This window comes from Nicotiana tabacum, chromosome 15, assembly GCF_000715075.1.
Source record: "Nicotiana tabacum cultivar K326 chromosome 15, ASM71507v2, whole genome shotgun sequence".
Lineage (NCBI taxonomy): Eukaryota > Viridiplantae > Streptophyta > Magnoliopsida > Solanales > Solanaceae > Nicotiana > Nicotiana tabacum.
Genome location: NC_134094.1, coordinates 66,896,819 through 66,968,907, shown reverse-complemented (window position 1 = coordinate 66,968,907; position 72,089 = coordinate 66,896,819). Strand labels below are relative to the sequence as shown.

Here is a 72,089-nt window from a genome sequence, read left to right as displayed (position 1 = left end):
TTACCGGTACCGAGTTTGCTTCGAGCAGTTATTATGGTCGGAAATTATTGCTATGAGTGTTTGAGTTATATGGTATATCATGTGATTGCATCTTGGGCTATGGTTATGGAGTGTGTGGATGCGAGATTCGGGTCTTGTAGGAAATTCTAGATGTTGGAAATTGGGTTCCAAGGTTTGTGGGCTAAGGTTGGATTAATGATCATCAGTTATGTTGCATTGTCAGGCCTATATGGAATAGGGTGATGTGGGATCACCCCCGGGTATGTGCATGGTAAGGTTACATGGCGATTTGATGGCTTTGGAATGACTCTTGGCACGTTCGAGGACGAACACATGTTTAAGTGGGGGAGGATGTAACGACCCGACCGGTCGTTTTGAGCATTTTCACTTCGCTCGGTAGTTTAAGGGCATGAGTAGCTCCGTATGATGTATTATGACTTGTGTGAATCATTGGTTTTGGTTTTCAGGTTAATCAGAATCGATTTGGAAAAATGATTTTCATGATTTAAGCTTTAAGTTGGAAGAGTTGACCAAATTTGACTTTTGTGAATTTAACCACGGAATGGAGTTTTGATGGTTCCCTTAGGTCTGGATGGTAATTTTGGACTTGGGCATATGCCCGGATTTGTATTTGGATATTTCTAGAAGGATTCAACACTAATTGGCGAAAAATTGAAATTTGAAGGTTTGGAAAAGTTCATAAGTTTGACCGAAAGTTGAGTTTGATGATATCGGGTTTGGATTGTGGTTACGGGAAATTGAATATCTTCGTTATATCATTTGGGACTTGTGTGCAAAATTTGAATAGCTTCGTTAATTAAGACTCATACTACTCATATACATATTTGAAGTCTTGATTCCAAATGCCCTATTATTGATAACCCATGATGATGTTTGGAAGTGAGAGTGAGATATAAAAATGTGCTCATGGTTGTTGTAACTAGTGCATATGATTTGCATCTATGTTTCAATCGTAAATCACCATGCTCTCCTTTTGTAAGTGTTTCCAATGTATTTTAAGTTCTTATTTACCCATGAGATGAAACTGTGCATTGACTTTTTAGAGAAGTATTTCAAAAAGAAATGGTGTATTACTCGTTTATGATTTTTAACTTGTGTTGCAATATACAAGTTATTTTGCTCCATACTTTGGAAAGAAATCTATTGTGTTTATAGCCTTCATTACTAATGAACCTAAATGATGATGTTTATGATGGTGATCCTTGAAAGTAAAGAAATAAAAGTGTGGAATATGCGTTACGACCACTGTGCCTTGAATGAAGAATCATATGAATGGCTAGGAGAGCCAATTAAATAATGATGTTGTGAGTTGTTGAAAGTACTAATTAAGCTATACATGGTGTGATCGATTACGAGGTGAATACATTTGTGTTTCTATTTCCTTTGTGTTCAAAACAAAAATGTTTTTGGAAGTATCATTAGCGAGCCCAGGAAGAGCCACACCCGAAACTACACGTGCCCGTGTAGGAGTGGATTGTGATTATTCCCCTTAATTGGGATGAGATTTATGTGTTGAGATTATTCCCCTTAATTGGGATGAGATTGATGTTAGCTGTAAGGCCCCGTAAAATTATTTTTTCCTAAAAACCCTGGTTCTGTGATGCCAAAGTAGGCGTAGAGATTAATAATAATAGAAATTCTTCGTGGCGAGCTTGCTCGCCGCGGTTCAAACCTTTTGGATTGATCAGTACGCTGGGAGTTGAAGGAAAATGTTGGGCAGAAGTATGCATTTCTGCGGCGGATCTGCGGCCGCAGAACCACTCTGCGGACCGCAAACTTGTCGCAGAGTGGGGCAGATTTTTGGAGCATTTTGATGCACAATTTCGCGGCCATTATGCGACCGCATAACCGTTTCACGGGCCGCGTTCTTGTCGCATATCCCGCCATGGGATTTTTCGGAGGGAAGTTCTGCGGTGCACTATGCGACCGCAGAACCGTTCTGCAATGCATTATGCGATCGTAGAACAGGTCTGCGGGCCGCATAGTGACCGCATACTAGATTAGTTCTTTTCCAGTTCTAGCCCCCCCCATTTTCGCGGTCATTATGCGGAACGCATAACCATTATGCGATCGCATATGCGACCGCAGAACCCATTCCGGAGCTTCATTTTGGGGTTTTTAAACCCGACCCTATTCCGTTAAAACACACCCCATGGACCATTTTGAGCATATTTTCTGATATTTTTAGAGTGAGAGAGAGGGTCCTAGAGTGAGAAGTGATCTTCATCAAATTGTTCTTCAATTCTCACTTAAATCTTGAAGATTATCAAGAGAGGCACCTAGGTCTTCTTCCTAAGAGGTAGGATTCTATCACCCAAACTCTTAATTTTAAAATGTAACTAGAATGGGCCATTAGTGAGGTAATTCATGGGGATGTGAGTGCTTACCTTACATGCATGTATCCTTGTAGTATGTGGGAAGATTGTGAGCTAATAATGGTAGAGAGTGGGTTGGGATATGATGGAATCTTCCACAACAGAGCCTTAAAACATTGATGCACACCTACTGTTTGATAGTATGCTCAAATGAGCTAAAACCATGTTCATCTTCCAAATTTTGGTTCAATTTTGTTATATTGCTAAAATAGATTGAAGTTGCTAATAGTCCAGAACATCTTTGAGTTTTAAATGGCTCAATTGAGATATGTTGGCTAAACCCTATTCTTCTTAGAATCGAATCCCACGGTGTTCATGTAATTGGAGTAAGTCTTTGATCATTATTGAATTAGCTTTTCCTAATGTGGTTGTGTTGAAGGATGTTTGTTCAATATATATGCTAAATGCTTCATCATGTCATCTTTCCATTTGAGAATATGTTCAAAATGTGGAATATGTGTTAGGAATGTTAAGACTTCATGTCAAGATTGAAATAAAGGTTGTTTTGCCTAATTGTATGAAAGGCCCCTATGTGCCTGAGATTTCCCAAATTGCTCATATGTGAATTAATGTTTTGAATGGGAAGCCCTATTGATGATGATAATGATAATGATATTTGAAGGTGGAAAAGGGAACTGGAACTATGAAATACGGACAAGTGCAAAGAATGACTTTGTAATCGTAATCACTAGTGCCAAAGAATTGAAAGTATATGAAAGAAGTTCGATGTGATATGATTGACTGAAGAAGGTAATGTGTCAAATAAGATGGCCTAGCCGATTGGGATGCGATCGGACTCCGTGTAAGAACACAGTGGTATTGTGAATGAAATTGTGGTAATGTCTCAAATGAGATGGCCTAGCCGATCGGGCCGTGATCGGACGCCATGCCGCACACATGGTGGTACTGTGTCAGAAATTATAATGAAATTATGGTAATGTCTCAAATGAGATGGCATAGCCGATCGGGCCGAGATCGGACTCCGTGTAAGAATACGGGGGTATTGTGAATATTGGAATATTGGTGCTAAAGATCACCCAACCAAATAATATGGAAATTGCCTTGAAAACGCACATGAGCCTTAACTTGTTCTTTTACTATTATTTGAAGCCCTTATTGAATTATTGACGGTTCCTCGTATATTATTATTCATTCTATTGAGATGGTGCTTAGCAGTACATACTAGTGCTATTCGACAGTACTAACGTCCCTTTTGCCGGGGGCGCTGCATCTTTAAATGGATGCAGGTGGTTACATAGCAGACAGTGTTGATCACAGATAGTGCTGCATCCTCTTCTCAGCGGACTCGGTGAGCCCCATTTCATTCCGGGGTCATGTATTTGTATATTTTGTTTATATTATGGTCACTTTTTGAGGTATAGCCGGGGCCTTGTTGCCGGCACCATCTTTACTCTCTTTTGTATCTTTAGAGGCTCCGTAGACACTATGTGGGTTGTATATGGGTGTTGGGAATGTTAAACAAGTTATGTTATGTTTGATCACTTGTTCCACTTGAACTATAAGAAAGGTGTATTTTGAGACTTAAAGGCGCAATGGCTAATGAAATTATTTAGGATTGTATGAATGAGATTCCTACTGTATAATTAATGAAATTACGTCTTTTCTTGATCATGGGTTAATTGGGTAGAAAGTATCTAACAGGCTTGCTCGGCCGGGTGCACTCGGTTGTGCGTTGGTCACGTTTCCCGAGGATAGGGCGTGATAAACTTGGTATCAGAGCCTAAGTTTTTAAAGTGTCCTAGGATGTCTCGGAGCCATTTCTAGTAGAGTTCTTCTTATCGGTGTGTTGTCGACCACATCTATAAGTTAGAGGCTACTTGGACATTTAGGAACAATACCCTTCTTTGATATTCTGGATCATGCGATGAAACTAATTGTGCAACCGTTCCTCCTCTAACTCGTGCATTCCTTTAACTTTCGGTATATGGTACCTAAGAAGAGAGCAAGAACTAGCCCAGGAGCCAACGTCGCCTTAGGAGTGGTAGTTGACCCTTTATTTGATGATGCGGGTGAACACCTGAGGGGTGAGGATAATCCCCCGACTGCTACACTACCTGATTCTACTACACTGGCCCAGACCATACCAGTTCCTCCACCTACTGAGGGTGCGACGTTTCCTCCACCTGATATTCCGATTCCACCTCCAGCCTCAACTTCCGGCTCTGGTATTTCTGATGGGGATCTTGGGGGAGCTATTCAGATGCTGACTCAGATAGTGGCTTCTCAGGCCCAAAGTCAAATGTTGCACCTACATCCTCTATCCAGCAAGGGGATTCTAGTGGTTCCAGGGTGAACAGGTTTCTGTAGTTGGATCCTCTGGTGTTCACGGGTGCTAATCCCGAGGAGGACCCACAGGACTTCATTGATGAGATGCATAAGACTCTCTGGGTTATGCGCGCTACTGAGACGGAGGGAGTGGAGTTGGCCGCCTACCGCCTGAAAGGTGGCCTATTCTTGGTTTGAGCTATGGGAGGACTCTAGGGAGGAGGGTAGCCCTCCAGCGAGATGGAGTGAGTTTGCGGATGCCTTTATGGACCATTTCTTGCCTGCCGAGACTATGGAAGCCCGTGCCGCAGAGTTTGAGAATTTAAGCAAGGGAGTAGGAGTGTTTAGGAGTATCACATGGAGTTCGCGCTCCTGCCAAAATATGCCATTCTCATGTTGCCTACTATGGAGGCTAGAGTGCACCGATTTGTGCAGGGCCTTAACCCTTTGGTTATCAATGAGGCCGCTACAACTGCCTTGAATTCAGACATGAACTATGGAAAAATTGTAGCATTTGCTCAAGCTATAGAGGACCGCAAGTTGAAGAACATGAGGGAGCGAGAGGGTACCAGCAAGGCTCAGTCCGCGGGCAACTTTGGGGAGTCATTTGGTGGGGGAGATCAGCTTTCAGAGGAGGGTCATCAGGGCCAACCAAGTCTCATGCTCAGTCTTCAGCCAGTGCACCGCCAGTGGGGTACAATCAGCAGTAGGGGAGTTGCTTCAGGCCCAATCAGGGCAGCAGGGGACCCCACCATCAGGGCCGATCAGGAGGGAGGTTCCCGCAGCAGTGGAGGCCCCCATGCCCCAGGTATGGGAAGATGCACTCGGGGATTTACTACATGGACTTACCTATATGTTACGGGTAAAGATTGAGGGGTCATATTCAAATGGAGTGTCGTTCATCCCGCCAGGGTGCGGGCAGGGGTACAACACAACCATCCAGTTCTGCAGCTGCTACATCTTCAATACCCCCATCCAGCTCGAGGCCCTCCAGCACCAGTAGGGCATGGTTCCGCAAGGGGTGGTGCACAGAGTTCAGGAGGACCTAGCCGTTTCTATGCTATGAGTGGTCGCCAGATTGCAGAGGCTTCTCTAGATGTCATCACAGGTATATTGACTGTCCAAACTCATAATGTATATGCTCTTATTGATCCCGATTCCGCCTTGTCCTATGTTACCCCTTATGTTGCTATGGAATTTGGGATAGAACCGAAATAACTTCCTTAGCCGTTCTCTGTATCTACTCTGGTTGGCAAGTCTATTGTGGCCGCACGAGTTTATAGGGGTTGTGTTGTCACGGTGCGTGGTCGGGACACCGTGACCGATCTCATTGAATTGGGGATGGTTGATTTTGATGTAGTTATGGGAATGGATTGGCTTTATTCATGTTTTGCTAAGATCGACTGCCGAACTAGAACTGTGAGGTTTGAATTTCCTAATGAGCTGGTTATTGAGTGGAAGGGGGATAATGTGATGCCAAAAGGTAGGTTTATTTCTTACCTTAAGGCCACAAAGATGATCAACAAGGGGTGTATTTACCATTTGGTCTGAGTTACGGACACCACTGCTGAGGCACCTACACTCGAGTCAGTGCCAGTTGTGAATGAATTTCCAGAGGTCTTTCCTGATAAGCTCCCTGGGGTTCCACCAGACAGGGAGATTGATTTTGGGATAGATGTGATGGCAGGCACACAACCTATATCTATTCCGCCCTACAGAATTGCACCAGCAGAATTGAAGGAACTAAAGGAACAACTGAAGGATTTGTTAGAGAAGGGTTTCATTCAACCGAGTGTGTCGCCATGGGGAGCACCAGTTCTTTTTGTGAGGAAGAAAGATAGATCACTGAGGATGTGTATTGACTACCGGCAACTCAACAAAGTCACAACCAAAAACAAATACCCACTACCAAGAATAGATGATTTGTTTGATCAGTTACAGGGTGCTAGATACTTCTCCAAAATTGATTTACGACCGGGTATCACCAATTAAAGATCAGGGAGCAGGATATTCTGAAAACAGCTTTTAGATCCCGGTATGGGCACTTTGAATTTCTGGTAATGTCTTTTGGGCTAACAAATGCCCCTGCAGCTTTCATGGATGTTATGAATTGAGTTTTCAAGCCTTTCCTCGACTCCTTTGTGATAGTGTTCATTGACGATATTCTTGTGTATTCACGAGGTCGGGAGGACCATGCCGCTCTTCTCAAAGCAGTGTTGCAGACTTCTCATCAGCACCAATTATATGCAAAGTTTTCAAAGTGTGAATTTTGGCTCGAATCTGTCACATTCTTGGGTCATGTTGTCTCTAGAGAAGGAATCAAGGTTGATCCTCAAACGATTTTAGCAGTGAAGAATTGGCTTAGACCTACAACGCCCACTGAGATTTGCAGTTTCTTGGGCTTAGCAAGGTATTACAGGAAGTTTGTGGAGGGGTTCTCTACTCTTGCCTCTCCGTTGACTAAATTGACTCAGAAAGCAGTTAAGTTCCAATGGTCCGATGCTTGTAAAAGGAGCTTCGAGGAGTTGAAATAGAAATTGACTACGGCACCGATGTTGACCTTGCCAGAGGGTACAAAAGGGTTTGTGGTCCATTGTGATGCTTCAAGAATTGGGCTTGTGTGTGTATTAATGCAACATGGCAAGGTTATAGCCTATGCTTCTAGGCAACTCAAAAATCATGAGAAGAATTATCCAACACATGACTTAGAACTGGCGGCGGTGGTTTTTGCATTGAAAATTTGGCGTCACTATTTGTATGGGGTCCATGTGGAGGTATTCACGGACTATAAGAGTCTTCAATATATTTTCAAACAAAAGGAGCTGAATCTAAGGCAAAGAAGATGACTTGAGTTGTTCAAGGATTACGACATCGATATTCTATATCACCCGAGGAAAGCAAATGTCGTGGCAGATGCTCTTAGCCAAAAATCCATGGGTAGTTTAGCATACTTAGAGGTATATCAAAGGCCATTGGCCAAGTAAGTCCATCTATTGGCTAGTTTGGGAGTTCGTCTTACGGACTCTAATGAAGGAGGGGTAATTGTGCAAAATAGGGCTGAATCATCGCTTGTTGTGGAAGTCAAAGAGAAGCAATATAACGATTCATTTTTGGTGCAATTGAAGGAGGGGATTCAAAAACATAAGACTACGGTTTTTACTCTTGGCATGGATGATGGTATACTAAGGTACCAAGGGCGACTATGTGTTCTGAATGTAGATGGTCTCCGGGAAAGAATCATGATGGAGGCTCACGCTTCTAGGTATTCCGTGCATCCAGGTTCTACAAAGATGTATCACGACCTCAAGGAAGTCTATTGGTGGAATGACATTAAAAGGAATGTGGCGGACTTTGTGGCAAGGTGTCCGAACTGTCAACAAGTGAAGGCCGAACATCAATGACCTAGTGGGTTGGCACAGAACATAGAAATTCCAATGTGGAAATGGGAAATGATTAATACGGACTTTCTGGTAGGATTACCTCGCACTCCGCACAAGTTTGACTCAAACTGGGTGATCGTGGACCGACTCACGAAATCAACACACTTCTTGCCAGTTAAATCTACCGACACAGTGGAATAATATGCTCAGTTGTACATCAAGGAAATAGTAAGGCTACATGGCACTCTAGTTTTTATCATTTCCGATCAAGGGGCTCAGTTCACGGCCAATTTTTGGAAGAAATTTTAGCAAGGTTTGGGTATTCAGGTGAATCTTAGTACAACTTTCCATCCCCAGACTGACGGGCAAGCAGAGCGGACTATTCAGACGCTTGAGGACATGTTGCAGTCTTGTGTTCTTGATTTCAAGGGTAGCTGGGATGATCATTTTCCACTCATAGAGTTTGCTTATAACAACAGCTTTCATGCAAGTATTCAGATGGCACCATTTGAGGCATTATATGGTAGGAGATGTAGATCTCTCGTTGGGTGGTTTGAGATTGGAGAAGCAGAGTTGATAGGGCCAAACTTTGTGCATCAGTCTATGGAAAAAGTTAAAATCATAAAGGAGTGGTTGAAAACTGCTCAGAGTCGTCAAAAAATCCTATTCGGATGTTCGTCGCAGAGACTTAGAGTTCAAAAAGAAGACTGGGTATTCTTGAAGGTTTCCCCCATGAAGGGTATTATGCGGTTTGGGAAAAAGGGGAAAATTGAGTCCGAGGTATGTCAGGCCATACAAAATCATCAGAGGATCGGTCTGGTGGCGTACAAACTTGAGCTACCACCCGAGATGTCATTAGTGCACCTGGTATTCCATGTGTCTATGTTAAAAAAGGTAGTTGGAGATCCGTCAGCTATTGTGCCGGTTGATACCATTGAGGTTAATGAAGAATTGTCATATGAAGAGATTCCAGTTGCCATTCTTGATAGGCAAGTCCGAAAGTTGAGGAATAAAGAAATTGCCTCCGTGAAAGTGTTATGGCGAAACCAGCAGGTTGATGAGGCGATGTGGGAGGCCGAAGAAGAGATGAAGAAGAAGTATCCTCACTTGTTTGAATAGTTGTGTAATCCTTTCTTTTATGAACCTATCGCCTAAGAATTTTGTATCACTTGCTCAGTTAATGTAAAGATGCTCCTTTTGATTATATGTTTTTTACATGAGGCCACGGTTGGTGTGGTTATGAGTTATGCTATGTCGTTGGGTTCTATACATGTTTGTAAGATGTGTTTCTAGGGCTCTCTGACAGGTGGATAAGCCTAGTTACAAACGAAACTCTGGCAAAATTTTTGAGAATTTAGAGAGTTAGTTAATTTGGGGTTGCTAGTGTAGGATATGTTAACTGAGTTGCACAAGGTGCTAATAATGGACTCTGATCCTCATTCGAGGACGAATGACTTAAGTGGGGGAGGATGTAAGGCCCCGTAAAATTATTTTTTCCTAAAAACCCGGGTTCCGTGATGCCAAAGTAGGCGTAGAGGTTAATAATAGTAGAAATTCTTCGTGGAGAGCTTGATCGCCGCAGTTCAGACTTTTTGGATTAATCAGTGTGCTGGGAGTTGAAGGAAAATGTTGGGCAGAAGTATGCATTTCTGCAACCGTTCTGCGGCCGTAGAACCACTCTGCGAACCGCAGACTGGCCTCAGAGTGGGGCAAATTTCCGGGGCATTTTGATGCACAATTTTGCGGCCATTATGTGACCGCAAAACCGTTTTGCGGGCCGCATTCTTGTCACATATCCCGCCTTGGGATGTTTCGGAGGGATGTTTTGCGGTGCACTATGCGACCGCAGACCAGATCAGTTCTTTTCCAGTTCTGGCTCCCCCATATTCGCGGTCATTATGCGGACCGCATAACCATTATGTGATCACATATGCGACCGCAGAACCTATTCCGGAGCTTTATTTTTGGAGTTTTTAAACCCGACCCTATTCCGTTAAAACACACCCATGGACCATTTTGAGCATATTTTCTGATATTTTTAGAGAGAGAGAGAGAGAGGGTCCTCGAGAGAGAAGTGATTTTCATCAAATTGTTCTTCAATTCTCACTTAAATCTTGAAGATTATCAAGAGAGGCACCTAGGTCTTCTTCCTAAGAGGTAAGATTCTATCACCCAAACTCTTAATTTCAAAATGTAACTAGAATGGGCCATTAGTGAGGTAATTCATGGGGATGTGAGTGCTTACCTTGCATGCATGTATCCTTGTAGTATGTGGGAAGATTGTGAGCTAATAATGGTAGAAAGTGGGTTGGGATATGATGGAATCTTCCACAACAGAGCCTTAAAACATTGATGCACACCTAGTGTTTGATAGTATGCTCAAATGAGCTAAAACCATGTTCATCTTCCAAATTTTGGTTCAATTTTGTTATATTGCTAAAATAGATTGAAGTTGCTAATAGTCCAGAACATTTTAGAGTTTTAAGAGGCTCAATTGAGGTATGTTGTCTAAACCCCATTCTTCTTAGAATCGAATCCCACGGTGTTCATGTAATTGGAGTAAGTCCTTGATCATTATTGAATTGGCTTTTCCTAATGTGGTTGTGTTTAAGGATGTTTGTTCAATGTTTATACTAAATGCTTCATCATGTCATCTTGCCATTTGAGAATATGTTCAAAATGTGGAATATGTGTTAGGAATGTTAAGACTTCATCTCAAGATTGAAATGAAGGTTGTTTTGCCAAATTGTATGAAAGGCCCCTATGTGCCTGAGATTTCCCAATTTGCTCATATGTGAATTAATATCTTGAATGGGAATATCTATTGATGACAATAATGATAATGATATTTGAAGGTGGAAAAGGGAACTGGAACTATGAAATACGGCCAAGTTCCAAGAATGACTTTGTAATCGTAATCACTAGTGCCAATGAATTGAAAGTATATGAAAGAAGTTCGATGTGAGATGATTGACTGAAGAAGGTAATGTCTCAAATGAGATGTCCTAGCCGATCGGGCCGAGATCGGACTCCGTGTAAGAATAAGGTGGTATTGTGAATGAAATTGTGGTAATGTCTCTAATGAGATGGCCTAGGCGATCGGGCCGTGATCGGATGCCATGCCGCACACATTGTGGTAATGTGCCAAAAATTATAATGAAATTGTGGTAATGTCTCAAATTAGATGGCCTAGCCGATCGGTCCGAGATCGAACTCCGTGTAAGAATACGGGGGTATTGTGAATTGTGGAATATTGGTGCTAAATATCACCCAACCTAATAATATGGAAATTGTCTTGAAAACGCACATGAGCCTTAACTTTTTGTTTTACTATTATTTGAAGCCCTTATTGAATTCTTGACTGTTCCTCTTGTATTATTATTCATTATATTGAGTTGGTTCTTAGCTTTACATACTAGTGCTATTCGAAGGTACTAACGTCCCTTTTGCCGGGGGCGCTGCATCTTTAAATGGTTGCAGGTGGTTACATAGCAGACAGTGTTGATCACAGATCGTGCTGCATCCTCTTCTCAGCGGACTCGGTGAGCCCCATTTCATTTCGGGGTCATGTATTGTACATTTTGTTTATATTATGGTCACTTTTTGAGGTATAGCCGGGGCCTTGTTGCCGGAACCATCTTTACTCTCTTTTGTATCTTTAGAGGCTCCGTAGACACTATGTGGGTTATATATGGGTGTTGGGAATGTTAAACAAGTTATGTTGTGTTTGATCACTTGTTCCACTTGAACTATAAGAAATGTGTATTTTGAGACTTAAAGGCGCAATGGCTAATGAAATGATTTAGGATTGTATGAATGAGATTCCTACTGTATAATTAATGAAATCATGTCTTTTCTTGATCGTGGGTTAATTGGGTAGAAATTATCTAACAGGCTTGTTCGACCGGGTTCACTCGATTGAGCGCCGATTGTGTTTCCCGAGGATGGGGTGTGACATTAGCCCTAGATTGGAAGTCGACCCACACAACATATGTGGGAAGGCGGCCTAGCCGATCGGGTGGAGATCGGACGCCATGTCGCGCGTATGGTGGTTCCTACTCTTGCTAACACCTTTTCTTTTTGCATCACATGTCAATCCATATTTTTTCATGGAGAGATGGCCTAGCCGATTGGGCGTGATCGGACTCCGTGCTAAAAACATGGTGGTATATTGGTGCTAATGATCTCCCAACCAAAAATAATATTATTTTCGTATTTTGAAAATTGTTATGTTTTAACTTGGCATTTGGATATCATTGATTTTTACTTGCTACTTCCATGGTTTTCCCATTATTATATTGGCATTCTATTTCAAAAGAGGACATTTAGCTTTACATACTAGTACTATTCTACATGTACTAACGTTCCTTTTGCCGGGGGTGCTGCATCTTCAATGGATGCAGGTGGTTCATCAATGGGCAGCTTTGATCCTCGTTAGCAGTTACCCTTGACTCAGCAGACTTGGTGAGCCCTATTCTACTTCGGGGCCTTATGACATTTGGTTTTACACATTGTGTTTTGTGGTATAGCCGGGGCCTTGTAGCTGGCACTTCGATATTATTCTTTTGTCATAGTTAGAGGCTCCGTAGACATATTGTCGGTGGTGTTCGATGTTGGGTAATGAACTAGAAGTGTTGGTACTTGGAAAACATGTGTTCCCTCGTAATTATGAACTTGTAATACTTTGGAAATTGTAAAATGAATCTCCTTTGAGTAATTGAAAAAGAATGTGAAACACTTTACTCCTATCATGTTTATTTATCTCTTGGTATTGATTCTTTTATTTTTAATGGGTAAGGTTAGGTACAAGGCATCTAGTAGGCTTGCTTAACCGGGGTATCTCGGTTGAGCGACGGTCGCGCTCCCCCAGGTCGGGGCATGATAGTTAAACAGTTGTAGTTGTGTTTAGACCCTGTCTTAGATATTTGTATTTATGATATTGGTTTTGAAACTTATTCCATATTATTATCTTTATTATTGTATAGGAAAAAATACGACATGACACGTGGCTGCTTAAAGGAAGGACACGTGGAACACAAGATGGGGATGGCCAGCGAACAGAGCTATTTCGCTTGTCACCGGAAGGAATAACGATCATAAAAAGAGTATTAAATGCTTTGCGTCTGGTAATATTTAATACAAAATATTTTGCAGCATTAAGGATGATGGCCCGTTACAAGGAATATGACATTTATGTCTAACATTACATCTTCATCAATAACCCTCATAATTGACATTAAAGAAGGGCATGATCCTAGGACTTCCTTCCCTAGACATAACCATAAATAGAGAGCTCAGTTATCATTGTAAAGGACACGAATTTTCTGGCTAAGTTACACTATATTCTATATAATATTTTAATACAATTTTATTTTCTCGTTTTTGATCTCATCATTGTTGTGCCCGAAAACCTTGTTCCCGGACTCATCAGCTCTGTCGTTCTATCTACATTCTAAGGCTAAGTATTTTATATTTCATCAGTTATTTCATTATCTTTTGGATCAAAGTAATTCATTTGTCTAGAAACCACGAACAAATTCAACTGCACCATTTTACGGGTAAACAGTTTGGCGCCCACCGTGGGGCCTAGATAGCCGTGCGATTAAATTGATACTTGCCTTTTTAGTAACGTGTTTTGATTACTTTGTCTTTGCAAAAAATCACAAAAAATGGCAGATAATAGTGTTAATGGCACACGCAACCCTGAAATTGAAGGGGAACAACCTCATTTCGAGGATTCAATTAGTGACACTCGCAATGAGGGGAACGACGCCACACCGGTACATGACAGGCGGTACCCTTGATAAGTTAGGGAGGCAACTCCTGATGATGCTGATGAGGGGCATGTGGCAGATGCAGTAAGGGTCCTGGAAGAGCAACATGCAATCATGTTATGATAGAACTGAAGCAGGCGCTATCGGGTGCCTCAATAATGCAAACAGGCGAGATCCAATTCCTCCTGATGTTCCCGCAAACCATACGACGCAGAGAGTTGATAATAGCACTCCTAGGGGTGAAGTTGGCTCTGACGGAGCTGGGGGGGAGTAGATCCGGCCTCAACAACGAAAACGATCCGTTCAAGGATGAACTTTTGCGATTCATGAAGGAAGTAGACGCTTGCATGGATCAAATCCCGGGCGCACCACCAGTACTAAAAATCCCAAACTCGAAGAAGTATATTCAATTACCGTATAAATCGAGCGCAGCCCCGAAATTAATCCCGAAGCGGTTCAAAATGCCCGAAGTGCCAAAGTATGACGGAACTTCAGATCCAAAGGAGCACATTACCACTTACACAACAATGGTGAAAGGAAATGATTTGGCTCCTCACGAAATTGAATCTGTGTTGCTAAAGAAATTTGGTGAAACTCTCACGAGGGGAGCTTTAACGTGGTATTCATTATTCCTGAGCATTCCATAGATTCCTTTGAGATGCTCGTAGATTCTTTCATCAAGGCTCACATCGATGCCAGAAAGGTACAAGCCCGAAAGGCCGACATATTCAGGATCACGCAAGGAGAATCCGAGTTATTACGAGAGTTCGTTACCCGGTTCCAAAAGGAAAGGATGTTACTACCGGCAGTCCCGAATGAATGGGTAGCTGAAGCATTCACTAAAGGTTTAAATCCGAGAAGTTCGGACGCTTCCCGGAAGTTGAAGGAAAGTCTGCTTGAGTTTCAAGCAACGACTTGGGCGGATGTCCACAACCAGTACGAGTCAAAAATAAGGATCGAAGACGATCAAGTTGGCTTCCCATCGTCAACCAAAGGACAGGAGAAGAATAGAGAAACAATGAAAGATGATATTGACACGGATAGACGGACTTTGAGGGGCCAGTTTTTGCCCTACGAGCAGACAGAAGGTCGTGGCAGGAGCTTCCGGACAGCAGACAAGTTCACCATTGATAGAAGGACCGATCGTGGCCGGAACAACAAATCACTACAGGATAGAGAAATCTCAGGGTGGCGAGATTCTTCTTACCCAAAGCTATCGGAGTATAACTTCAATGTCAGTATGGTGGAGTTGGTATCATCCATAAGAAATATCAAAGAGGCACGATTCCCAGGACCAATGAAATCTGATCCCAGCCAGAGGGATCCCAATTTATGGGTCCTGGGAATCAGATTTCATATGTCCCGGGGACTGCTGACACCTCCGGGAAGAAGTGACAACAATGTTAAAGAATGGTCACCTCAGAGAATTCTTGAGTGACCGAGCTAAAAATAATTATGGTCAGAACAAGGGCGATGCGGAAACCTCGAAAGTTGGAGAAGAACCCCCACGCCAAATGATCAACATGATCTTCGGAGGAAATAAATTAACGAGGTCACCTTTTCGACAGCGAAGACGACAAAAGTATCGATAACTCATAGTAAAAGGCTCCGGGAAGACGATATCACATTTATGGACGAAGATGCCGACGAATTACTGCTACCGCACAATGACGCACTGGTAATTTCTTTAAACGTGTTAGCTTTTAAAATTAAAAGTGTTTTAGTGGATTCGGGAAGTTCAACTAATATCGTATAATGGAGAGTACTGGAGCAAGCTAAACTCACTGGAAGCATTATCCCGACAATAAAACTCCTCACCGGATTCAACCTCGCAAGCGTGACAACTCGAGGAGAAATTTTGCTGCTCACGTACGCTGAGGGAGTAATGAGATAACTCTCTTTGAAGTGGTAGATGGAGACATGGGTTATAACATCATCTTAGGAAGACCATGGCTTCACGAGATGAAAGCTGTGCCTGCAACATATCACCAATTGTTAAAGTTTCTGACACCCGAAGGGATCAAACATATAAGGGGTGATCAACACGCAGCAAGGAAGATGAATGCAATTTCGGTCTCTAAGAATCAAAGCCATAACATATATTATTCTTGGACACATTCCCAAAGGATAACATAATGTGATAGAAGTAATTGGAACACATTTTGAATATATACATCTTTCGACACTTTACTTACTTGGGATAATCAAATTTATTGGGAACAACTCAGAACATGGGAATAAGGAACTTGAGCCAACCATACTTGAAACTTACGGGAACATCATGGAATTCAATTCTAAGAGAGTAGTTCAGCCAACATATATGAAATTCACCCCTTAATGATACTACAATGATCCACTATACTAATAAACTTCAATCTACAATAACAACATCCAACGGGAACAACATTATTAACAAATTCCATAGTTTAGGCCATTTAGGTATTTTATCAAACACCTAGTAGGCATGAATCTCTACATCTCTTAACCATAGAATTAGTTCATCCAACTACTACCATTTACCAACAATTTATCCCACCATCATTCTTAAAAAATTCATAACTTCCAACATCACATACATGACCATCCATCCACACCCAACCAACAAAATTCCATCAAATAATCACCTTTCAATCTTTACAATGGTTATGTATTTAAATTGGGAACTTATGGTTTCCAATCACCATACCATAAGTTCCAATACTTAATTCATACTCATATTCCAATAATATATCCATACATGTAAGTCTAAGGGTGTATGATTACCTTTTGGAAGAAATCTTGCAAAACTCTTCTTTTGAGTTCTTGAAGAAATTTCTTGAAGATCTATGTATTTTATGGAGGATTGAGTTAGTTTTAGGGTGGAATTAATGTAATAAAACCCCAAATTAGTAGGGATGACTCACCTTGAAGATGGGGGGGAGTTGGAGGTCTTGAAAGAGTGGAGGAAAACCCCAAATTTCGGCCAAAGAGAAATGGGGAAAAATGAACCCCGAAATGCGTATATAATATTTCGGGAGCCACAAGTGGTGGGGGGCGCTGCCTGTGGCGCTGGTTCTAGAACCTCAAGATTCTCAGTGCGAGGGATAGCGCCCCACACTACCCTGGGGGCTGGAGATGGGAAATCGTTTCTATTTCGCCCGAAAATTGTCATAACTCTCTCATACGATGTCTGAATTCGACAACTCTTTTTGCTATGGCTCCGTAATTTCCATACGGGTCTAATGCTTTAATCAAAACTGAATTTGGAGCTCATTTTCTTAATGTGATACCACTTATGCTTGAAGAAACGATGTCGAAACATCCTAGAAATATCCAAACTAAATTTCGGGCATACGCCCGAGTCCAAAATCACCATCCGGACCTAACGGAATCATCAAAAGTACGATCCGAGGTCGAATACAAAAAAACTCAAACTTGGTCATAATACATCATATAAAGCTACTAAAGACTTTAAATAGTTGAAAGTTCAAAATGACAAGTCGAGTCGTTACAACTGTATTATACTATACGCTATTAGTAGGCCTTAATTTGATAATTTACTTTATATGAAACATTCTTAGACCACTTTTTGATTACATGGTCATGATTTCTACATTTGACTTAGCCATAGTCATGCTTTAATTGTTGAACACTCCTCCGTACGTTTATGTTATTGTCATGTCCTTGTGCACTTTGTTGAAAAGTTGTGAGCTTATATCCTGATGAAACTTGGTATTATTGTTTTGTGATATTGTGGCACATGTGGACATGTTGAGCAGATTGATTGGGGGTGTTGGCACAAGGTTTTTGCAATGCGATTGTGATTGATATTGTTGTTATTGTGATGGAGAATATTATTGTTAAATAGGAGCGACAAGGCGGGATATTGTTATATTGTCAGGCGGGAGTGAAAAGGCAGGATATAGTTAAACCGGAGCGACAAGGCGGGATGTTGTTTTATTGTCAGGCAGGAGCGGCAAGGGGGGATATTGTTAAAGAGGAACGACAAGGCAGGATATTGTTATTGTCGGGGCAAAGTGATACGGGTGGCTATTGTTATTATGGCTGAATTGTGGGCACACGGTGCCATATGTCTGTGTTTTTATTTGATGACCTGTTGTCAAAGCTGAGCATTTACTTGTTTGAGTTGTTATCATACATTCGGGAGAGGTCGTTGATATTGTTTTCATTATATATTATGTTATCAGTTTCATATGATATATTGCACAGGTTATTTTGACTAGTGAGTATCGCATGACTTGAACCTCGTCACTACTCCACCGAGGTTAGTATTGATACTTATTGGGTACCGATTGTGGTGTACTCATACTTTCTTTTGCACATTTTTTGTAGATCCGGGAACTTTGGTCTCACGACCCAAACCGATGGGCCACGACGGGCATCCGGTACCTTACTCAACCGAGTACCAACGTAACGTATCTTTTCGTATCATACAATTATAGATAAATGAGATAGAAAGGTTGTCGTGAGATAACTAGAATAAAACATGAGGGAATATTCAACGTTTGACAACCCAACATGTAATACAAACTTATACATATGACATACGGGCCTATAAGACCAAAATGATCACTCGTATACTGAACATAGGCCGACAAGGCCATACAATCTTTCACGTACATGATATATGTGTACAAGTAACCAAGAGTAGATAAATACCATAAAGGTCGGGACAGGGTCCCGCCATACTAATCAATACATGTCCAAATCATACTGACCAAATAAGCAACTCCGGAGCAAATGGAGAGCACCAACACCTTCCGCTAAGCTGATAGCCTACTTGGAGGACTCTCAACCTGTCTATTGGAACTTGCGGGCATGAAACGCAGCGTCCCCAGGCAAATGGGACGTCAGTACAAATAATTTACGGAGTATATGAGGAATGAAAAATTAGTAAATAAAAGACATGAGAGAAACATGGAGTAAAAGACTCAACATGTAAGTCTGAATAGCTCTGTGAATCATTTCATATTTATAATGTCATGCATATGCGTATAAATGTCATACCATGCTATGCGTACATAACATCATCAAGCCTCTGAGGGTATCCCATCATATCATCTCGGCCACTGTGGGCAAATCATCAACGTATACCAGCTGATCAGGTGGTGGTGCGTATATAACGCCATAACCTTTTCCCATATTTCATATACATATAATATACGTGTATATAACGTCATCTGGTCATGGTTCAATGTACATGTGTAAATGCATGAAATGCATAAAAAGTGCGTTAATAAGATTTCTCAGAATGTTATAAGATCAATATGCCTTTCGGATAAACTTTATCAACTACATATTTTCTGAGATCCATGAACAAAAGATATTATAATAAGATACATGGGGAATCAAGAATATAGACACCCCTAGTACTTCGATGAATAGAGTCATTTATGAAAGTTGTGTGTTTGGTTGTTTTGTTTGTATCGTATGAATCATGCCAAAAAGAAAGAAGGGATAGCCTTAACATACTTGAGCCGGTTCTCTTGACAATTCCTATAACACACGACAATCGCGACAAAACACGTGACGGCAAGATCGAAGTAGGAAAAAATTCATATGATATTCTTGAGAAAGATTGCACCGTACTTCCTTAGAATCAAAAATCTCATGTTGCTATAGTATTATGCAGTTTCGTATAAACTCTTGTTTGAGCTTTCACCCGTTGCTTAGCAACATACGCATCTCACTTAACAATGTAAGGAAAATCTCTTATACTTGTGGGTCATAAGAACGTTTGGTAAGCTATAAACATTTCCCTAATGATATATAAATATGTAGGTGTCTTTATCATAGGTGTGGGTCACACTTTATGGATTACTTTTGTCCAAAAATCCCCTAAATAAGCCACCTAATTACCTAAACCAAGAGTCACCATTTTTCTTGATTATGAATGTCACTAGCTGCCACGTTAGGAGCTTTGTCCCCACCTACTAATTATCCATAATTTCCTAATTATATGGTTAATCTTTCATTAAATCAATAATTAACCAATTACTCACATAATTAAGAATTATCTCAAATTACTTAAAATACTGCCCACTTTTAACATACTTTATACACCTTACTATCATGGTCATGTGGTACCTTGTATGGCACTAGTCCATAAATATGGGGTATTATAGCTTGGACCATATTTTATCTCAAAACGTCAAACTTCGACCAAACTCATTTTCTTTGATTCGTTTACCCTCTCACCTTCACGAATTTACTTATCACTTGTTTGAAATAGCATAATACTTATAATCTCAAAATAATCTCATTCCCGAACTTATGTCGATTAACTTACGAACAAACTTTAACGTACGAAAATGCGGGATGTAACATCTCATTTCCGAGCTCTCATCAATTTACTTATGGCGTACTTTCATGTACGAAAACATAGGGTGTAACATCATTCCCCCCTTTGGAACATCCATCCTCAAATGTTGACTGATGTGCTTATCATTATCATAACCTATAGCTCTTACGAATACTTTAGTATTCTCCTTGCCATCAAGGCAACTGTTCTGTGAATAAATCCAAAGGCCAGGGCATTCCCCCCTTTAGGCCTCTTTCTCACACCACGACTTGTGGTCGTAATTCTATCAATCTCGTAACTATAGCTACCTTCTATCATGCAGTCTATACGAATTTGTCCTTGTATGTGCGCTTATGTGACCCTTCTCTTATTTTTCATCCAGCCTTTAGCTAATCTCTATGCCTCACTTTGTGAACATATACAGAATTATGACAAGTTGTACCTCTGGGAGTCTATGGCTTTACTACATCTAAGTAGGACATACTATACCATAACTCTTACTTCGGTTTACTACCAAACTCCAGGTTACTGTTCACCTTACGAATGACGGCCTAATCTCATCTCATACTTTGTAACTTTTATCCATCCATTGTTGATTTACCTCAATATTGATCTACAATCTACCACTGATAACTTGAAATCTCTTACGTAATCACTAGGGCTCACATTGCATCGAGGAACATTTGAAGTGATTTTTCCGATCCACCTGGGGGCGATACCATACTTCCATAATCGTATTTCATACAATCCCAATGTGATTCACCTTACGTGGGTATTTTAATCCTGTACAATTCATGAAATCCCTTTTTTTCTTCAAATCATTACTCAATCGAAGGCCCAAACGTCATCCTTTATCTATCACAATTATACCCTTATTCTACTACCAGGGCAGGATTCCATCTCTTCTAAATGCTATTAGTCTTAGACTCCTTTGAGTTCATTCAAGCTATACTGAGCTTTCTATAACTTAGAGAAACCATTAGCTCTCTTGTTTTCATGGGCTTTAATTAGGAGGACTTATCCATTCTCGTCACCTTCTCACTCTCCCTTTCTTATCCTTACTCCTGTCTTCCTAAAACCTTGTCGCTTTACCATACGGGTGCTTGCGGCCTACACATATCTATTAATACTACTCGCAACCTTCCTTTATCTTCCTTGCACCCTAGATTTCCATATGTCATTTTGGAACATCAAGCGAGACATCACATCGTCTCTAAATCTTCTTTACTATCTTAACTAGACCTCTCGATACCTAGAAACCATAGGCTGGAAGATATGCCACTGATGACGCCACTATAATTCCTGAATACTGAATCCCCACGCTTCTAGCCTTCTATCCGAAGTATGGACTATACACAACCTTCCGCATGTGAGTATCCCGTACGTTGTTCATCTTTACCTTACTTACCTTAAAATCTTACATCACATCTTCTATCTCTTTCATGACCTCTCTTCCACATAGGTATAATTCACATCCACGACTTGAAACTCTATTATAATACTTGCACCTCTGGTGCATACACAATCTGGTGGGAGCTTCATACTGACTTCTTATGAGGCTGGTACTCTTCTAACTGGCTTTCTCGTAGAGCCATTATAGAATATAGTTGTTGTACTATCTCTCTTGTGCTTCTGATATTAAGAGTGATCCTGCAATGTTCTCAATCATGATTTCTATAATTTTCTGGGTCCAATAATTAGACTCATGATTTACTTGGTTGATGCAACTCTTTAGTTTCCTCTTCCTTCTTATCAGCCTTTATGTAGGCTTAACTATCTTCCGATCCGCGGCTCATGGTATTAGTTATTACTTTAGACTTTCATGGACGCTATGGAACATCCATGATACAATCTTCTAACAACTCAATCCTTTGTCTATGACCTAGACTCAACTCTTTCTTTTAACTTATACCAGAGTCTTCTACGGCTGTATCATTGTCAACATATATACTGCATGGATAATACTCCGAAATATTGAGTGCGTTCATAACGTAACTAACTCTGGATCATTGCTCGAATAATTCCTTTCATTCCTTCTCAGCTTTCTTTAAATGTAAGCAATTACTTTTCTTGGCCGTTCTGCCACTTGCTGCATGAATACTTGGCTCATCTTAGTGCTCACACATATTGGAATTCTATACAACCCATATGATCTTGAATATCACTTTTTGATTTTTTTTTTTTTCTTCTCGTTCATTAGCCACGATAGGTGCCACTTTCTTATGGAGTGCATACAATGTTGTAGTGAGACTGTCTTTACAAGACCATTTCTTCTTCAAGTTACTATGTTTAGGTTGAAGCATTCTTCCTTATTTCCTCAGTTCATTGTAGCACTTAGGGAGGACCCTCTGACTCTTATAAAGCTGCGAGCTTATTACATTGTATACTCGACGGAATTTTTGATGTCCTTCCTTGCCTATAATTATCCATAGTTACTTACCTCTACGACCTTGTGCTTGTAGGGTTGCTCCCAGACTGATATTTCGACTATCTTTCCAGTGGTACTCTCTTTTATTTCCGTAACACTCATACGGTACCTTTAATTACCCCAACTCCTATCTAAAATTTTATTTTTCTTTTCAACAATTGTGATCTCGTATCTACGTGACTGAATTCCCTATGTTGGGGTTCAATATATTTATCTTGCACGATCTGTTGATTTATTTGTATCCTCTTGTCTAGCCATAACTAGACTCTTCCTGAATCAACTACTAACTACTCGTTGGTCCATTCTCATATCTATATTTCGCGTAATCTCTCTTGGGTTATATCCTTCGTCTTAATTTACCTCTTCCACTAGCTCCTTATTAATCAATAACATCCCGGGCAGGAACCCTTACTTCCTTTCCTTGATGTCGTGCTTACATAATGTTCTGGAATCGTAGCATATTTGTAGGATTTGGATAAATGCAATCTCGGTCCTTTCTCATTTTTATCGCATTCTTTCTTTACCATTCCATAGTTACTAGAAACACTTAATCCTGACTTAATGTCACATCACTCCATATTTCCCCCTTTAAGGGAGTACTAAGATTTGGTGCTACGACGATCTACCTATAGATGTTTTACCTCTTCCTCTTTGGTGTCTTTTCACATCATCGACGATCCTTACTCGCCTTGCGGTAATCCTTCTGTATCAAGGATAACGAAATTCTTTACTCACGAGGGTGATACCTAGTGTAACTGGCACACATAATCCCTTAAGCTTAACTTTGCACACATTGCTTGCTTTAGGGAAGCGTCTTCCTGAATGACCTTTAAAGGTTATTCTTCTGTCATCCATTCTATTATTGCCGGAACGCAATTTCTGAAATTCTCATAATGTCGATTATTATTAAATCACTCAATCCCTAATTCATGTTTAGTTTACCTTGTTCACCAGCCCATACAGATTTATATTACTCTGAGGTCTAACTTTTCCTTCTGGTAATCACGCTAGAGTCACAAACTTATTTCTCGAAATGAGGATATGACTTTATGGCCTATGCTCTTTTGTTGCCTCAAGACCTGTCACCTCTCATTTTTTTCCCTTGACTATAGACTCTGTATACTGTCATTTGTTTTTTGATCTACCGTTATCATCCATGTGTCACATCTTGCTCATAATACTTTATTAACTCTCTTCTTATTTCCCTGCTAACATTTCTGTCTATCACTTTATTCTGAAAACTTCAACAAGACATTCTTTTGCTTTTAGCTCCCCTTGCTCCATATATTGGCTCTTCAGGTTGCCTAACATTCTTTCTCTACTAGGGACGGGAGCCACACTAAGATAATATTTATCCCTTCCAAGCTTCCAGTGCCTATCTTTGTAGTACTCATATCTAGCTATACTATTTTAGAGATCTATTAGCACTTTTTCAATATCCTTCAGAAATGTAAACTAATGCAAACAATCCATCCACCATTTTGGGTTACTCTAACCCCAGCCGAATCCTGATATCCCGTCCTTCTCTTAAACCATATCTGTTAGCTCCCATAGGGCATAACTGAGATGGATGTGGCCGATTGTACATACATTTTTTATTGTTGAAGGTAACTCGAAATGCTTATATCTCTCTTCCTGAATGGTAAATAATGATAATCTTTACTAGCTGGGTACCTCGTACCCTTCTTCACCTTGTTTTTTTTACTTATTGAAACTTGTATCTACCTTCTGAATCTCTCCTTATCAAAATTCTTACACGTCTTAGTACACACATGATCTGCTGAAGACCTTACATTTACTCATCATAAGCATCATGCAAAAAGTCGAGTTCCTCTGACCCAACTCTTCCACGGCCACAGTCAATCTCTTACCAGCTGTCGTTTGGATGGAGGTATCATCTTATTATGAATAAAATAGGATTTAGGAGTTTAAATTCTTACAACTGAGCTCTACCACACGATCTAGAGTAAGAATAAAGAGTGATAGTCCTAAATACCATGTAGCCTCCTGCTTATAAGTGTGGTGCACAACACACCCATAAACAAGACTCTATTAGACACGACTTGTAGACTCCCTAGGACAGAACTGCTCTGATACCACTTTTGTCATGTCCCAAACCGATGGGCCGCGACGGGTACCCTGTACCTTACTCAACCGAGTACCAATGTAACATATCTTTTCGTATCATACTATTATAGAAAAATGAGATAGAAAGGCTGCCGTGAGATAACTAGAATAAAACATGAGGGAATACTCAACGTTTGACGACCCAACATGTAATACAAACTTATACATATGACATACGGACCTATAAGACCAAAATGATCACTCGTATACTGAACATATGCCGACTGTCACGACCCAAAACGATGGGCCACGACGAGTGCCCGAGTCCTACCTGTCGAACACCCTTAAGCATGCGACTAAGATATAAACATGAATAACATCTGTTGCATTACGAGAATAACATGCGTGAGGAAAACCTGTCCAAAAGACATATATACATATATGTGCGGAATACATAGGGCGCGCCGACAAGGCTGCTATAGACAACCATATATCCAAAATTGGAAGCCAGCAAGGCCACATACTATACAACTATACATAACTGTCTACAGACCTCTAATAGAAATACAACTGTACAAAGACGGGACTGAGCCACGTCATACCCATATATGTATACAAGCATATCATACCAAAATCAAAAGCAGCTCTGGATCAAGTGGAGCACGCCAACTCTCGCTGATCAAGGATCCTAAGAAGGGGGACCGTCAGCTTGCCTACCTGCACCTGCGAGCATGAAACGCAGGCCCTGGGAAATAGGGCATCAGTACGAATAATGTACTGATTATGTAAGGCATGAAAATCAGTACATAAAAAACATAGATAAAACATGGAATAAAGAAATCCACCTGTAAGTCTGAATAACTTTGTAAATTCTGCAACATTTATAATGTCATGCACGTGCGTATAAATGTCGTGTCATGCATAGGTATAGGTGTACATTACATCATCAAGCCTCTGAGGGCATTCCATTATATCGTCTCGGCCACTGTGGGCAACATCATCAACATATACCAACTGATCAGGTGGTGGTGCATATATAACGCCGTAATGTTTTTTTAATATATCATATACATATATATATGAGATATATATATATATATATATATATATATATATATATATATATATATATATATATATATATATATATATATATACGCGTATATAACGCCATCTGGTCATGGGTCAATGTACATGTATAAATGAATGAAATGCATGAAAATATGTTAATAATCTGAATATTCCTTTCGGATAAACTTTATCAACTGCGTATTATTCTGAGACCCATGAACAAAAGATATAATAATATGTCACATGTGGAATCAAGAACACAGAGACCCCTAGTATTTCTATGAATAGAGTCGTTTATCAAAACTGTGCGTTTGCTCGTTTCTTCTGTATAATTTGGATCATGCCAAAAAGAAAGAAAGGATAGCCTTAACATACCTGGAGTAGGGAAAGTCCGTATGATATTCCTGGAACAGGTTGCACCGTACTTCTTTAGAACCGTAAAATTTCACGTTTCTATGGTGCTAATAATTCCTGTTGGAATTGTTTGGTTGCAAGAAGTTTTGAAAACTTATAGGAATTGATAACATTCTGATTGTAGGAATTTTGTACGAAATTTCATTGCTAACTTTGCAAAAGGGAAGTGTCTTGTTAGAATGATGTGTTTTGGTTACTAACATTGCTAACTAAGAAAATATTAGAAGGGAGGTGTCTTGTTAGAATGATGTGTTTTGGTTACTAACGTTGCTAACTAAGAAAATATTAGAAGGGAGGTGTCTTGTTACTAACACATTATCTTGCCACCTAATTACAAATGACTAAGAGTCATATTCTTAGGAAGTGGCTTGCTGCCACGTAGGGGTGGGGTGGGAATTTTAAATCTTTATCCACTAATTTATTAATTAATTAGGTAATATCCCGCTACCCGATAATTAACCAATTACCCGCATAATTAAGAATTATCTCAAATTACTTAAAAATTCTACTTATTTTTTAATATACCTTATACATCATACTATCGATGTCATATGGTACCTTGTATGGTACTAGTTCGTAAATATCGGGTATTATAGCTCGCACCGTATTTTATCCCAAATCGACAACCCTCAACGAAACTCATTTTCTTTAATTCGTGTATCCATTATCCTTCATGGCACTAACTTATCGCTTGTTATAAATAGCATAAATATGTTAACCTCAAGATAATCTCATCCCCGAGTCTATGTCGATTAACTGAAGACGAAACTTTAACATATGAAAACGCGAGATGTAACATCCTTCCCTCCTTAGAAACATTTGTCCTCGAATGTTCAACTTCCCGGGATCTATATAACTTTGGCAGAGTTGCCTTCGTAACAATACTACTACCAACTCTTCCTGTAGAACTCAATAATTCAACGCTATATGGGACCACATTCATCAATAACGACAATGGCCTTACACGACCAATGACAATAACTAACACAAGAATCCATACACGTACCTTAAGGTTGTGATGTCTCAGTCGGACCCTGGAGGAGGAAATAAGTAGGGATATCTAGACTTCATGTCTTCCTCGGCCTCCTAAGTCATTTCTTCCACATTATTGTTTCTCCAAAGTACTTTTACCGAAGCTACATCTTTGGTTCTCAATCTCTGAACCTGTTTGTCTAATATAGCAATGGGAGTTTCTTCATATGATAGCTGCTCTGTGACCTGAATGTCGTCAACTGACATGATTCTGGAAGGATCTCCGATACATTTACGGAGCATAGACACATGAAAGACTGGATGTACAGATTCCAAGTCCGAAGGCAAGTCCAACTCATATGCTACCTGGCCTACCTTGCGTATGACCCTATATGGTCCAATGTACCGAGGGCTAAGTTTTCCTTTCTTGCCAAACCTCATGACACCTTTCATCGGTGATACCTTTAGGAATACCCAATCATCAATCTGAAACTCCAAGTCTCGCCGTCGATTATCCGCATAAGACTTCTGACGGCTTTGAGTTGCTAATAACCTTTCTTGTATAAGCTTAATTTTCTCGATTGCCTGTTGTACCAATTCTGGTCCTACTAACGTAATTTCCCCAACATCAAACCACCCTATAGGCGACCTACACTTACGTGTGTAAAGAGCTTTGTATGGAGCCATCTGAATACTGGAATGGTAGCCATTATTAAATGTGAACTCAATAAGCGGCAGATGATCATCCCAGCTACCCTTGAAGTCTATCACACAAGCTCGTAACATATCCTCAAGTGTCTGAATAGTACGCTCAGCGTGCCCATCTGTCTAGGGATGAAATATTGTACTAAGATTTACTTGAGTCCCCAATCCTTTTTGGAAGAACCTCCAGAAGTTAGCTGTAAATTGAGCTCCTCTATCCGAGATAATAGATACAGAGACACCATGCAGTCGTACTATCTCCTTAATATAAAGCCTTGCATAATGCTCTGCGGAATATGTAGTCCTAACGGGCAGAAAATGGGCTGATTTTGTAAGCCTGTCAACAATCACCCATATAGAATCGAACTTACGCTGGGTACGAGGTAAGACTACGATGAAATCCATATTAATTACTTCACATTTCCAAGTCGGAATCTCCATAGCCTGCAATAATCCACCGGGCTTTTGATGCTCAATCTTAACTTGCTGAAAGTTAGGGCACTGAGCAACAAACTCCGCTATATCCCTTTTCATTCCGTCCCACCAATATACCTCATTGATATCACGATACATATTTGTTGCTCCTGGATGGATAGAATAACGAGAATAGTGAGTTTCTCCCATAACCTCCCGACGCAGCCCTCCAACATTAGGGACATATAATCGTCCTCGATATCTGAGGACCCCATCTTTTGTAATTTCAAATGGTGTCTTCTCCTTCTGAGGGGTGGTATCCCTATAATGAAATAACACAGGATCCTCGTACTGGCATTCCTTCACTTCAGTTACTAACGAGGATGTTGCCGTATCCTGAATAGTAATTCCAATATCACCTGAGTCCAGTAATCGAACTACAAGACTAGCTAGCTAATGAATCTCATGGGCTATTCCCCTCTTCTCTGGCTATAAATATGATAGGCTACCCATAGATCTACGGCTGAGGGCATCGGCTACCACGTTCGCCTTCCCCGGATGGTATAAAATATCAATGTCATAATCTTTAAGTAGCTCCAACCACCTCCTTTGACATAAATTCAATTCCTTTTGCTTGAAGATATACTGGAGGCTCTTATGATCCGTATAGATATCAACATGAATGCTATACAAGTAGTGCCTCCACATATTTAGTGCATGAATCATTGTGGCTAACTCTAAATCGTGAGTCGGGTAATTCTTCTCGTGCTTTCTCAGTTGTCTAGAAGCATAAGCTACAACCTTACCATGCTGCATCAGTACACAACCCAACCCAACGCTCTAGGCGTCACAATAGATAACATACGCATCGGTCCCTTCTGGGAGCGTTAGAACCGGTGCAGAAGTCAATATTTCCTTCAATGCCTGGAAACTCCATTTGCAAGCATCAGTTCATTGAAACTTTGCTCCCTTCTAAGTCAACTTTATCAAAGGTGCTGAAAGGGAAGAAAATCCCATTACAAATCTCCTGTAATAACCTGCCAAATCGAGAAAGCTATGAACCTCCGTCGGTGTCGTGGGTCTAGGCCAAGTCTTTACTACCTCAATCTTTTGTGTATCAACCCAGATACCTTTACTCGAAATGATATGCCCAAGGAAAGCTACAGAGTTCAACCAGAATTCACATTTAGAGAATTTTGCATACAACTTCCCCTTTTGTAGAACTCTGAGCACAGTACGCAAATGATCTGCATGCTCAGCCTCTGAACTAGAATACACCAATATATCGTCAATAAATACAATTACGAACAGATCTAAAAAGGGCCTGAACACACAGTTCATCAAATCCATGAATACTGCTGGGGCATAAGTCAAACCAAACGACATAACACGAAACTCAAAGTGCCCGTATCTGGGTCCTGAATGCTGTCTTCGGAATATCTTCCTCCTTAACCCTTACCTGATGGGACCCGGACCTCAAGTCTATCTTTGAAAAACACTTGGCACCTTGCAACTGATCAAATAAATCATCAATCCTCGGGAGCGGGTACTTATTCTTGATCGTCACCTTATTCAACTGTCTATAATCAATACACATCCGTAAGGAACCATCTTTCTTCCTCACAAATAACACAGGTGCTCCTCACGGTGATGTACTAGGTCTAATAAAGCCTTTTTCAAGCAAGTCCTTTAGTTGTTCCTTCAACTCTTTCAGCTCTACGGGGGCCATTCTATAGGGAGGAATAGATATTGGATGAGTATCCGGTAGTAGGTCAATAGCAAACTCAATTTCTCGCTCTGGCGAAAGACCCGGAAGTTCATCAGGAAAAACATCGGGAAACTCATTAACCACAGGGATGGACTGAATGGTTGGTGACCACATCCTGAACCCGAACTAAGTGATAAATGTAGCCCTTTCTGATCATCTTCCTTGCCTTGAGATAGGAAATAAATCTACCTCTCGGCGACGCCGTATTACCTTTCCACTCCAAAACGGGCTCCCCTGGAAATTGAAATCGGACTATCTTTGATCTACAATCAACGTTGTCATGACAAGAAGCCAACCAATCCATACCCATTATAACATCAAATTCTACCATATCTAACTCGATTAGGTCCGCTACGGTAGATCGACTATGAACCACTATTATACAACCCATATATACTCAGCTTAGCTACCACTGAGTCCCCGACAGTTGTAGATACCTCAAAAGGTTTAACCAATTTAGGCTTTATTCCAAACTTACTAGCAACCAATGGAGTAACATATGATAAGGTGGAACCTGGGTTAATCAGTGCATATACATCATATGAGAAGACTGATAATATACCTGTAACAACATAAGGCGATGACTCTAGATCCTGTCATCCTGCCAACGCATAAATGTGGTTCTGAGGACCGCTCGAGCTAGATGCTCCGCCTCTGCCTCTACCACGACTCATTGGTGCTTGTGAACCTTGCCCAGGGGGCGTACTGATAATGACAAACCAGCTACAGATCTCGCTGGCTGAGCTATGCTTGCATCACCTCTCGTCGGACAATCCCTCATAACGTGGCCCGGATAACCACAAGTATAACAAACACCTAACCCCATACGGCACTGCCCGGCATGCTACTTACCACATTGAGCACGTCGTGGCAAGGGCAGCCTCATCTGACTTGACTCACCCCTATACTGAGAACTTGAGGCCATGAAATTCTGACCAGACCTTGAATATGTGGAACGATCAAATCTCTTACCGCCAAACTGAGGGGGCACGCTAGCCGATGGCTGGGCTGGATACCTCGGGTATTGTGGTCACTAACCACCTTGAAACTCACCAGAAGGACCTGAAGACCTCGCTCTCTTATTCTGGGCCCTATCATGCTCATGATCCATCCTTTGCTTTTGCTTACGCTCCTCTACACCCTGAACGTATGCCTGAATACGAGAAATATCCATGTCTGGCTAAAGTGAGACAGACATACAATTGTTAAGCAAGTGCGGTTCTAACCCCAAGGTTGGTGAACCCGATCCTCCATCTTAGATACAATAGTGGGAGCATACCTAGCCAACGAATCAAACTAAAAACTGTATTCTCGAACACTCATGTTACCCTGCCGAAGGGTCAAGAACCTATCAACTCTGGCCCGTCTAATCTCTGGTGGCAGATAATGACAAAGAAAAGCTTCTGTAAACTCCTGCCATACTGCTGGAGGGGCATCCTCACCTCTGGACAATTCCCAAGACTCGTACCAATTAACTGCAACATCTTGGAGTCTATAGGAAGCTAGCTCAACTGACTCAGTCGCAGTGGCCTTCATTACCCTCAACGTCCTCTACATTCTATCAATAAATACCTAAGGGTCCTCGTTTGGATCTGCCCCCGTGAATACCGGAGGGTCTAAATTAATAAAATCACGAACCCTCGCACTGACGGACCTATCTGCATGACCAATACCTACTTCCTGATGTCGAGCTTGTGCGGCTACTAATCGAGTTATTAACTGAATAGCATCCCTCATCTCCTGACCCGGTGCATCCGGTTGAGGGGCTGAACGTCCATGAGCGGGCGCTGGAGCTGGTGCCCTCGGAGCTCTCCTGGAGAGGGCGAGGTATGTGAAGTCTGAGATGGAATCTCACTATGAGACTCTCTCCGAGCCCTGATAACTCGTGGCGCTTGACTAGTAATATCACCAGCCACGGACTTTCCCTTCTGGGTGGCTGTAGTCTTTGGAGACATCACTGAAAATATAACATATCGTTAGGAACATATCATCGGGGTAAGTGATTCTAACTGGGATTTGGTTAATATACATGAATATATCATTGTTTTCATCATTTAATTAGTATTTTGAGATGGAAATTTAGGGAAAATTATAGGAATTTCATAAAACGAATTTTTGGGATTTGAATGTCGATTAGGAGTCGGATTGGAGTGAAACTAGGTGGTTGGACTCGTAATTGAATGGGTTGTCGGACTTTGTGAGTTTCGTCGAATTTTGAGACGTGGGCCCCACTGCCGACTTTTCGAGCGGAGTTGGGAATTTTTATAAATTGTTAAATTGTAAGTATTGGAGTAAATTGTGATTAATTTGCACGTTGTTTGAATAGATACAAATCATTTGGCTTGAGTTGAGGAGATAGGAAGGCGTATGGAGGTTGATATGCGCGGAATGGAATTTCTGGAGTATTGCTTATCTTACTCGGCATTGGATTCGGCTTGTTCGAGGTAAGTAACATTTCTAAACATTGTTCCGAGGGTATAAATTCCTGAATTATGTGTTATGTGGATTGTATGAAGGTGATGCACATGCTAGGTGATGGGCGTGTGGGCGTGCACCATAGAAATTGTGACTTAAATAAATTTTGTGGAGTTGTAAAATTAAAGAATCATTTTATTACCCGAATATTCTCCACGTGTTAGAGAAATTGAGCCGAGGCTCGTATTAAAGATCATGTTTAGGCTACGTGCCGATATTTTGGGACCCATATGGTCGTGTTGTTGTTGAACTAATTATTTAAAATGTACATTTCATACTCAGTCATATTCATCCATTGTGAGGATATTTATGGGATCGAGCTGCGCGCCACATCAGGCCATATTGGCTTTATATTTATTATTATATAAATCGAGGCTACCCGCCTGCAGCAGTCCATATCGGTTTTATTATTATATGGATCGGGGTTGCCTACCTGCAGCAGGCCATATCGGCTTTATTATTATATGGATCGTGGCTGGCTGACTGCAACAGGCCATATCGACTTTATTATTATATGGATCGGGGCTTCCCGCCTACAGCAATCCATATCTGCTTTATATCACGCTTGGGCTGAAGGAGCCCCTCCGGAGTCTGCACCCCCCCCACAATGAGCGTACATGATTTATATTCGAGATGGACTTCCCAGGGAATGGACTTGCCTTATTTATATATATTTGGGATGTACTTCCCAGGGTATGGACTTGCCTTATTTATTTATAATTGTGATGAATTTCCCTGGACATGAATCTTGTCCGGGTCATTTACATTTGGGGATAAATTTACCCTGGGCTGGATTAGCCTTATACAGTACTGAGTGACCGACTGTCAGTCGATGTGTACATATATATGGAATGGATCTTCCCTGGGCTGGATTGGCCGTATACAGTACTGAGTGATTGAGTATTTTGAGATTTGAGTATACGAGGTTTCCACTGAAGTGCATCACATATAGTATGTACATTTGCATGTAGATGTAAATATGTCAAATTCCTCATATCAGTCAGAATTGAGCTATTTTATTTGCACTGAGCTTAACTGTTGTACGTGAAAGCATGCCTACATTTATGTACTGTTATTTTTATATTGGACTATACCTGTTGAGCTCGTCACTACTTTCAGCCCAAAGGTTAGTCTTGTTACTTATTGAGTACATGGGGTCGGTTGTACTCTTCCTACACTTCTACACCTTGTGTGCAGATTTCGGATGCTAATGTAGCTGCATACGGCGAGAGCTGGATCTGAAGATGTACCTGCGTTCCAGTCATTATTGCTTCTTGTTCATGGTAGTTTGAGAATTTTCAATTTGTTCATGTATATTTCATACACATGACGTACTTTTATTTCACACCAGCTTTGTAATTTCTAATCTTAGAAGCTCATGATTGGTACTACCAGTCCTTGGGGAGTGTATTAGAGTCAGTTAAAAATTAATTGAATCGGATTGTGTTTATTTGGCTTACCTAGCGGGTGAGATTAGGTGCCATCACGGCTAGTTGGATTTTGGGTCGTGACAGCAGGTGCGTCGGTTGAAGAGCAGAAGAGGTTATAGAGGTTCCAGAAGTATCATTCTCCTCATTTTAGTGGCGGGGATTTTGAGGATGCGCATGGTTTCTTGGATTAATGTCACTGCATTCTTCGTACTATGGGCTGGGTGGAGTCGCGGGGCCGAACGTACTACCTTTTAGTTAACGGGACCGACATATAAATGGTGGAAGACTTATGAGGCGAGTAGGCTAGCTGGCGCAGCACCACTTACTTGGTCCTAGTTCTCTGGTCTTTTCTTGAGGGAGTTTATTCCACAAATCTGCAGGGACGAGTTGCTTATCCAGTTTGAGCAGTTACGCCAAGGGAGTATGACTATGTCTGAGTATACTCTGAGGTTTATAGAGTTATGTCATCATGCACCTGATTTGCTTTCCACTATTAGAGAGAGAGAGTGTAGATTTATTGAGGGACTCACATACAGCCTCAGATTTGGGATGGCACAGGAGTTGGAGACTGAGACTCCATTCATCAGGTTATGGATTTTGCTAGGAGGTTGGAACGTATCCGCGGGCTGGAGAGGGAGGATAGGGAGGCTAAGAAGCCTCGTGGATCTAGAGGATTTACTGCTTTCTATTTTGCGGCCAAGACCCGCCATAGTAGAGGTTTTGCCAGTCGACCAGTTCTGCCCGCACTTCAGGTCTCATATGATGCTCCAACTAGCCATGGATTTCAGAGAACTTGTACCGGGTAGCCATCCTTTAGTGCACCTTCTGTACGAGGTTTTTAAAGTGATTACTTCAGTCATCCCGGGAAGACTCAGATCCAGCAACCACATCGGCAAAGAGGTTGTTTTGAGTGTGGGGATACAAGGAACTTGGTGAGATATTGTCCCAGACTCTAAACGACTGTACCTCAGCAGGGTACAGACTGTACCTCAGCAGGGTACTCAGACTATGGTTTTCGCTCCAGTTGCTACTCCACCTGCACAGTCAGCTATAGGTGGAGGACATATAGCTAGAGGACTACCTAAAAGGGGAGGCCAGGCCCATTGTTATTCTTTCCCTGATAGGACTGAGGCAGTTGCATAGATTCTTTTATTACAGGTATTGTTCCGGTCTCTCATAGAGATGTATCAATTTTATTTGATCCAGGTTCGATTTATTTGTATGTGTCATCCTACTTTGCTTCATATTTGGATATGTCTTGTGATTCTCTAGATACTCCTATTTATATGTCTATGCCCGTTGGAGACTCTATTGTGGTGGATTGTGTCAATCATTATTGTTTGGGCACTATTAGGGGTTATGAGACTAGGGTTGATCTTCTGTTACTTAATATGGTGGATCTTGAAGTGATCTTGGACAAGGATTAGTATGGCTAGGATTGAGATCTGTGCTAGATGGTGTCTAGACTTGCGGTACTTCTATATCATTGCTGACTCAACATGGCAGTATCAGAGAGACGCAAGAAACGGCTTCGGATTTGTAGAAGGTCCCTTCAGAATGAGCATTTTGGAATGACTTACCTTCGGGTTTGGCAGTCTTCATTACTTGGTTAAGTTAGAGGGAAATAAGTTCTGAGGATTTGATTATGTGCAAATGGGTTCCGAAGATTTTGGAATAGTTTCGCCACGAATTGCGGTTGATGTACTCTACAGGCATGTGGAATTCATTACCTGTTGTGATTTTGTTCCACGTAATTGAGTTAGTGAAAGGTTTGCAGTTTATGGGATGTATATCCTACTTGTGATTCAGAGTTGAGAATGGGGTCCTCATTTTTTCATACGATAGCATGATAAAGTGGTGCACCGTATGGGATTGAGATTTCATAGGCAAGGTTGAAGTTCGCTTTTGAAAAAAAGGTCATGAGTTCTAGACGGTATGGGAGATTTCAGATGTTAGAGGATGTTAGTACAACCTTGTATCGCCTGAGAAGGGTGTGCGTGTTAGGAAACGCATTGTGTTTATAACTTGCGGATGCTTGACTCATATTATGATAATCGCCTAGATGTTGACTATTGATGTTCAGGTTTTGCTACATGGCGCAGAGGATTATGTGAGTATTTTCTGTGAGATGATTGTATATGAGTGATTGTCAGTTACTGAGTGGTGAAGTTGGGATCGAATATGGAGATTCCTATATTCTTGAGGTTTAGAGGCTAGATGTTTTCATAGGGAGACTATTCCTTGCTTGTGGACTGTGAAGATATGTTAAGGGTTAGACAGCTAATGGGGTGTGTTATGGATAGGTTACTATAGACTTTTGGAAGGTTGTTTACCTATTTTAGGATGATCCGGATTGATTTGGGGGCCCATTAGTAGGCCTAATGAGAATGTGTATCCGACATCGAATCGGGTTGCTCACTCTTGCGCATCAGTTAATTTGGGTGTATCATCGAGCGGAAAGGATGTTATTTGTATCTTAATTTGTTTCATATGTTTCTTTCTTATGCTATGACAGGTTTGTGAGACTACGTGGCTATTCACATGTATGGTGCGGCTCTGTCCATTCTTGGTGGCGAGATTTGGAGCGAGGTGGCTCTTGGAATGTTGAGTTGCTTATGGCACCTTTGTCATGCTTTCCCCATTGGTAGTATATTGTGCTATCTATTTCTCTATGGTTATGGTCATGAGTTTCGCGTGTTTTCTTTTGATAAACATGTGGTTGTTGATTGTGAGCATTATGGCTCGATGGATATTTTGTGTGGATAGGTATGTTTGGACCGGGCTACGTGCTGCAGTAGGGTTATGTTAGGATGAGATTCTTTGTGGTTATTTTGCGTGTTTTGCTTCTCCCTTGTGGGATGGATTCATAGTATGGTACCATTGGGGGTTGTACCTGTTGGACTTGCTGGATAGTCCTCTCATTTGGTTTTTTTTCCATCTTCAGATATATTCGAGTTGTTGCTTGTTGGGTACGGATTGCGTCGTATGTGACTAGGTGGCATTTTGTTACACCCATGTTTCCGTACGTAAGGTACGTCGTAAGTCAATTAATGTAAGCTCAAAAATGAGATCATCTTTGAAAGTACATAAAGTAAGTTAATCATGTTACCTTGGAGGTTACAAATATTTATGATCATGAACTGCAAGTACCAAGAGGGTTGGAAGGTTTAGAAGCTAAATGAATCGAAGAAAATAAGTTTCGTCGGAAGTCGGCAAGTTGGGAATATTATAACATGTACATTTGGGGTGATTGTAACACTCCAAAAAATTTCAAAGTTCTTAAGTATAAAAACCCCAATTTTTTGGCAGAAAGTGCGTTTATGCGGTCCATTATGCGACCGCATAATCACTCTACGGGCCGCATAATGGCCGCAAAAGTGAGCAGGCGAGGGCCATTCTGGAAGCAGCTATGCGGTCGACTATGCGACTGCATAACTGTTATGCGGTGCATTATGCGACCGCATAACAGTTATGCGGACCGCATAGTGACCGCATACACAGACAGTTCTTTTGGCTATTTTGTAAATAATTATGCGACCGATATGCAGTCCGCATATGCGATCACATACCTTGTCCCGGAGCTCCATTTTTGGGTTTTTAAAACCCGACCTTATTTCGTTAAATACACTCTTTAGGCCATTTTTGAGCTATAATCTGATATTTTAGAGCGAGAGAGAGTGCCCTAGAGTGAGAAGGTGCTCCTCAATAATTTATTCTTCAATTCTTGCTCAAGTTTTGGAAGATTAAGAAGGGAAACTCACTAGGTCTTCATCCTAGAGGTAAGATTCCACACCCTAACCCTCAATTTCGAATTTTGTCTAGAAATGGGTAATTAGCAAGGAAATTGTTGGGCATGAGAGTTGTTTATTTTACATGCATGTGATATCAAGGGGTGTAGGAAGATTGTTGAACTAAGCATGGTAAAGATTGGGTTGTGGGATGATGGAATCCTCCATAAAAGGGCCTTGAAACCTTATACACACCTAGTGTTTGATAAAATGCCCAAATAAGCTAGAACTATGATCATCTTCCTAATTTTGGTGCAATTTGTATATTTCTAAAATAGATTGAAGTTGCTAAGAATTCCGGAACATTTAGAGTGTAAGGAAGCTCAAGTGAGGTATGTTGGCTAAACTCTTCTCTTAGAATTGAATCCCACGATATTCATATAAATTGTGTAAGTCCCGAGTGATTCATTATGAAACTGGCTATTCCGAGTAAGATTGGGTTGAAAGATATATGTTCAACAAGCATCCCAAATGCTTTATTCATGTTATGTTACCAATTGAGGATGTGTTAAAATATGGGTTGTGCATTAATAATGTTTCGACTTTAAGTCAAGTTCAAATGAAGGCTATTATGCCAAATTTTGTGAAATATCTCTATGTGCATTAGACTCTAAATTGCTCACATGTGTACTACACACCTTGATTTGAATTGTATTTGTTGTTGATGAAAATAATGATATTTGAAATTGATAAGGTGAGCATGAAATACTGAACATGGCCAACGTGCCAAGAATGATCTTATAATTATGGCCATTAGTGCCAATGAAATGAAAAGATGTGAAAGTAATATGAAATGCGATGATTGATATAGAAAGGTTGATGTCTCAAATAAGACAGCCTAGCCGGTCGGGTCATGATCGGGCACCATGCCACACACATGGTGGTGATTGTGCTGGAAATTGTAATTGAAATTGTGATTGTGGTCGATGTCCCTAATGGATAGCCTAGCCGATCGGGTCGTGATCGGACTCCGTGTTAAAGACGGTGGTATTAATATTGAGAGAAATTATGGTTGAAGTCTCTACTGAGATGGCCTAGCCGATCGGGTCGTGATCGGACTCTATGCTAAGAGTACGGTGGTACTGGTTTTGTGAATAATGGTATTGTGAATAATGGTATTGTGGACAATGGTATATCGATACAAAAAATCTCCCAATGTGAGATATGGAAATTAATTTGAACACTATCTTGATCCTAAATTGAGATTTGATGTTGATTAAGGCTTTTATTGATATTATGATAATCTTGTTTGTATTATTTATCATTCTATTGAGAGGGTGTTTAGTTATACATACTAGTGCTATTCGACGATACTAACGTCCCTTTTGCCGGGGGCGCTGCATCTCTAAATGGATGCAGGTGGTTTCACAACAGGAGATATTGATCAGTGATAGCAGTACACCTTCTTCCCAGCTGACTTAGTGAGCCCCACTTCATCCCGGGGTCATGTATCTTTTGTACTTTGTGTATTCGGCTTGAAGTATAGCCGGGGCCTTGTTGCCGGCATTATCATTGTACTCTTCTTTATCTATAGAGGCTCCGTAGACATAGTGTGGGTTGTGTATTGGTGCTGGGGAAAGACAAACTATGTTATGTTATGGTTGTATTACTTGTCCATTTGAGACTTTAATAGTGATAAAACTATTGGAAATGAATTGGTATTGTATACATGAACACATTTTCGTCTAATTAATGAAAATATGTATTATCTCTATTCGTGGATGAGTTTGGGTAGAATGAAATCTAACAGGCTTGCTCGGTCGTGTTCACTCGGTTGGGCACCGATCGCGCTCCTCGGTTTTGGGGCGTGACAGTGATACTAGGGTGCTTAATATGATAATGAGGTTATGTTATGAGTTATTTTAGTCATATGATAGTCGTGTGTTATTTTTTGAAGTCAAGCGAGTTGTGGAACAAAAGTTGGCAAAGGTCATCACAAGTTACATTCATAAATATGCTGAAAGTCATGTCAAATATAGCAGAGCTTTTCTCCCAATATACTTGGAAATCCACCTATCAAATTGAAGATGTACGAGTCTAGTTTCTAACGCATTAAACCGTTCATCGATATGACATCGGAGTATAGCGATATTCGAGTTTTCGCGAGACCGCACAAGCAGCTCCCAATGGGACACACTTAGGCGATGGACGACCCTTGAACATTTTAAAAGGGTTGGACGACTCATTTTTGGTCATTTTCGACCAAGGACAGTTCCCAAACTCTCTCAACACCTCTCTAGCAGTTCTCTAAGGTTCCAAGTTGAATCCAAGGTGGTTTTACCTAGACCTAACCTCAAAAGTTAGCCTGAGTGAAGAAAAGAGTCTTTATGGTGTTGTGATGCCATTAAGGGTGCTTGTAAGCTAAGTGAAGCTTTGGATATTGGTGACTGGCTTATATGGATATTGGTGACGGGATCACGCATGGGTATATGTATGGTGAGTTTATACAATGATTTGATGTCTTTGGAACAACTCCTGGCACGTTCGAGGACGAACGTTTGTTTAAAAGAGAGAGAACGTAATGACCGGACTGGTCGTTTCGAGCTTTGGTATTTCGTTCAGCAGTTTGAGGTCTTGAATATCTTTATATGAGGTATTAATACTTGCATACGTGGTTGGTTTGGTTTCGGGAAGATTTCAGAGTGATTTGGAACACTTAGTTCTTAACTTGGAAGCTTAAGTTGGAAGTGTTGACCAAGTTTGACTTTTGCGTAATTGACCGTGCATCGAAGTTTGATGGTTTCGTGAAGTCCGGATAATTACTTTGGACTTAGACATATACTCGGATTTGATTTCTAGTGTTCCTAGATGATTTTGAGGCTAATTTTCGAAAGTTAGAAGTTTGATGGCTTGGAGAGTTGATAGGTTTGACCCATAGTTGACTTTGTGATTATCGATATCCGTTTGGGATTCCAAGCCTTGGAATAGGTTTGTATGGTAATTTATGACTTGTGTTGTAAATTTTGAGGTCATTCCGAGTTGGTTAGGCATGTTCAGCGTAATTTTGGAATTCAGGAATTTGAAATAGTTCATTAAGCTTGAATTGGTGTGCGCTTCGTGGTTTTGATATTATTTTATGTGATTTGAGGACTCGAGTAGGTCCATGCTATGTTTAGGAATTGGTTGGTATGATTAGACGGGGTCCCGGGGTCCTCGGGTGCAATTCGGATGGGTTTCAAACCATTTCCCCTTTGTTTTGAATCAGTTGTCTTCTGGTGTTCTGGTGTTAATCGTGATCGCAGAAGGGTTATCACGATCGCGTAGTGTGTTTGGTGGCTATCACCCTTATGTTCTTCGCGTTCGCGTTGTTGAGGTCACAATTGCGGTCACTACGGAGCTGAAGCTTCGCGTTTGCGATTGTTAGTCGCTATCGCGTAGGGATTATGTCAGGCATGGGAAGTCAGGTGGTTTGTTCTTCGTGTTCGCGTATAGGTGTCGCGTTCACATTATCTTAGGTGATTGATGAATTGCGATCGCGTCCATATAGTCACGTCAACGTAGTGTCTTTTGAGGCTTTCACGCCTCCTTTTTCCCGAGGGATAGGGAGTTTTTCCAATTAAAGTAACATTATTCGAAATGAGATTATTTATTTAATTCAGAGTCACCATTTGGAAAAATTATGATGGTGTCCCAAGTCACCGGTTTATTTTAAAATCCCAAATCGAGGAAATTGACTCTATTTATGGTCCGCGAATACAGAAGATCGGGTAAGGAATTCTGCTAACCCAGGAGAAGGTGTGAGGTACTCCCGAGTTCCGTAGTTTTAGCACGGTCGCTTAACAATTAATACGTGGCGTAAATATCTGAATTATTACATGTTTTAGAACCTTTTGTGCATTACCGCTTTTAATTATTTTAAACAATTATGGAGTTTATTTAAACCAGTCGCGGTATCGCACACTTATTATTTTTGTACACATCGCAAATCACGCCACGTGAAACGCACCCGTGATTCACAACATGTTTATTTTAATTATTATTTAAAGTTGTGGTCGAGTCGCGTGAAACGCGCACTCGAATTGGGATTTACGTATCGTGATCATGCCACAGGAACTGTACCCATGGCCACGATGATTTATTATTAATTGCGCCTAAAGCAAACTACGATGTTTAAAGGTTAATATTCTAAACTAACTTTGAGATTATTTGTGAGACTAAGTTATGGAAGATTATTGTGGGAGAGGTGATGTGAATTAATTAACACAAAATTATAAAAAATGCTAAAAATTAGAGTTAATGTTGCGACTCCATAATTTATTCTATAAAGCTTATGAACGTGACTAATTAGAAGAATAAGGCATGAAAAATATTTTAAGCTTAAAACTCTCTTAATTTCTAGCTAACAAATTGACATGCCACTTGAAACCAAATGGCCAGAATCCTTACTAGCCATAAATCTCTTAGGCAAAATTAAACCCAAACCTCATCTTTAGTTTTAGCCCAATTCGATTTCCTTTCTTAAAAGACCAGTAACACCCAACATCCAGAATAATTCATGAATCTAACCTTTTGTTTTGAATGCTACTAATTTACAATTACTATTGAAATCAGATTCTATAATTCACGTTTTCCCCAGATCTGCTTTCCTCCCTCTCTCGTTTCTATTTTTATTGTTTGTTTCTTCCTAGATCTACACCTTTCACGGTATTCATCCTTGTTTTCCACATGCTTTCACCCAAATTAAAATCAAATACACATTCATGGCACATTAAAGCAGCAGAAATCTTAACTTTGGCAGATATGAAATAGTTAACAGGAATTCGATCGATTGTCAATCATTCAACGAATATATAATACAAGGAATTTGAGAACTGACCTAGATGAACAGTGAAATCACTAACAGATTGGCCAAATAAAGGCGAAATTCAAACCAAACAGAGCTCAGTACGGTTGCAGCAACAAACGGCGACTCTAATAGCTTAAATATCCTTCGAACTCCCAGAATATATATACCAGATGAATAGAGATTGAAGTAATTCTGAATTCCCCTCTTTTGTTGTTTTGTTTTCCATTTTCATGAAGCTTTTGTTTTAGAATTTGAGATGCAATTTTCGAATCTAGAATTTTTATTTATTTTTTAGATTTTTGTATAAGTAAAAGGGATAGTGAGGTGGGAGATGAGTGAATAACAAGAGAGAATGATGGTGTGTGGATGCAGATGAGAGAGTGAGAGATCAGAGAACGTGTTGGGGGTTTTGGAATTGAAAGGCAGCTAGGATTTTTTTTTTCTAGGAGGGGGTCCGTTCTCTTTTGAGAATAGGGAATGGGTCGTTTTTAGTGAGTGAGGGGGAGGAAACGACGTAGTTTTGCTGTTAAACTACGTCGTTTGATGGCCTGGGAGGAAGGGTTATTGGACCGGGTCATGGGATTGGGCTGAGGTGCAGAAGGGGCGAGCTAGGAATGGATATTGGGCTATTTGCTGGTGAAATTCACCTGGGCCACTGGAAATTAACCCAATTTCGGGCAGCCCTCTTTCCCTCTTTGTTAAAATTCACATTTTGGCCAATTAAGCAAATAAATTTTATTTTAATCATGCTTTTAACCTATGATTAATTACTAAAAGCAATTAACACCCTAAATGAAAGATAAAATATTTTTTTTTATGGTTTTTATGATTTAAAACATTTCTAAATATGCATGAACAATGCGAATAAATGCAAAACAAATAAAAGAAAAACTCCTAAAAATAAAAAATAAAAACAATTAAAATTATTTTTGGACTAGTTTTAGGAGTAATTTCCTATTTGGGGCAAAAATTAGGTGTTCACAGCTACCCCCCTTTGCTCGAGAATATGAAGAATTTTCGGGCAAAGATAAAGTGAGCAATTATGAGCAATATTTGCCCGCCTGATACTCCATGGGAAGCGTTTTGAAAAGTTTGACCGAACCTTGCTTCCGAGGTTGCCTACATATCCTTGGCTATAAAGGAATCAGGTCAGTATAGTTCTGGAGGTTTTGGTAGCTGGGACTACTGAAGAGCTATGATTTCACTGTTGTTGCTGTTGTTGCCGCTTGCTGAACCCCTTATTACACCAAAATCAAAATGAAAATAAACTAAACAAGCATATCATCTATGAGTTACAAGATTCCTTTCTATAAGTCTTCTAAAACTTGATCTTGAGTCTTGAGTGGTTCTTCATGCAGACTCTGATATGAATCTTAATGCTTGCTAGCTACAGGTGCTAGTTCATTATTCTATGGCTTCTTATGACCAAAACGGGACATGCAATGCTCGTGACTTCAGACATGTCTTGAGCAGTCCACTTCCTTTCATCCGCTTCTGCATTTTGGATTTACTTCTTCTATATTTTGGATTTACTTCTTTTATTTTTTTTCTTTGTTTTGGATTAAGATTTCTTCTTTTGGTCATCTCAAACCCCATGCCTCGAGGTAAAACCTGCTCAGACACTAAAACAAATAAACAAATAAAAATTTTCTGCCCCAGTTTTAACTAGAAAAATTTTATGAGTTATTTGTAACAAAACTCTATTCTACTTCATTATTGAAAGAAATAAAAGGTCGGGATTGGTGTACCCTGGAAAAACATGATTCTTTTGGGAATGATGTACCCTGATTATCTAAATGGTGCCTCAACTGAGGATTGGTGTACCTTATGTTTGGGAAATGCGATGGGGAATAATGTACCCTGATAATGGTAAAGAGACTAGAGATTGGAGACCCTATGTCTAAAACTAAAAATCAACTAGGGAGTGGAGACCCTATGTTGGAAAAGAGACTAGGGAGTGAAGATCCTATGTCAAAAATAAAATCAACTAGGGAGTGGAGACCCTATGTTGGAAAAGAGACTACGGAGTTGAGACTCTATGTCTAAAAATAAAAATCAACTAGGGGGTGGAGACCCTATGTTGGAAAAGAGAATAGGGAGTGAAGACCCTATGTCTAAAAATAAAAATCAATTAGGGAGTGGAGACTCTATGTTAGAAAAGAAGACTAGGGAGTGGAGACCCTATGTCTAAAATAAAATCAACTAGGGAGTAGAGACCCTATGTTGGAAAAGAAGACTGGGAGTGGAGACTCTATGTCTAAAATAAAAATCAACCAGGGAGTGGAGACCCTATGTTGGAAAAGGAGATTAGGGAATGGAGACCCTATGTCTAAAATAAAATCAACTAGGGAGTGGAGATCCTATGTTGGAAAACGAGACTAGGGAATTGTGTACCCTATGCTAAAACGAACCAAGAAGGAATTTTTTTCTTTTTTTTTTTTGAGAAAAATTATTTTCATTTTTTTTTTTTGAGAAAATCATTCTTTTAAACAAATTGCCCCAATGCTTATTTTCTGAGGGCGTGAACAAATGACGCTTCTTTTTTTTTTTAAATCCAGACTTCTTCTTTTTTTTAATTATCGTAGGAGAAAATTCATCAGACTAGGTTTTTTATCTTAGGAGAAAGATTTATCAGACTAATAGCCTGTTTGGCCAAGCTTCTAAAATCAGCTTATTTTGATAAGTGCTTTTCTCAAAAGTACTTTTTAAAAAAGTGCTTTTGGTGAGAAGTAGTTTGTGTTTGGCTAATTAATTTGAAAAGCACTTTTGAGCAGTAATTAGTGTTTGGCTGATTTTAATATTGATGAGTGATCGGCTTACCTAGTTTTAGAGACTAAGTGCCATCACGACCCCTATGGTGGGATTCGGATCGTGACAATATATGTATATAAAATAATATAATTAAGAAGCACTGGACATAATAATAAAGATGCGGATAAAAATTCATATCGCTAAACGATGGCTATGGCTAATCATATAATTCAATTTATCATAAAATTTAATGAGTAATTTCAACATTCATGATTCTAATCGTAAAATTTTAAAATGAGTGAATTGAGCCATTTAACCGCCAAATCATGTGTCACATAAGTCAAATGTATGACTACGATTTTATAATAAAGTTCAATATGGCAAAATAATCCTTTAATCCAAATTCAACAAGTATAACCTTAAGCATGCTTTTAATCATAATTATGAGTTATCAGGTAGTCATAGAATCAATAAAAATATGGATATAAAATTCACATAGTCTAAACAAGGCTTAATCATAAGCCAAACTCTACTGGATATGGTCATAACCTTGCTACGGATATATGCTCATCACCTCGCATATACGTGGCTCGTGAATCAAATAATAAGTAGTAAATAGATCACTTATGGGGAGAATTCCCTCTTACAAGGATAGACAAGAGACTTACCTCCACTCGGTAACAACTTCAACCTTCCAAAATAGTTTTTCCTCTCAAATCAACCTCCAAACGACTCGAATCTAGTCAAATACAACTCAATAACGTCAAATAAAGATATATGAATTAATCTCAAATAATAAAGCTCCAATCTTTAATTAAATCCCCAAAAGTCAATCCGGGCCTACATGGTCAAACCCCAAGTTAAGGGGTAGATCCTGACTAACGATAATCTCACGAGTCCAAATATATGATTAGATTCCAAAACCGAGTTCAAATCGATCCTCAAATACCCAAAATATACCCTCTTAAGTTGTAGATAAAAACCCCAATTTTCTCTTTAAAAATTCATGTTCTAAGTGTATAAATCCATGGGTTATCAAGGTGTATTATTAAATCTAAGTGAAAATTACTTACCCTCAAGGTAGTAGTGAAAATCCCTTCCAAAAATGCCTTTTCTCGAAATCTAGGGTTAAAAATATGAAAGAATAGGTAAAATCCCGAAATTTCAAACTTAAGTAGTCTACCCAGCCCAACCCTTTCGTGAAGTCGGCCCAATCCTCGCCTTCGCGAAGCACAAATCCTCCTCCACCAGAAAACCTCCTTTGTGAATGTGACGGGAGCCACGCAAACACGAAGGCTTATAGCCTTACCTCTTCACAAACGCGACAAGCACCTACGCGAACAGATAGGTCAAAGCCTCGGGACCAAGCTTCTTCTTCGCAAACGCGGCTCCCCATCTGCAAACGCGAAGCACAACAACCACAACCTTCGCGAATGCGACTCCCCTATCACGAAAGCAAAGAACAACGACCCCCTCAGCCCAACTCCTTCATCGCGAATGCAAGACACCCCTCTTGAACGCGATGACACCATACACCAGCAGAAATCATCCATCATAAACATGCTTTGGGTGGTCCAAAAATTACCCGAATCCCCCGGGACCCCGTTCAACCATACCAAGAAGTCATGTACCTAATCCAAACTTATCTAAAGACTCAAAATACCAGAAATAATATCAAAATCAAGAATCAAAGGTCAAACACCTTCTCTTAACTTTCAAACACTTCAACTTTGCCAAACATATCGGAATCATGCCTAAACATTCTAGATGACAACCAAACTTTGATCACAAGTTTCAATCAACTAAATATGAATTTATCTAAGGTCCCGAAATATCATTCGGAACCCGATAACATCAAAGTCAACTATCGGCCAAACCTACAAACTCTCCAATTCTTCAAATTGCCAACTTTCGGCAAATAGGGCCAAAACCTTCTAGGGACCTCCGAATCTGAATCTGAATATACGCCCAAGTTTAAAATCACCATACAAACCTATAGGAACCATCAAATCACCAATCCGAAGTCGTCTACTCAAAAGTCAAACATTGGTTAACTCTAGCAACTTAAGCTTCCAAAATGATACTAAGTATTCCAAATCACTCTCAGCCTTCCCGAAACCAAACCAACCATCCCCCAAGTCATAAAACATCAGACAAACTTACGAGAAGCATCAAATAGGGGAACGAAACTCAAATACGCAAAACGACTGTCCCAGTCATTACATAAAGGGAATGCAGCATAAGCACATCCAGATTGTTTAGTATAGACCGTTAAAATCTATTATAGACCTTTAACATAAATCTGAAATGTTCATATTCAACCTCAAATTTAAAATTCACTCAAAATCACCTAAAATCTTCACCAAACTCTCTTAAAATTGAGATATAAGCTCTCCAAGATAGACTCAATCTATTGTAACAACACTCAATCCAAATAAATAATAATTTCGCAAAATTTTATTTTTTAGCCAAGCTTCAAAATGAGCTTTAATGGAATTTTATTTTTCTCCTTCAAGTTTCAAGCTCAAGTTCTTCCACATATAATGAATACAATGCATAACTTTAAAATTTTAAGAGACAACATCAGCTTCAACGATTGAATCAATCAAGTTTGCAATCAAAGAGTGAACAATGAAAATGAAGAAGTAGACTGGATAAATGCTAGTTATATGCTGAATTTTGAAGTTAATAGAAAATTCAAAATAGCCCTCGACCAAACTTAAACCCTCACTTAGCATTTCTTGGGCCAAAAATAAATGAAAAACAAAATAGGGTTCAAACTTTGAAATAAAAACTTATGGAGCTCTGCCCACGAATTCTTCCGAGTTGCCTGATGTCCCAAAATGTATACATGTATTTAATATTCATTTATTGCATTAAGATTTTGGAGCATGTACTGAGATTCTTGTAAAGTTGCAAATATCCATAGTGATGCTAGGCATATTTAGGGAACCAGTTAAGTGCATACCTTAATTTAGGAAAAAATATCTGACAAAGACATTATTATCTTTCCTCTGAAATTCCTACTATTAATAAGCCACAGTTTAAGGAGCTTCGGGTCAACATGTCTGTTTGTGGCCTAATGACGAAAAAACCAGCATCTTAGTTAAATTCCAATTATATGGTGACTTTGTAACCTGGGCCCATAGGGTATTTATGTAACTATGTCAAAGGAAGTAACTTTATTGGTACCCGTTGATTTAAAGCTTCTACCACCTGGCACTAGATGCTTTACGCTGGGCCCATAAAAATGATGAGTCTACAACAGCTTCTCTTTTGAGTTGATAAAATTTTACGTTTGGAAAACTGATCCTTCATTAAGCTTTTGGGTTTTCGATATATGTGCCTAGCTTTCTAAAATAGAAAGCCTTTCGAATTCTATCCCTAGCCTTTTTAAATTTGTATTTTCTCCGCTTTAACTTTGATTTAATTTATTTCTTAGAGAAAAGAAGGTGGAGAATTATTTTAAGGTTAATTGAGTTTACTTGGTTTGACTAAATCAATAAAATATTTGAGCTTAATTTTTATTCCCTTCGAAAATTTCTTGTGCAAATTGGAGAATAACACTAAGACTTTATTTATTTTTGCTATTAGAATTGATCCAATTTGAAAATTTATACGAATTATTTGGTACTTTAAAATGTCATAAGAAATTTCAACATACAACACAAAAAGAAGAAAAGAACTTTACAAATATTTCAGGAATAGTTTAGTTTGTATGACCAATAATAGGTAGCTCACCTTATGCTTATGTGATGTATTTCTCATATTTTAAGTATGTTAGTGGAGTATCTTTTCTTTCAAATCATGAGTTAACAAAATCACTTCTTAAAATGACGAACAAAATAATATATCAACGCTTATGAATACTTGTTGAGAAGATTAAGTTAAAGTAGATAAAAGAACGAACTACTATTTTTTCTTTCTTTCATGGAGTATCAATTATTTTTGGAAATAGCAAGAAATGCCATGTGAATCATATTTGATTATGGAATTATTAGTAAACTTTATCTTAATTAGGAGTATTATTTTCAATTTACATGTTATTTCATGTTTCAAAAATTCGCTTCTTTGACAAGTTATGATTGTGTATATCTTTATACAGTAGTTGTTCGGGAGCACCCATAGCTTTGACTGTAGTGAAAAGCCCTTGTGAAAAAATAATAATTAGTGCATTATAAAAATAATATTATTTTTACGGAAGGACCAAAAAATATTTTTATTAGTGTGCTTATAAATTCAGGTATCACCTTACATTTAAATGTAAGTTGTGGTTGTTACTATCGTGTTGTTGAAATTAGTGGTTTCAAAATATATAATTTACTATTCTTTGTATATATAGCAGAAATGGAAAACTTAATATGAAATTGGTAAGAAGAATCACATATTGAAAATATTTTTGTTCTATCAATTTAAAATCTCAATTTTCCATCATAAATAACTTGATTTAACAAGAATTCCATAATGTGGAGTGCAATTGAAATTCTTGGATATCTAATCTTTTTTATTTCTCAGCAAATCCGTAGAATTGGTAAGTAAAAAAGAATCTAAAAAATTACTAAAATAAAGTACACCCAAATTAAATTAAAGCTTTATGTTGAATTTGGGCCTACAACTTCATATGCACTCAATATGATCATATTAAAATGGAGGTAGTATTCACTTATATTTGGGGTTACTCAAAAGGGTTGAGATAATTAATAAGGAAAAGCAGGTAATTGAAGTTGTTTATATGTCACGAAAATCACATACTCCTCCGGTCTACTTTAATTTAATTTTTAGTTATTTTTATATATTATGAAATTTGCCTTTTAGCATTAATTAACAATATGATCATATTAACCTTAATTCATTCATTGAAAATATAATAAATATTCCTAGGCTTTTTATTCCAAGGCCAATTATGAAAAAAAATAAATCAATCCCTTCTTGATATCTAAAAAAATAAATATTATGGACTATAAAAAAAGAAAAAAATTAATTAAAGTAAACATGAGGAAGTATTAATTAGTGTCCCAAACTTTACATTTTCACAAAACAATGTAAATGTTTTTAACAGAGATAACTTTAATTATATAGTTCAAGTTTTGGATTGGGTTAGCACGGGCCAACTACCACTAGTGTGAAAGAGAGATTACAGTTTTGGTCAAAGGTGGTTTTTGGGAGAATTTACTTAGAATGCATACAGTTAGTGGGAAATATATAAAAATAATATCTTTAGAGCATTTGCACACTTGCACAATTGTAGCGGATTGAAAAGCCGGCTACAACTCTGTCACAACTCTACACTAGCAATTATCTCTACGCGCTATACTTCCATTAATCTTCCCTCCCCCAAAAACAATCTGGAAACTATCCCTTCCCCCCATCGATCTTGAAACTTTAATTTTCTTGAAGTTCTTGCTGATCAGATAGGTAGATTACAGATATATCCTTTCTATTGAGATTATATAGTAACTTTCTTGAAAATAAATCCATAGATTGAGCTCAAGAACATGAGAAAAATTGATTGAGTGAGATAATATTGTTGTTATTCAAAGAGGAGGATTTTGGAAAAGATTGGATCTTGGAGGGTTAATATTTAAATGGGTTGCTTCTCCTGTTTTGATTCAAAGGAAGAGGAGAAGCTGAATCCTCAGAGAGATGATCGCAAGGAAGTCCATCTGACGGCTCCTTCAAATATATCCAGGTTATCTTCAGGTTGGTGTTATCTCTTTCTATGTAAACTATGTTTATTGTCTTAATCTGATCTGGGTGTTGTTCACTTGGGTGCCTAATTCAGCTCTGTTTTTGATCAAGAATGATTTTTTTTTATTTTTATTTGAGTTTTATCAGTAAAGTAATTAAGTATTTCCTTGATCAAGATTGATTTGTTTTGGCTCTATTTTGGGTGTTGCTCACTGGGTGCCTATTGTTTTCTACTCAGTCTTTGATCAAGATTGAATTTTTCTTTTGCTGTATTTGATTTATCCAATTAAGTATTTCTGCTGAATTTGATGTACAAGTCCAATATTTCCAGATGGAAATTCGTAAAAAAGAAAAAAAAGGTGATACCATTTCAATAGTGGAATGAGATGGGGGATTTTGGTTCTAATTTGATCTGGTTTTATTGGGAAGGGTCTCTCTGTTTGGTATTGAATTTGTTGGTGTCAATCTTGAACTGGACTTGACATCAATCTTTTATGAGGTACTCCATAGTGATATAAGAAAGTATCCTCTTCTGACTTGGGGGATAAAATTTAAACCAAAGGCCGATTTGACTTATCCAATGAAGTAATTATGTATTTCTGCTGAATTTGATTAGATGTCCAAGGTTTTCAGATGGAAATTCGTTAGAAACAAAAGGGGGTGATGCCTCCTTCTTTACCTTTTCAACAGTGGAAATGAGATAGGGGATTATGGTTCTAATTTGATCTGGTTGATTAGTGGGGAGGGTCTCTGTTTCGTGTCAATCTTGAACTGGACTTAAGATTAAATCTTTCATGAGTTCCTCCATAGTGAAACGGGAAAGTATCCTCTTCTGACTTTGGAATAGAATTTGGACTCCAAAGGTCTATTTGAATTTTTCCCTTTTCTCTTCACATGGCATAATTAAGATCTTTCCTGGTAGTTATGGATCTCCACTGTTTTATTTACAGGAGCAGACAGACTGAAAACAAGAAGTATCAATGGTTCGAAGAGAGAGTTTTTGGGGCTAAAGGATGCACCTGACGTTCAGATAGCTGCACACACATTCACTTTCCGTGAGCTTGCAGCTGCTACAAGTAACTTCAGGCCAGAATCTTTTATAGGTGAAGGAGGGTTTGGACGTGTGTATAAAGGGCGACTACCTAGCGGTCAGGTAATTCCTGTTGAGGCTTGGTCTTTTAGTTCTCCCAGATTATCATGCAACCAGGCGACACCCTTATTCCTTGGGATTAGAGGGTTCTGGGTAGCAGTATGAAGGCCGCATTCTAGCATAGGCGATTCTTATAGCAGCAGTTGTTACAATGCGCTTCAAAGTAGGAAGAGGAGCCACATAAAATGACCTCCAGTCTACAATTATTTAAGATTTCCTTGTTCTGGACTTCTGGTAGTTCTGACGTTGACAATGCTGGAATACATACATATATACATATATACTACATCAACCATTGAACTCCTAATCACATGAACCGTACCTAATACTTCCAATTTATGTGACGGTGTTTGACTGGATACAGAGTTTAAGAAAGAAAGAAAAACTTTTGTAACTTGTGGCCTAGAAAAAATTATGGATATTTGTATAACTCTAAATTATCTTATTAAGCGCAAAATGAAAAGTTTAAAGTTACATTGTTTCTAAATATAGAAAGATGTCATTATTTATGGGTCAAACTAAAAAGGAAATACCATCACATAAATTGGGACAGATAGAGTAAATATTATAGGATGACTCAAACGAGACACACATTGGACAACTCAAACCAGGCACTTAAACATTTAAGTATACTATTTCCAACATTTCCCCTCAATTTTGAAATGTCTTTTCATCTGTTCAATCGCTTTATTTTAGCTTCATTTTCAGCATCCTCGTTCTGTACGCCTTCCAAATTTGCATTCAATGATGATCCTTGAAAGAAACTAGGTTGGTGATTTGGACAAAACAATTCACATTCATAATTTCAACTTCTCCATAAATTTTTCCTGAATTGATCTAAACTGAATAGTCTCATGTGCTGGCAATTCACTCTCCATATTCTTCTAACCTTTAGTTATTGCAAGCAAAACTCAAGGAAGATTTCTCTATCTTCTTTTGTTTCGTGTCTTGTGAAATCATTCAAGACGGGTTCTCAAACCTGAAAGATTTTCTCTTATCTTCAAATAGCCCTCTCAACTCAAACCCGAAGAAGCACCTTCAACGGAGGTTGCCCATTTTTTTGGCCTTTTCAGCTTCTAGGATCATACAAACGCGTTGATACCACTTGTTGGAATATAATGTGATGTGAGCTCTACGTGACATCATAAGGCACAAAAAGGATGGAAAAGGGAGAGAAACTTAAAGCACAATAGTATCATTCTAAAGGACTTCGGTTTTACGAAACAACACACTAGACTCACACTAAGTTGCGCAGATTCTTCATTTGTGGTGCCGCACCCGTTTCGGAATTATTTCAATTGAATTTAGCTCTATTATTTTAGTATATATTATTTAGTATTTCGAATTTTATTTAGAATTTTCTTTTTTATTTATAAATAAAAAAAAGTAATAAATACAAAAAATAGAAATAATAAGGAAGAGTAAGATTTTTTCAGGGAATGATTGGTTCGTCAGAAAAGGAAAAAGGTGTGAAATTCGATTTCTTTCACTTTCATTTGATTCATTGTTAAGACGAGATATCCTTATCTCCTTCCCACCAAGATGGGAAATTATCAAACAAGAAATCTAGTAAGAACACTGAAACTAGTATGGGTGTGGGATACGTACCGGATCTGGTCAATCAACATTAGGTACTCTGACCAAAAACTATGGAGAAATTAGAGATAAGATTTGGCATTTTGATTTCTCAAGACAAAAGCTACTGGAGATTTCTAGAGGGCTACCAACAACTTGAGAATAAAAGATTGAGTTACGGCATTCTACAAACTACATGTAAGTCTTCCACATAATGTCTCATAATTTAGGGGATGCTTTTATATCTCTATTTTTATATATAGTCGAATCCCCGCATCTGAATCTGTACCTGATTCCGTACCCCGAATCTTAAGATTTAGATCATGAAGGATCCGAGCTTTAGATCTGCACCCATATTAGACCAGCGCCCAGGTTCGAGCAATTAGGACTCACATATATATAGTATAACTACTACATCAATCCTTGAACTCCTAGTTACGTGAACCATAAGTAATAAACATTTGTAGGATGACTCAAAAGACACACCTTGATAACTCAAAAGGCATATGAACCTAGACAGTTAAAACATTTTACTATTTCCAACAGGCAGAACATAAGAGGTAATGGATTAGGAAACGAAGAGAGATAGATAGAAGCAAGAGAACCAAGTTGTCTGTATTGATGTCAGAATTTGCACCTATTTTATCTGTCTAATGTTCAGTTAGCTGTTTCTTTTATCCAATTTGGTTTTCTTTTTCTATTTTCTTGTCTGAAACTAAAAATTTGCAGAACACTCACCTCAATCACCGTGTGGCCTGTGGGCATTAAATAACCCTAAAAGTACACTGTGCATAGCCTCCGTGTCTGGCTAAAATTAAACCAGTAAAAAGATCTCTCACTCTTTTTATTTTTTTTTTAAAAGTAGAACACAGAAAATCAATGGTAGTGCAGGACATTTATGATGCTTATTCTTGCCATAACGAAATCTGCTGGAGTTCCATTGCTGGTCTCCCTTTAGTCTGCTCAGGGACAGAGTCATTTAACTTTGGTGGGGATGAACATTATGTTTAATTTGGGTTGTGATTTGCTGAAATGCTAGGTTATTATATCTTAAGGAAAAAAAAAAGGCAAAAGGAAAAACGATATAGGTATACATAATCTGTAGCTTACACTCACTATGGTTCTTCAAGGCATTTTATTTTCTACAACCTACAACCAAGAATCAACTCATCATATTCTACTCACAAGTACTACTACATCAAAAGCTTCAGTCTGAGGGCTTTTGGTTATACTTCAAGGAGAAACCAATAAGTCTGTATAAAGCAAGCTCGAGTTAATGTCAATTATTAACAAACTGTGCTAACTTTTCTAGATGTATTCCTTCATATTACAGTCATGTCAACTTCATCATAGACATTTAAGAAGAGATTGCTATCACTTGAAACTTCCCTTGTAATTATACAGCATTTTTGTTACCATTTCTCTTAACGTTGTGAGGAGTATTGCCAATCAGAGTATCTTAGCAGTATAGGTAAATTTATATCTAAGGGTTGAAGCAACTAGCAAGGCATTATCATAGAGTTCGATAAATATTACTCTATCCGTTTCAAAAAGAATGAACCTATTATTATTTAGGGAGTCAAAAAAGGTTTTGTTTGACCATGTTTTTTGCAAATAGTTTTTAAATATTTTGAATTGTTCACTATTGTGACTTATAGTACTTTTATATAGTTTCTACATATGTAAATTTTATTTCAAAAAACTTAAAGAATCTTTGCCTGAATTCACACTGAATATTAATCAATTTGACCCTCGTACTCCAAAAAAGTTCAAACAAATTAAAATAGAGGGAGTATAATTTATAAAATAATACTTGAAATACCCCTTGGGGTGCGGCTCTTCCCCCGACTTTGCGTGAATGCAGAATACTTTGTGCATCGGGCTGCCTTTTTTTTTTTTTTTAATCCTTGTAGTTTTACATATTGGGTGTGTTTGGTACGAAGGAAAATATTTTCTGAAAAATGTTTTCCTTTTTTCATGTTTGGTTGACTTAAATGTTTTGGAGAACATTTTACTTAACAACTCATTTTCCTCTAATTAATAGAAAATGACTTCCCTATAAAAAGTAGGATCTCTTTCAACCACCCCACCATCACCCCCCCAATCCATACCCTCGCCACCCCTGCCCCGACCCTCAATGTCGGACACGACTTCGAAAACTCGACCCTAAATCCCAATCTTGACCCCCGCCCTGAAACCCAATCCCGACCCCAACCCCAACCCCCGACCTTGAACCCCGATCTCGACCACCGACCTTGGCCACAAACCCGAACCCCCACCGGCCCACTCCTCCCTCACCCTCACTTGTTTCGTCTCCCATAATGTTTGCCTAGATTATATATTTTTCTAAAATTATTTTCTGCTGGCTAACCAAACACCAAAAAAGAAATAAGAAAATCACTTATTTTTCAAGAAAATATTTCCGAGAAAATATTTTCCGATTCTAGAATTTTGGAGCACTGCTAATTAGTGTATGTAGAAAAAGAGGTAAATTTCATGCTTAAATGTTCAAGCAAGGCATTATCATAATCTTAAATTACTTTTCTTAATTCATATGATAATTTCTGTGAAGAAACTCAGAAAATGCTGCATGACAGAAATAATAAGCGATTAATGGTTTAGTGGTTTACATAGTTAGATGATATGTCATGCCATGTCCAACATGTGCCATTAGTTGTGAATAATTGAACATTCTGAGAGGATCAGAAAGGAGATAAGATATTCATCTCATTTGACTCTATGGAGTTAAATACTATAAGTACCATCTTTCAGCTTGTTAAGTCCAAAATCAAACCTTTCTGTTCTCTAATCATTGTCAAGGTTTCATTCACCAAAATCTTGAATTTATGTTATATTCAGCAATTATGTATACATACTTGATCTTCCCAGGTTGTTGCTGTAAACTTCAGTTAACTATGTCTGATGATAGTTGGTTGATCTTCCCAGGTTGTTGCAGTAAAGCAATTGGATAGGAATGGGCTTCAGGGTAATAGAGAATTTTTAGTGGAGGTGCTTATGCTTAGTCTTCTTCATCATCCTAACTTGGTGAACTTAATTGGTTATTGTGCTGACGGGGACCAGAGGCTTCTTGTCTACGAGTTCATGCCTTTGGGATCACTAGAGGATCACCTTCATGGTAACCTATTTTGCATGGCATTCTGTTTCTATGATCTATATTTCTTCTATTTTTATGTAGCAAATGGTTTATACCCCAATAAAATGCAGCAAGAAATTGTATACATATTACTTCGTCTGTCCCAAAAAAGAATGGTGGGATTCCTATATATGAACTTTAACGAAGTACGTGAATAACACTTATTTTAATTAAAAAAAAAATTTGATTAAAAAATATTGGTCAAAGAAAAATTGTTTGACAATCAGGATAGTAATAATGCTATTTTTTGGGAACCGGAGAGAGTAATAAGGTTATTGCTTTTGTGATGCATATGTGATTTTGCAAACTACAGTTTATGTTCAGCTTTGCATTTCAAATGATTGCATGAAAGCGACAGGAATTCAAACTGCAAATTTGCACTTCAACTTGAAGTTCTTAATGTGCTTGTGATTTATTTAGCACACAGATAAAACTTGTCCATCTTTGGCAAAGATGGAACCAAGGAAGAACTAATTCCAATAAACATAAATAAATAAAAACTCAAAGAAAGGAACTATATCGCTAATGCTATTAAGCAGCTAAGGGAAGGAATTGTACTTGAATACAGCGCGGTGTTCCTAGCAACAGAGTAAGCAAAAACTAAGGGAATTTCTAGTAAACAGTGTGAGGTACTATATAAAAAGTCTAAATCTGATCAAAAGTTTGCAGAGTTCCCTTTTAGTGAAAAAGATAATGATAACTTGCATGGAAGAAACCATATTTCGCAGGCATTCAGGCAGCCAGTACCAGAGTTTTCATTTGAGGAATCTTTTCCATGAGATCACAAGAAGCATCCAGTTGATTTCATGAGGATGGCTAGACCTGTTTTGTGCTCATTGCTTTTGCATCTTATCTGCCGACATCTATGCATGTAGTACTGTGTTATCAAGAGTAACCAATACTTATGCCTTTGATGATGCTATGTTATGACTCCAGTATATGGTTCCTCGCACATGGAATTAGATTTGAATTGCCATGGCTGCCATTGATGTATTGTTTCTTGTCCCACCAGAATTTGACTTATACTGCCATGACAGCATTCATCTTAAGAATGGTTCACACATTCAAAATCAGTGGTGTTGTATGTTAATTCATCTCAACTATGATATTCTTTTTGTTTGTACAAATTAACTCTGGTTATAATTGTTTCTCTACTCACTTAGATTTTCGTACTATACCTTGAAACTCCAAAACTTTTCATTATTAATGCTGCCTTGTTGTTTCCCTGCCAGTCCCCAATTGCCGGAAGCCCACCTGCCATTCTTTCCATGCTATTATCTGACACGCCCGCAATTTAATCAGAAGAGTCAATGAGTGTTGTATAAATTTTGCCATACACAGCACAGATAATTTAAGGACAAAGGGGAAGAAGAATAGAAGCTAATTATTCCATGGGTCCTTAATACGATGATGGTTCCAAGAGCTCTCATTGCTTTGCGATTGTATTAGTTAGTGATCTCTCAGGCATATTGTTGATTGCATGTTTTCAGCTTACATCTTGTTTGTTACCTGTTTCATTAGTTTTTTCTTATGATCAATCCTGTACTGCAGAATTTTGTGGCTCTAGACTTAGTATTCTTTAGTGATCTCATGTGAATAAGCGTAGTGCAGATCTCCCTCCTGATAAAGAGCCACTAGATTGGAACACGAGAATGAAGATAGCAGCTGGTGCAGCAAAAGGTTTGGAGTACCTTCATGATAAGGCAAACCCTCCTGTTATTTATAGGGACTTCAAGTCATCCAACATATTGCTCGAGGAAAATTTTTTCCCGAAGCTTTCAGATTTTGGGCTTGCAAAACTTGGTCCTACTGGAGACAAGTCACATGTGTCCACAAGGGTCATGGGAACTTATGGTTACTGTGCCCCTGAGTATGCCATGACTGGACAATTGACTGTAAAATCTGATGTCTATAGTTTTGGGGTTGTCTTCTTGGAGCTTATCACTGGGCGTAAGGCTATTGACAGCACCATGCCTCAGGGAGAGCAAAACCTTGTCGCATGGGTAATCTACTTTATGTCTTTCCTTTCCTTTAAAAGATTATTGAGTCCATCTCTTTATGTGAAAATAACATGCTCTCAGCTATCAAATTGTATGATTGATTATCCTTTGTATTGTGATCGTACATCCAGGCTAGGCCACTGTTTAATGATCGTAGGAAGTTTGCAAAATTAGCAGATCCAAGGCTGCAAGGACAATTTCCAATGAGAGGTCTATACCAAGCTTTAGCTGTGGCGTCCATGTGTATCCAAGAACAGGCTCCTGCTCGTCCTCTAATAGGGGATGTGGTTACTGCCCTTTCTTATCTAGCAAATCAGGTAGATGATAAGAGAAATAAAGATGATAGAGGTGGGAGAATATGTAGGAATGAAGATGGGGCTGGAGGAGGAGGATCAGGACGGAAATGGCCGGACTTGGATGGAGGATCTGAGAAGGAGGATTCCCCAAGGGAAACAGCAAGGATGTTAAACAGGGATTTGGACCGAGAAAGAGCAGTTGCGGAGGCTAAAATGTGGGGCGAAAATTGGAGAGAAAAGAGAAGACAAAATGCGCAAGGCAGTTTTGATGGCACTAATGGATAGTCAGTCATCAAATGTTCCAATGTTCCAGGATCCAGATTCCCTCCGACTCATTCCCCTGCTAGCTGGGTTTGCTGTAACCGTTGAAAACGGTAGTCTTGATCTGAGCTCGTAGTTCGTTCACTCGATGCCTGTAAAAATTGAAATGTTGAAATTTCTACTATCTCAGTTAAGAGTGTGATGGAGCTACAAGGGAACTGCTGGGGCCACCTCTTCTTTTTTATTTTATTTTATAAAATTGGGTGTACTTTCTTTTTCATTGACCTTTTATCCAATTGTTTTCTGGAACATAAGAGGACAAACGGGAAGAGAGCAAATAGAGGACGTATTTCAAATTTGAGAGTAACGTCTCAAGTTGTGGTTAAGTGTTTAGCTCTGTCTTTTCCCGCACCAAAAGGATCATTTACTGTCTGTAATCTTGAGTGTAACATGTTATATACGCTAATCTTTATGTGTTTTATGGCAGAAACTTTCTCTATGTCTCAGTTTGTGGTCGCGATGAATACTTGAAAGCATATTCATTCTCAGCTAGTGCTAGATTGCATCTTTTGTTTCAGGGCTTTGTACTAATTAGTCCGCGTGGTTGGTTTTAGTCCTGTGCTCCTTTTCTTATTGATTTCTGAAAACACAAGTATTATCACAAAATCCAAGTCTAAGTAACAAAAATGGAGGAGGGAGTAATACATATATTAACATGGGACCAAACTCCACTCCATTTTTTACTCTCTCCATTCCCCTAAGTTCCTCTTTAGATCTCTGACACTAGTTCAATTGAAATATCAAAGGTCCATGTTGACTTAACTAAACAATAGCTTTAACCATGATTAATAAAGTAGTAGATAATTACCAAGAAAATAAAGTAGTAGATTTTAACATTATTTTAGAAAAAAGTACGCTCATCTTCTTTTAAATAAAGTATTTTATTTTTATAACAATAATTTTTATATTAATAAAATTTCAATGTTTGGAAAAAAAAAAGAAGAAGCCTGGGCATGACTAATTGTAATTTTGTAGTCGAACAGGAGTAACAAGCTGGAATTGATGGTCAAGACAGTTGCATATCTCTTGAGAAGAGTTCAAGGTTTTTACTTCACGACATCAAGAATGAAGGCTACATGCTGCACACATACATTCAGAGTTTATTGGATGGTTTCTAAGGATCGGTGTAGTTGGATATTTGCCTTGTCCTTTGAAATGCAAACCCCGGCGCATGGCGAGAGAATTATAGGTGCTACTGTGGGGTGTTTGCGCTTGGCTTGTGAAGTTACATACACCATTGTCCTCTTGAAGTACTCATCTGCTGCTTATGTAATAACTAGCTTAGTTGTTATTGACATATTTCTAGCTTATAGTAGTTTATTTCATGTAGTAGTAGTTGATCAGGCTGTAAGACATGGATCCTATTTGAGATTGTTATATATATATATATATATATATATATATATATATATATATATATATATATATATATTAGCCACTAGGCAGCATGCCTAATGGTTCCTTTGCTAATTATTTTTTTTTTTTTGTAGTCGATCATTTTAGGCGAGAAATGCTCGTATATTCTATTGTAGTTATTCTTTTAATTTAGGCAAAAAAACTCAATTCAGGAATTAAATAACAAGACGCAAAACCTTAAGAATAATAGATGGCAAAGTTAGAACTTTAGTATAATTATATTGAATATATGCGCATAAGTTAAAAGATGTATTCATTCCATTACTTTTTAATTGCTTAGTTTGTGACTTTATCGAATCTTCATGTTGAGCCATATTTTCGTGTCCCTGAACGTTGTGCGTGATGTTGACATCATTAGCTTTCATTTTCCATTTCTTGCTAAGGAAAAATCAAATAAGTTAATAATAAACGTAAGGATCAAAGCAATTACGCAACTGTCTAAGTCCCACGGTGGGCGCCAAACTATTTACCCGTAAAATGATATAGTTAAATTTATTAAGTGGTTTATAGACGAGCGAACTGATTTGATCCCAAAAATGATAAAGAAATAAGATTAAAAGTAAGACTTAGAAATTGAAATTGAAGAAGACGACAAGTCTGGCTCCGAAAGCAGTATCTCCGATGACAGAAATGAGAGCAATGTAAAAGAGCAAATAAAGTTGTTCTAATTGAGAGCGAAAATGAAATACAACATGTGTTTTGCCAAGAATTTCGTGTCTTACAATGGCTGCTGAGCTTGCTATTTATAGCTATACCTAGGGAAACAAGATCCTAGGATTAAGCCCCACTTAAATGATAATAAATGGGTATTGATGAATATGTAACGGCATGCCATGAATACAAATATTCTCTATAACGGTCGCTCATTTAATACGAGAGAATATTCCCTTATTGAATGCTATCCGATGGCAAATACCCGATTTTCTCCCGTTGACTATGTTCCCTTCGGGATTTCCCCAACCTCAATCACAGTTTCTGTGTCCGGTACTGATTGTTACTTGACTTGCCTTTCGTCTGTCTTCGGCTCCACATGTCATGTTATCATCCGACCAATTATTATGAATCAATTTTACCCTATACAGATAATCCCCTGCTTTCCGGTGACATATCTTTGTGTCATCGAGAAGTTAGTGAAGATCCCTTTCTTGGCAGGAAAGTTCATGAACAGTTTCTGACGCTTGAAAGGACGCACGTCTTCTCGCTTTTAATACCCCGAACACGTGTTGTCCCACGATTTAGCAAATATGTTTTTTGATTTTCTAGGTAATCATGACTACGATTTTTGTCGTCTATATCTTCATTTCTATTCATTACTTTACTTCTTTACTTTCAAAGTTAGTTTTCATAAACCCTTCTTCTTCTCCGCATTTGCTTAGAAAGCTTTCCATCTCCTTAAACGTCCTTAGCAAAAAGTTTTACTGTGTCTTTACTAGTATGGCTTCCTCTACTGCATCCTCCAGAAACTCTGGCCTTTTCTTCGGTTGAGGCCCGAAGAGAAACAAGGACGCTGATGCCGATTCTGAGCCTCCCACTGTAAACACCATCATACCAAAAAATCTCAGCACTGCTAATGACATCGAAGAGAAGGCCCCTACTATGTCTTCACGAACTTGGGTTGTTAGTAGGTATCTCTCTTCTATTTGGCCTTCTAGTATCCCCACCGTAAAGGAGGACTGCAACTGCCCCAACCTTGACATCCTTGCTCTGGATATGATAGAGCGAGCCACCATCACCAAGGAGGGTTTTGCGTATGTTTATATGTACCCCTTTACCTTGAGTCCCTTTTCTTTGGGGTCGAGTGCAGGGCTCGACCCCATAATTTTGGAGTTTCTCCACCGGTATCAGGTTTACTTAGCACAATAGGCCCATTTATATGGCGAACAGTGGCTTGCCTTCGCCAACTGTGCACGGAGACTGGGGAAACCCTAACCCTTGCACACATGGTGAACCTCTACTCCCCCAAAGTTTTCCGTGGGGGAATAATAAACTTCAGCAAACGTGGCCATCACGCTCTTCTTACTAGCATGGACGACGACAACGATCGTGGGTGGATGGAGCGATTTGTCATCATCGCCACCAAGGACATCATCTCGGCCACAACTCCGCCTTTTCCTGAGTCGTGGAACCGTTTTTGTAAGTTTTTGATTCATTTCTTTCCTTCATGAAAAGATTGTTTTGCGTTATTGTTGACCTCTTCGTTTATTTTGTTTCAGCTACCCGGTGGGAACCACCATGGGTTCAAGGCCTGGACCAGTGGGTTCAGAGGATTCTGGAAATTACAACACCAGAATCCTGCCGATGGAAGGAGATGGCCCCCAAATATGAGTGGAAGGCCAAGAACCATGGTAAACCGAGTCCTTCTTCCTTTTATCTTTGGATGAACGTAGATAGCTTTGCTAACTTCATTTTTTTGCTTGGTTCAGGACTTCCGCAGGGCTCCATCACCTGCCTTGAGGTCGACATTTTAACCGACCCCGAGGAAGCCATGAGGGTTCTACAAAGTGCCCTTGCTCGAAGCAGTGCATGCGAACCTGCTTCCGGTGAAGGAGCTTCCTCTCAGAGTCCCCAGCCAGAGAACAAGCAACTAAAAAAGGCGACTTTCTTCCTCGGCTGGGGCTCAGAAGAACAAAATAAAGAAAGCAGCGACCGAGCCGGCCATAGTGGTCATTATAGAGGACGGGGAAGCCAGTGATGAAGCGGATCCCTTTCAAAGTAAAGGAATATGTTCATCAGCTCAACCGGATGCTCATCGAGGAAGGATTCAAATCCCGTCTACAAGAAAAACCCAAGAGCTTTGAGGCGAGATGGACTTTGTGGAAAATGACGATTCTCGCTTTCCAATCCCCATTGTTGCCTCCGGTCCAAGGAGTTCGGACTCCGGGCCTCTTCTGCCTTCGGCCAATAGGCAAACAATAATCAGCGCTGCTCCTGTCGCAGGTTCTTCTCAACCTTCAATGCCAATAACTTCACGCCCTTCAACACCAGCTGCACCCTCACCACCAGCACCCACTGCATCTTCTCCACTGGTAACGGGCGCCCGAGATAGGGGTGCTTCTCTCGATTATGGGAATTTAGGGCACAATTACTCATCTCCTTCCCCAGACTCCCGAGGAAGGAGAAATGCTACTCTTTCAGTTTCGAAGGAGTGCCATATGTTATCCAAGCCGGTGGAGCTTGCGAACTACCTAAAGCCGCTGGCTTTAGAAAAAGGTTGGAAGAAGATGCATTCCTTTTCGGGGGAGTGATTGTTAAATAATGTTATGCACAATGCGGTACTTGCTTTCTTATCACTTGTTTTCTATTTATTTGCTGCAATGGGATTTCTAACCTTGATATTCTTTTTTACAGGGCAACTTTATTATTTCCGAGGGCCTGCAGAAAATGATCTTCGATCAGCAAGGACTCGCCTTCGAGCGGGATCAACTATTGGTCGAAAGGAACCAACTTGCTGCAAGCCTCTCGGTTTTGGAGGCAAATGCTACCGAGGCGGGCGAACTTGAGGCCCGGTTGTAGCAAAGTGAATAAGAGATGAAGGCTCATAGCCAAGAAGTCACTCAATTATATGCAAAACTTCAAGAGGCTAAGGCTAAGTAGCCTGAGCTCCAAGATACAGTTCTTGCTGCTGCCGAGCGTGAATCGGTCTCAGAGGACCAAATAAATAACCTGAAGGCGGAGCTGACTTCCAAAACCGAGGAAGCTAATACTGTCGAGGAAAAGAGGGACAAGATGGAAGAGATGGTAATCATGGAGCAGAATCGAATACATTTATCTACAACTATGGAACTTTATTCTCGCCTCGGTGCCATGAAATCCGAAAGGGACGACCTCCAGGCCGAGGTTGATAGGCTTAAAGCAAAGCTCCAGTACCAAGATGATTCCCTCATGTTTGAAAAGACTTATGATATATATCACATGAGGAGGAAAACCTTGGAAGAGGCCAAAGCAGGCATCGTCGATATTGATGATTGCATCGTCAAGCCCGAGAACTGGAGCTAACTGCCCGAACAAATCTTCCTGCTAGGCCTGCTGCAACCGATTCTTCGAGCATCGGTTCCGAATACTCGGGGAACCAAAGGGGAGGTTGAAGAAAATGATGATGTTGAAGCTCCAGGCCCCGAACCGGCAGCTGATCTGCCTTCTTCCACCGGAGGGGGACACAGATCCCTCTCTCCCTTCGGGCTCCGAGGATGATAATGCTTTGATTCTTTCTTCATTTCCTTTTTTTTTTGTACTTTGTAATTATGCCAAACTTTTCACCGAGTTTGGCATTTTGATAAATAAAGAAGATTTGCTTAAGTGTTGTGCAAAATGCATTCTCTTTGCATTGAATTAGTTAAAGCTTCAGGTATACTTTTATCCGATAGCTTCTGATTTCGGGCATGAATTCTTCCAGATTCAACCCTTTACTATGAGAGTTTCATAAGAGACGGCCCTGTTATGTTTATGGTGCTCTTGAAGAGGACGTCTCTTGTTTATTCCGGCACAAGCATTTGAAGTTTTTTGTTAACGTTCACATGATAAAATCAACTCATCGTTTGGACAAGAAACAAGATAAAAATAAAAAGACTTTATTTTATTCCTTCTATCTTAAAAAGTACATAATCATTCGTGTGCTGAAGGAAAAAAGAAACTGCCAATACATGTGGCAACTTATACAACTTATTTCTACGGGGCTGGCCATGCAGTCCCCGGTCCCGATGAGACATTATTATTCCCGGTTCTCACAGTCCCCGATTTTCGTGGCATTCTTGTTGCCGTATATTATACTATTCCCCCCCATTGTTCGAATGAAAAGTATGTGAATTGGAACACTAAAAGTCTTGCTTCATTGGTGGAAATAACTCGTGAACGGTTAAATAGTCTTTTGTTCGATGGCAAGTTTTTCTACCCATTAGGAACTTGCCATTAAGCCAAAGATTATTTAATCATCCCATATAGGTTCATCATTTCAATGCCTTGTCATTTAAGGTCTTAACCTTGCGATGACGCTTCCTTCGTAGTATGATTTCTGTTGCTGCCCTGTTAAAAACCTTGCCAAAAGAATCCGATTAGGACAAAAACTGGTCGAAGGGAAAAAGAGTGCAGCATATACTTTCAGTATTGATAGGATCCATCAGAAGTAATACCTTTTGAGGTGAGTCATGTTCCAATTGCTGGGCAATTTGACTCCATCTTGATTTTCCAACTCGTACGATCCCTTATCGGTGACAGCTGAAACTTAGTAGGGACCTTCCCATGTTGGACTCAGCTTCCCAGCGTTAAATTCCTGAGTGCTCTGAGTCACCTTTCTCAAAACCAAGTCTCCTACTTTGAAGTATCGAAGATTGGCCCTTCGATTGTAATACCTTTCCATCATTTGCTTTTGAGATACCATCCTCTCGTATGCCAAATCCCTATGTTCATCGAGCAAACCCAACTTCACCAGCAATACCTCATTGTTTGCTTCTTCATTTGCTAGGGAAAACCGTAATGTTGGGTCCTCTACTTCTATCGGTATCAGATATTCCGCGCCATATACGAGGGAGAAATGTGTTTCTCCCGTGCTTGATTTTGCCGTCGTCCGGTACGCCCATAGCAGCTTCTAACCCCTTTTTGAGGTTTTGGTTAATCACCTTATTGGTTGACTCCGCCTATCCATTAGTGCTTGGATGGTACGGTGAGGATGTAATCCTCTTGACTTTCAAATCTTCTAGAAATTTTGTGACTTTTGAGTCTATGAACTGTGGTCTGTTGTTGCAAGCAATCTCCTTCGGTATTCTGAATCGGTAGATTATGTGGTCCCATTAGAAGTCAACCACTTCGCATTCACCGATCTTTTGGTAAGGACCTGCTTCAAGCCATTTATAAAGTAGTCAGTTAAAATCAAAAGGAATCTTACCTTTCCAGGACCCAGTGGTAGTGGACCAACTATATCCATACCCCATTTCATGAATGGCCATGTGGACAGTACCGAATGCAAGAGTTTCGTCGGTGTACCAACTGCGCATAGCGCTAACATTTTTCACATTTCTGAACGAACATCTTTGCGTCATGCTCCATCCGGGGCCAATAGTATCCTGCTCTAACCAGCTTTAGAACCAACGAATGTGCATCGGAATGGTTCCCGCAAATTCCTTCATGGACTTCTCTCATCACGTTGTCCGCCTCCGAGGCTCCCAAACATTAGGCCAATGAACCTTGGTACGATCTTCTATATAAGTGCCCATCCATGAGGCAGTAACGAGCCGCTTTGGTGCGTAGTGCCCGAGACGCCTTTGGGTCTTCGGGTAATTTTCCATGCCGAAGATATTCGACGAACTCATTCCTCCAGTTCCAGAATAGGTTGGTTGAATTGACTTCGCAGTAACCATCCACATCTAATATCGAGTGTAGATTATTAATGACGGTTCTGGAGTCAGATCCTTTCATCTCTGTAGACGACCCTAAATTAGCCAATGCATCCACTTCTATGTTCTCTTCTCTCGGAATGTGTATGATCGACCATTCCCTGAATCGTGCAAGCAATGACTTAACCTTGTTCATATAGTGTTGCATGTGTTCCTCCTTTGTATCAAAAATCCCGTACAAATGGTTTACTACCAGCTGGAAATCACATTTGATCTCGATGACCTTAGAGCCGACTCCCCGGGCCAGTTCAAGTCCTGTAACCAAAGCCTTATACCCGGATTCATTGTTAGTTAACGGAATAATCTTAATGGCCTGCCTCAGGGTTTCCCCCGAGGGCGTGACTAGAACTAACCCAAGCCCAGACCCTTTTACATTGGAAGCTCCATCCATAAAGAAGGTCCAAACTCCTAATGTCATTTTCGACACCGGACTTTAGCAGCTAGGGGCATTAACCCGAGACTTATATCACCTACAAAATCGGCCAAAACTTGTGACTTGATCATGATCCTAGGTTTGTACTCAATGTCAATTCACTAATTTCGACTGCCCATTTAGCCAAACGGCCTGACAGCTCAGGTTTGTGAAGAACATTCCTCAACGAAAAGGTAGTTACAATGTCTATCGGGCGGCATTGAAAATAAGGCCTAAGCTTTCGAGAGGTGACTACGAGAGCTAAGGCCAACTTGTCGAGGTGCGGATAGCGAGTCTTCGCCCCCGACAATATTTTATTAACATAATAAACAAGAAATTGCGTACCTTCTTCCTCCCGGACTAAAACCACTTACCTCCACTTCCGAGATCGCTAAATATATTAGTAACTGTTCGCCTTCCCTCGATTTCGACAGTAACGGAGGGCTTGATAGGTAACTTTTCAGGTCTTTCAAGGCTTGTTGGCATTCCAAAGTCCATTTGAAACTGTTCTTCTTTTTGAGAAGTGATGGATATTTTTTGATAATCTTGAGATGAACCTACTTAAAGTGGCCAACCTTTAGGTTAACCTCTGTACCTCCTTTACGCTTGTTAGCTAGTCCGAGATGTCTTCGATGGCTTTGATGTTATCGGGATTTACCTCGATCCTTCTTTGCAAGACCAGAAACCCCAAGAAATTTTCGGAGCCGACCCCGAACGCACATTTTTCAGTGTTGAGTTTCATGTTATGCTTCCTCAAGATATCGAAGGTTTCTTGGAGGTGTTTCAAATGATCACCTGCAATCAAAGACTTGACTAACATGTTATCAATGTGCACCTCCATTGTCGTGCATATTTGATTTTCGAACATTTTGTGAACCAACATTTATTAAGTGGCTCCGGCGTTTTTAAGCCCAAATGGCATCACATTATAATAATATGTGCCAAAGTTCGTTATGAACAAAGTTTTTCCTGATCCTCCGAGTTCATCTTGATATAGTTGTACCCGAAGTAAGCATCAAGGAAATTTATTAACTCGTGCCTGGCCGTAGCATCAATCATTTGATCAATATTTGGCAATGGGAACGAGTCTTTAGGGCATGCCTTATTTAGATCTGTATAGTCTACGCACATTCTAAACTTGTTATTCTTTTATGGTACGACAACTATGTTGGCTAACCATTCTGGATAATTTACCTCCCGTATGGAACCGAAATTGAGTAATCGGGTTACCTCTTCTTTAACAAACATGTCCCTGATCTCGGTGATCAGATGCTTCTTTTGCCTTACCGGCGGGTAGCTTGGGTCCAGGCTTAGCTTGAGCACGGCCACTTCCAACGGGATACCTGTCATATCTGAGTGCGACCATGCAAAGCCATATGTGTTCGCTTTAAGAAAATTTATAAATTCTAACCTGAGTTCGGGATTGAGTCTTGTTTCTAAGTGTAACTTCCTTTCCAAGAATTCTTCGAACAAAGCTACTTGCTCAAGTTCTTCTGCAATGGACTTGGTTGCACCCATTTCCTGTGGTACCTGAAAGTATCTCAGCACCTCATGGGATTCCGATGACTTCTCGCCTTTATCATCTTCCTTTGGCAAGGGAGAAGGCATCCGTTCCTGTAGTTACTATTTGCTGGGCTCCTTCCCCTTACTGCTGGAAATCGACACTGTGTTTATCTCTCTTGCTACCGGTTGATCTCCTCTTAACTGCTTGATTCCTTTCGGGGTTGGGAATTTCAACAGTTGATGATATGTTGAGGGCACAACCTTCATCTCATGTATCCACGGCCTTCCGAGGATTATGTTGTAGCCTATGTTACCATCTACCACTTTGAATAAGGTGGTCTTGGTTACCCCTTCAGCGTTTGTGGGTATTAGGATCTCTCCTCGGGTTGTCACACTTATCAAGTTGAACCCAGCTAGAAGCTTTGTCGTTGGAATGATGCTTCCGATTAGCTTTGCTTGTTCTAGCACTCTCCATTGAATGATGTTGGCTGAGCTTCCTAGGTCAATCAAAACATGCTTAATTTTGAAATATAAGACATTAAGAGAAATTACCAGAGCGTCACTATGTGACAGAAGAAGTTTGTCCGCATCTTCCTCCGTGAAGGTGATATCATCTTCGATGACTTTCTGGAGTCTCTTGCTGTGAGTCACTGATACCTTCATCTTCTCGGCCACTGAGAAGGTTACACCATTGATTTAATTCCCTCCAAAAATCATGTTGATAGTCAACCGAGGGGAGTCTTCTGTTGCCTTCGAAGGCTCTGCATTATTCCGGCTACGGCCATAATATTTCTTGGCTTGGTCGCTCAAGAACTCCCTGAGATGGCCATTCTTCAATAACGTCCCCACCTTTTCACGTAGATGCTGGGAGTCCCCACTTCTATGGCCGTGAGTCCCATGATATTCGCACCATAAGTTGGGATCCCTCTGGCTGGGATCAGATCTGATTAGCTTCGGGAATCTATGCCTCTTTGATATTCCTCATCGCCGATACCAACTCCACTACTGATGTTGAAGTTGTAATCCGAAAACCTGGGATATGTGGAATCCTGGGCCCCCGATACCTCTTCTTCTTGTAACGACCTGTTGTTCTGGCCATGGTCGGTTATTCTATCGGGATCAAACCTATCTGAGGACTGGAACCCTTTGCTGCCGTGCCCCTCAGTTCTCTCGTATGGTAGGAAACGACCTTTAGAAGACCACCGATTCGCATCGAAATTGCTTTTAAACTTATCCTAGTTCTTGTCTCGGTCCCGTCCCTTAGTTGATGCCGAAAACCGCTGATCATCTTCTATCCTTATTTTTGTCTCATAATGGTTATGAACATTTTCCCATGTAGTCGATTGGAATTCGAGCAGGCTTTCCTTCAGCTTTCGGGAGGCGTCGGAGCTCTTCGGATTCAGACCCTTTATGAATGCCTTGGCTGCCTACTCGTCTGTTACAACTGGTAGCAACATCCTCTCTTTACGGAATATGATCATGAATTCCTGCAGCAATTGGGATTCTCCTTGCGCGATCCTAAATATGTCCGCGTTCCTGGCTTGGACCTTCCGGGCCCCGGCATGAGCCTTAATGAATGAATCTGCAAGCATTTCAAAAGAGTCAATTGAATGCTCGAGTAAGAGTGAATACCATGGAAGAGCCCCTTTTATTAGGGTTTCACTAAACTTCTTCAGTAGGACTGATTCAATCTCATGTTGAGCCAATTCATTTCCTTTCACAGCCGTGGTATACGTTGTGATGTGCTCCTACGGATTCGAAGTCTCATCGTATTTTGGTATGCCTGGCATCTTGAACCTCTTCAGAATTAACTTAACCGTGTATATTTTTTCAAATTCGGGACTTTTAATATTGGTGGCGCGCCCGGAATCTGATCCATTCGAGCGTGAAACTCCTTTTCATTTTGATCCATCCGCTCGTTCATTTTCCTTATAAACATCATGAGCTCGTTCTTGAAGGGGTCATTCCCCTTATCATTCCCGGATTTGCTACCGGTACCTACAGCACCATCGAACCCGACCTCCCCCCTTGGGGTGTTATTATCGACTTTTTGAGCCATTTGATTTGCAAGAGCGCTGGGAAGAACCGGGCCCCTTCCATTTTGCATTATTGGAGGCACTTGACAACCTTGCTTTAACTTTGTCATTAACCGATCCTGCCTTGAGAGGTGACTCATGATGGCCTCCTACTGTTCTCTTAAGATTTTCACTATTTCCACGACATGTTCCTCCTCCGCATCGTCGGGAGTTGGCTCCCGCACATGTCAGGGGTACTGCCCTTCATGAACCGGGGTTGCTTCGTCCACTTTGTTACGAGTGTTGCAGATCGAATCTTCATGTTGAGACATATTTTCGTGTCCCTGAATGTTGTGCGTGATGTTGACATCATTAGCTTCCATTTTCCATTTCTACTAAGGAAAAATCAAACAAGTTAGTAATAAACGTAAGGATCAAAGCAATTACGTAACTGTCTAAGCCCCACGGTGGGCACCAAACTATTTACCCATAAAACGATACAGTTAAATTTGTTACATGGTTTATAGACGAGCAAACTGATTTGATCTCAAAAATGATAAAGAAATAAGATTAAAAGTAAGACTTAGCAATTGAAATTGAAGAAGACGACAAGTCTGGATCCGAGAGCAGTGTCTCCGAGGACAGAAAGGAGAGCAATGTAAAAGAGAAAATAAAGTTATTAATTGAGAGCGAAAATGAAATACAACATGTGTTTTGCCAAGAATTTCGTGTCTTACAATGGCTGCTGAGCCTTCTATTTATAGGTATACCTAGGAAAACAAGATCCTAGGATTAAGCGCCACTTAAATGATAATAAAGGGAGCATTGATGAATATATAACGATAGGCCATGAATGTAAGTATTTTCTGCAACGATCGCTCATTTACTACGAGAGAATATTTCCTTATTGAATGCTATCCGATAGAAAATACCTGATCTGCTCCCGTTGACTATGTTCCCTTTGGGATTT

At 39.7% G+C, this 72,089-nt stretch overlaps 2 protein-coding genes and 1 long non-coding RNA gene across 3 annotated transcripts; 1 reads left to right on the top strand and 2 right to left on the bottom strand.

The window, feature by feature from the left end:
• Window positions 1–24,996: 24,996 nt before the first annotated feature.
• Window positions 24,997–42,942, bottom strand: LOC142169452 (uncharacterized). Its single transcript, XR_012699284.1, has 2 exons — window positions 42,483–42,942; window positions 24,997–25,377 (listed from the first exon to the last, which is right to left on the bottom strand). It is a non-coding gene; the product is annotated as an uncharacterized LOC142169452 (long non-coding RNA).
• A 7,484-nt stretch (window positions 42,943–50,426) lies between these two features.
• LOC107785708 (serine/threonine-protein kinase PBS1) lies at window positions 50,427–59,824 on the top strand. Its single transcript, XM_075230863.1, has 5 exons — window positions 50,427–50,903; window positions 51,842–52,044; window positions 56,563–56,752; window positions 58,382–58,773; window positions 58,902–59,824. Exons 1-5 carry the CDS (start codon window positions 50,789–50,791, stop codon window positions 59,349–59,351), a joined length of 1,350 nt encoding a protein of 449 aa, XP_075086964.1. The 5' UTR covers window positions 50,427–50,788; the 3' UTR covers window positions 59,352–59,824.
• A 7,141-nt stretch (window positions 59,825–66,965) lies between these two features.
• Window positions 66,966–67,607, bottom strand: LOC142169661 (uncharacterized). The gene has a single exon (XM_075231558.1). The coding sequence runs from the start codon at window positions 67,605–67,607 to the stop codon at window positions 66,966–66,968; it is 642 nt and encodes a 213-aa protein (XP_075087659.1).
• Window positions 67,608–72,089: the final 4,482 nt, after the last annotated feature.

Excerpts from the sequence above, each read along its gene's own strand:
- LOC107785708 (XM_075230863.1), top strand. The coding sequence starts at position 50,789 with ATGGGTTGCTTCTCCTGTTTTGATTCAAAGGAAGAGGAGAAGCTGAAT. Across the intron at positions 52,045-56,562 it reads GGCGACTACCTAGCGGTCAG|GTTGTTGCAGTAAAGCAATT; the intron begins GTAATTCCTGTT and ends TGATCTTCCCAG. Across the intron at positions 56,753-58,381 it reads ACTAGAGGATCACCTTCATG|ATCTCCCTCCTGATAAAGAG; the intron begins GTAACCTATTTT and ends AGCGTAGTGCAG.
- LOC142169661 (XM_075231558.1), bottom strand. The coding sequence starts at position 67,607 with ATGACATTAGGAGTTTGGACCTTCTTTATGGATGGAGCTTCCAATGTA.